Source organism: Nyctereutes procyonoides, unplaced genomic scaffold, assembly GCF_905146905.1.
Source record: "Nyctereutes procyonoides isolate TBG_1078 unplaced genomic scaffold, NYPRO_anot_genome, whole genome shotgun sequence".
Taxonomy (NCBI): Eukaryota; Metazoa; Chordata; class Mammalia; order Carnivora; family Canidae; genus Nyctereutes; species Nyctereutes procyonoides.
Window position 1 is genome coordinate 19,081,719 of NW_026575082.1, and position 72,089 is coordinate 19,153,807.

Below are 72,089 nucleotides of genomic sequence, written 5' to 3' on the forward strand. Positions count from 1 at the left end.
AGAGGTTGTTTTTAAAAACATATAAAATATAAATATAAAAATATTTTTAATGCTTTATAATTAGTATGGTCTTCATAAGTTTGCTTTAGGAAAAAAATATAAAAATGCTTTACAACCAGTATGGCATTCATAAGTTTGCTTTAGAGAGTAGACAAGAATGTTTATAGGTAAATGGATGCCTCCAATATGTTCATATTAATATATGAAGATTTATAGTATAAGCAATTTGTTCTTCTAAATTTAATACGCTAAAAAATATATTATGTTTCAAAAATGGCCACAATGATATTCCAGTCTCATTTATTTTTCCCCAGGACTTTGACCTCAGGAGGTGGAGTCTGATCCTCCTCCTCTTGAATATGGACGGGCTTTAAGTCACTTGCTTCTATTGACTAGATGGGGGTGGAAATAATTCTGTGAGCTTTCCAAAGCTAGGTTGGAAAGGTGATACAGCTTCCACCTGGCTTTCTCTCTCTCTCAGGTTGCTTGCTCTTAGAACCCAACCGCCATGCTGTAAGAAATCTGTGGAGGGACACCACGGGGGTGCTCATGTGGAAGGGACCTGAGGACCCAGCTCACAGCCAGCAGCAACTCCCAGACCTGAAAGTGATGGAGCTTTCAGGTGATTTCAGCCATCAGCCTCAAGTCTTCCAACTGTTCAAGGATAAGTTGTTTCCACTATGGTCTAACTTTGGACCCAAGAATTCATGGGTCAAAAGTGGTGGTTTTATGACACTAAATTTTGGGGTAATATATTACACAACCATAGTTATTGGAACACCAATACCATCTTATTTACTGTCCAGTTTGTTTAATAAGCCCACTTTAATTTCATGTTCTTCATAAATAATCACAAATTTTGAGTCTGAATTCTTAAGGTTTTAGTATACATGGTGGTTTCTGTATAGAATGTAAATACAGTAACTATATGGTTATACTTGTATAATTTGATACATTTCTGAATATCTTAATGAATGGAGAAATATTACACATGGATCTCGGAAAAGACCACAATCTCCTATGCAACCAGTGTGTGAGCAGATCACTTATCTCAGAAATAAGGCCAGATACACTGTGGAGTCTCCCCACCAGGATCCTGGAGCCAGCTGGGACTGGGTTTGAATCTCAGTTCTATTGCATAGCAACTGTGTGTACAAGAATAAGTTCTACAACATCTCTAAGCCTTAATTTCCTCATTTGGTTTTTTTGGAATAATAGAAGCATCAATCATATAGGATTGCTATGATGAATAAATGATGTAATGCACATGGGAAGATTCATTAAATGTTGGCCTCTAGGGTTATATGTATGAAATCTGTCCATTTAAATGCATGCCTTGTCGTACTACCTTAACTTCCAAATCTGGAAAATTTCCTCCAAGGACCCACTGCTGGGCAGAGCTTGTAAAATTGACTTTTACGGGGACTCACTGTGCTGTTAATTGGGGTGACTTTTCAGGGACTGATCACTACTGTTGTGCCCTCGGGACACCCCTGGAAAAGTGCAAAATGTCCCCATAGGACCCCGGGCTAATGTCCACTGGCTTCCAGGTAAGCTGATTTGTGTCTTTGTGGATTTCAATTTGGTCCAGAGATTCCCTTCTCCTGACTTGCCTCACCGAGAGAGACACAGGAACAACTTTGCAGGATGATAATTTCCTGCAGACTTTTTTGAGAAGTTCCACTGTTTGTTTTGGAAAACAGTGAGGGTAAAATAAAACCAAAAGATTTGCTTTTTCCTCTGACAGTCTGGCTGGGTTGACTTAGTGGCACTCACTTTGGGGACATGCCCCCGTCTCTCTCCCTCAGCCCTTCCAGGGAGAACAGTCTTGTGTGATTTTAATATGATCATGTCTTTACCATGTGGTCTATCAGCTGTCAGTGACAGTGTGCTTCAGAGTGTCTAGAAGGGGTTTTAATTGGCAAGATCTTTAGTAAATTTGCAAATTAGTGATCTGCCGGCTGATGTTATGACAATGTCTAAACACTATCAGTGCCATTTTAAAATAATCTTTCATCGATACAACATTCATCTTAATTAGCCAGAAAATGTTGGTCCCAGAGGAAGCTCTTTACAGTTTTGTGGATTCGGCGTGGGGCTTGGGGATGAGGTTTGCTGAACTTGATCTTTTTGGAAAAAAGAGATTTATTGCAGTTATTTGTATTTTATTCAACTTATGAGGTGCTGGGCAGTATTCTGAATTATTGGAATGTAGACCCAGGGATGGGCCTAGATGTTCTCATCTATATAATGAAGCAGTTGGACTAGATGATCTTTTGCTTATAGTTTAGAGAGCTATGTAGCTTACACACCTGGATTTCTGCGTTGTTGAGTTCCTTCTATTGTGGCTTATATTCTCATGAAACCTGGCGGGTCCTTGTAGTACCCTTAGGAGGGTACCAAATTAACGCCCTGGTACTGATTAAGTGGATTATCAGCCTTACAAGGACCACTTGTCTTCAGGTTAATACTGGACTGGACATGACAACTTTTCTCATTAGCTTGTAGACATGATTCATGTCAGCCAAAAAGGCCACCATTTTCTTTCATTTCAGGGATATCAGCAAGTTCCTGGTAGTGCTCAGCGCCCTCCAGGTGCCCTATCAGTGATTACTAAGTCCACCTGATTAATATCCTTCATAGTATCAGCATAAGGGTCATTTAATTTAAATCTGAACAAATTCTTGGTTCTATCCAGCTGCACAAAAATGCATTAGGGAATATTTTTCTGGTATGAGTTTCTGCCCCAAACCATGAAATTTAGTACAAACTCAGCCCAGGTTACAGGATAAAGATGCCAGATGGCTGTGAAAATGGACCTTTGCTTGGCCTCTTCTCTTATAAAAATAATTTATGACCTGCCGCTCTGAACTTCCGATAGTGGGCTTTGTAGGCACCCTGACATTTTTCTCCCACATTGGTAACTACCCTACACTGCCTCTAGGATAACGTTGTTCTTGGCAGCAGCCTTAAAATATCATGAGAGAGGATCATCAAGATCACTTGGCATTCCAGCCTCCTCATTTTACACAGTGTTGTTATTATTTAGAGACAACTCCAGGAGATGGACTGTCAGAACTCAGGACTTCAGGTTTCTGTAGGGTTCAAGGCATGAGTTGAAGGCTTTATTTGTAAAGTGGGAATGGTCATGCCTGCTTTTCAGATACTTGATGGATTACATGAAATGGGTTTTCTGGCTGTATTAGTTTCCTAAGGCTCTGTAACAAATTACCACAAATTTGATGGCTTTATTGGCACACAATCTGGAGGCTAGAAGTCCAAAATCAAGGCGTTGGCAGAGACATGCTCCCTCTGAAGGCTCTAGGGACGAATCCTTCCCTGCATCTTGGCATCCCTTGGCTTGTGGCTACAAAAAGTCTCTCTGCCTCTGTTGTTGCATGGCCTTCTTCCCTGTAAGTGTGTGTCTGTGTCCAAATTTCCCTCTCTTCTCTCTCATAAGGATTACAGTCATTAGACTTAGGGCCCATTCTAAATCCAGGATGATTTCATTTTAAGATCCTTAACTGATTATATAGCTGCAAAGAACCTATCTCCAAGTAAGGTCACATTCTGAGGTTCTGGATGGACATGGATTTGGGGGTTGGGGGACACTGGTAAATCCACAATACTGGTTTCTTCTTGGGAAACCTTGAAGTTTCCCGAATAGAGTGAGAATGCTAAAAATATGCTGGGCAACCAAAAAAGCTTGATAAACAGATAAGTTAAGGGAAGAGAGGGTAATGCAGGGGGCAGGTGGTGGTCGGTATCCTATAGCATCTGTGTCAGAGAAAGCTTTTCTGCAGAGGTAATAAGTGAGAAAATGTTGGATGCAGTGGAGGAGTGAGCATTCTGAAATGCTTTGAAGAGAGCTTTTCAGGTGGACAGAGCCACGAATATCAAGATGCTGAGAAGGGAACCAGGTGATATGTTTTGAAGAACAGCCAGGAGGCCAGAATGGTTGGAGTTGGCATGAGATGAGAGGAGATGAGGTTGGAACAGTAAATGGTGGTCTGGCCATTTGTAGGCCATTGTAAGACTTTGGGCTTCATTTTAAGGGTAATGAAACACCAGTGGGAGTTTCTGAGCATGAAAACAGGCTAATCTGATTTACATTTTCAAAAAAGTCACTTGGGTTGCAGTGTAGAGATTAGACACAGGGAAAGTGTAGGATCAGGTCAGTGAGCCTGAGGACATGCCAGTCATTGAGGCAAGAGATAGCGGTGCTTCAGAAAGTGCTTGTCAGGGTGAGTTGTTTCAAAATTGAGGCCAGCAAGATTTCTCGAAGGCCTATACCCCTGCTGGTAATCCTTGGAGCCCCCTCTACTTCATCTCCTCATTCCTGCTTATCTTTGCAAGATTATTCTTCGTGGCCCTGGTAGTTTCAGTGTCTTGGGTTTGAGATCAGCTATCCGGCCAAAAATTCATCGGTTGTCTTTCTCTTATATTTCTGAAGGCTTTGGAACAGGAAGCAGGTTCCTCCTGGAAAGTCCCATCTGCTATGTTCTTGTTCTCTACTTGTGGATTTGCTCTGTGTACCTGGAGACAAATGAGGCACGGATGGCTGAACGGGCCTGTCTTCTCTGATTCACAGTCTCGTTCCTCCTCCTGCATCCCGTGTCTGCTCAGGACATATGGCTGGAGCAGCCACCACACCTGCGCAAGCACTTGCTTTCACAGACCCAGCTGTCTGGGGCTCACCTGAGCACACCTGTTACCCTTTCCTTTGAAAAGCTGGCCATTGATTTCTGACTTCAAAGCTTCAAATCATATAGGGGAAAACTAACGTATTTATCTGCCCCCAAGTGCTCACATTCCAAAAGGCCTTAGTCGGCCTGGATTCTATCTTTTGCTTTTGGATAATTTGCAATTCGGTGGCATGAGAGAGTTTGGGAAGCAGGCGTGCCTGGGGAGGGGTGCTGAGATGCCTGACTCCACTAACCATGGACTCCGCTGCTACCACCTGATCCCGTTATGGGAACTGAAACCAGACCTATTGAAAGTCTTGATGGATGCGGCATGTGGGGCAGGTGGGAACTGGTTAGAAAAAAAGGAAAAGGGGAACAATGCACATTCAAGTGTGACCCACCACACATTTAGTGTTGTAAATGCTTCATCAGATTCCTCTTACCCATTTTTGGAAAACTTGGCTCACTTCCCATTGTAGCAAAGATGTATGTTTCTCTTGGACACACATGTCCGCGTGCGCACGCGTGCACACACAAACACAGAGCTTTGCTTCATACCAGGTCTGTGCCAGCAATAACTTCTTATTAAGTACTTCAGATTTAGGATAAAAGAATATGTAAGAACAGGAACATTTTTTCCCCCTGAGCTTGAAAGAACTTTGTGCCTGTAGAATATGTACTGGCTTGCATTCAAACATAAATATGTACCACAACACAATTCCCTCCAGCTCAGAGCTGGGTTGCAAGAGAACCTTGGATCTGAATGAGCCGGTGCCTGAATTTTTATCCCATTACCCAATGAAATCCCATCCCAACTCAGTCTTATTCCCTGTATAAAGCAGCTTAGATAACTCCTGAGTTTCCCTCTGAAGCAGTAGATTTTGGCAGATAACTAATTCCTCTGGTTTTGTTATCAAAGCCGCTCCCCTCCATCTCTTACTCATTCTCCAACAGCTAATCTTTCTCCATAAACTGCCATTTTTCACTCTTTAATCTGCCTATTCTTCCTTTCTGTGTTTAAAATGCAAAGATCTGTCCTAGCTGGGTGACAATAACCTCCTTTCTGTTCCCCGACTCCTCCCTTCCCCTGCTGTGAGTACAACAGGCCCAGGTTTCTTTTGTCTGCCTCGTGCAATAATGACTGTCGCTATTGGCCACTTGAGCTTTTCCAAGCGTAGAGGAAAATCCAGCCTCAACCCCAGTCCGGAGTGCTGGGGACCCCCAGGTAGTGACTAGAGACTCAGGTAGTGACTAGAGATTTATAGTCATTGCCTCCAGGGAGACACCTAAAGAGACCAAAGAAGATACTCCCCTTAGCAGGCACCTCAAGCCCCTGAGAGTCTGTGTCTGTGCCGGTGTGCATCTGTGTCCTTGGCCCCTCTGGGCCAACCCTGCTGAGCCATCGTGGAGGTCCTCACCAGGCCCTTCTGTGTGTTCCTATAGCTCCACACTATTCCCCACTTGCATTACTTATCAGACATGGGTCTGGGAATCATCTGTTGTTTCCCTGGACCCTCTGTCAGGGTTGGGGCTCATTGAGTCACTGCTGCATTCTAGCGTCTAGAACAAAGACTTGCACATTCAGGCACTTAAGCTACATTTGCTAAATTCATTCATTTATTTGGTCAGTCATTTGTAAATATTTTTTCCTGTTCTATGCCAGACACTGTTCTAAGTGTGGAATAAATGAACAAATGAGTAAAAGCGGGTAGGATTCCCACTGTCCCCTCAGGCTGCTGCCCCTTTGGGTTCCTCTGGAAGTTTATTTTAAAATTATTTCACTTGGCTAGTTAACAAACAAATGAACTGTAGCAGGGTATTGCGCTGGTGAGAGGTGAAAATCGTCTATGTCGGGAAGGGGTGTCCAGGGGCCTCCCTCCCCAGGACTCTGCTCCATCCCCATTTTTATAACTGTCTTCCCTGAACCTAGTCAATCATTTTTGTTGGAAAAAGAATTTGTGCCATATTTATGATTAGGAGATGGACATATACTGGCATGTCTGGTGACCAGGCAGGGTAGGAGTAGAAAAGGCCAGAAACCAGAATACATTGAGACAGTGGGGAGTCCTGGAGAGAATGTGTCCCAATGAGAAGACTTGAGGCCAGCTCCACAGGGGCAGGGCCTTAGGGACATCTCTCTAAGCTCGGTACCCATTGAAATCTGCAGCTCGGCTAAGGGATCTCTCTAATAGAGTATTATGGGCTAAGTATTTGTGTCCTTCCAAAATCCGTATGTGGAACCCTAACATCCAAGGTGATGGCATTAGGAGGTGGGGCATTTGGGAGGTGATTAGGTCATGAGGGTGGAGCCCTCAGGAATGAGATTGGTGCCATCCCGAAAGAGACCCCAGAGAACTCTCCTGTTCCTTCTGTAATATGAGGACACAGTAGGAGGAAAAGTCACCATCTATGAATGAGAAAGTATGCTCCCAGCAGACATCAAATGTGCCTCCACTTTTATCTGGGAATTTCAGCTTCCAGAACTGTGAGAAGTAAATTCCTTTTGTGATCAGCAGCCACCCAGCCGGTGGTATTCAGTTAGAGCAGACTGAACGGACTCAGACACAGAAGTAACTATTTATTTATTTATTTATTTATTTATTTATTTATTTATTTAATCTCAGAAGTAACTTTTGGGGCTGTTGGGTCACAAGGATAAAAGTATCCCCCTGTGGGACAATGGACCCAAGAATGGAGCAAGAAGCAATCTGACTCCTCAGGAGACTCCTTAGGAGACTCCAGGTAGCAACTCGGGTCTAAGGTGGAGAAAGTCCTCAGAGAGATGTAGGCCTTGGAGCCACACTGTCAGGGTTTATGAATAATAGAAATAATTTTTGGGGGACTGTGACCCTTTGCATACCTGCATGCAGGTGGACACTCAGGACATTCTTGTTTCTGGCCTTTTAGATTAATTTTGCTCATAACCTCCATGGACAGGCCCCAATGGCAACTACAGCTTGTGTCTCCAGCCCTGGCCCTTTTTGGTTTTGCACTTGCCCATGTCAACCTGCCGTGTCTCACTTTTATTCTCACAACCTCCTGGACTTGATTCTTTGGCTCTCAGGCCCTCCTGGATGCGGCCACCTATTTGGGAAGATTGTTTTTCAACTGTTGAAAATCTGCCGCTGTAGGGACTCTGTCTCCCACATCTGGATCTAGATAGCACGGGGCGGGCGGTGCCATCCTCATGCCAGGAGACTCCCATCTGCACATTCTTCTGGCATGCCCAAAGCATCAACTCCTTCTTTTCTTCCCTTTGCAAAAGAGCAGATGAGTTCATTTGGACATCTCAGTCCTAGGAGCAGATTTGCCTTAATATATTGTTCCTTTAGAGTGAATTTGCTATTTAAAGATGAAAAAAGCATGGGTAACCCCTGTCCCATGGATCTTGACAATAGGCATTTTGGGCAGGAGTGACAGGTCGGCGGGGGAAGGCTTTGTGGTGTGGAGAGAGGCCTCTCATAGGATGCTTATGATCAATATCAATGTGTACATGAATCTCTGGGGATCCTGTTCAAATGGAGATCCTGATTCGGTGGCTCTGGAGCAAACACTGAGATTCTCTTTTTCTAACCAGCTCCTAGACGGTACCCTGAGGCCACACTTGGAGTAACAGGGCCTTAAATCACAGGCACCACCCAGGCAAAGTTCACTCTTCTACACCTGCGGTGTCTTGGGGTCTAGGCAATGACATCCCTACTCAAAATGTTGAATGAGCTTTTTCGGTTGGCTAACTAGAAAGAGGAAGGGAAGTTTCTTATAACTGAAAAGGAACTCCTTACAAACTGGAATTCAGTTACATAAACAAAGTTCTGTGAATGATGTTCGTGTTCTCTTACAACTGGTATTAATACTGTTTCAAAAATCCCACAAAGAGGGTCAGGGAAGCTGCTGTGTGTGTGGAGGGGTGGGTGGCTATCATTAAGGCCAACCATACACCGGGTAGAAATTATCCCTTTAATCAGAGAAGCTTCAAAACACGCTGGGTCTCTAATGTGGAGCCAGGTTAGGAGACTCGACAGATGTAAAAAAGTAAGTCCCTTGCACAATCAGAGGGGGGATTACCTGCTCCCATCTCTCCATTCTGCCGAGGGCTTCCAGGGGCATGTGCCAGCTTGCCAGAGAGCCTGGGGGAGGGGGTGGGGGAGGGGCTTGCCCCACCTCCTGCAGATGGCTCTCCTTCAGGGCAGGAGTGGAAAGGGGGTGGAAGGACTTTGGGTTTCTTTTCTTCCATCTGTGTTTGTTGCCTAGGGTGTCCTCTGGGTGATGCTAGAAGATAAGTTCTTGTCATTACTGGAGCACTGTGATTATCCCCCTGCAGTACCAGCGGGGAGCCCAGCCACAGCAGCCCCCCAACCCCCACCCCGGCACTGAGCTAGGCCCAAGGGGGGAGGCGGATAGCAGAAAGAGCTGCTTCTTGCCACTGAGGATCTTAGAAGGTAGCTGGGAATGGAAGAGCCACATTTTAAAGATCACTAACCACATTCAGCAGGAAATCGTAAGTTCCAAACGAGTGACACGCACAATAAGGATGTGGGCTGATGAGGGCATGGGGAAACTTTTAAATGAGGTGATCAGAAAGGCTTCATCGAGAAGGTAGTAATTGACTGAGTCTTGGAAGGGAAGGAGGAATTGAATAGTGCCTGGGAGGTCTGAGACAGTGCAGTTTCCAAAAACATCCTCTTGCCCGGATCCCTTTTTGGCAATGGCTTGGGGAGAAGAGGAAAGCTGTGCATTGATAGAGTTTGATGGTAGAAGGTGCCAGTGGCCCTAATGGTGGCCGACCTGAGTGTTGTCAGCCAGGGAATGCACAGAGCACCTTGCTAGGTCTCTATCTCCTGCTTGATGCTACCTCGAATCTCTGGCAGATTAGGCTACAGTTAAATTCTATCTTCTTCGTTATTTTCTTAAAAACATGCTTTATGGGGAGAGGCTCTAATCGGGCACTCCAAATATCTCTCTGTATTTCAGAAAACCCTTTAGCACCTGGTTTTCAGCTTTAAAAATTTTCATTTACATTTTAAATCCCAAAGCATTCCTTTTTTAAAAAAATTGGCAAATATAGATTAATAATGTCAGGGCTAGAAAAAGTCTATAATAATCTTAAAAAAAAAAACAAACAAACAAACCAAAACTCCAACAATACTAAAGCTATTTTTTTTTTAATTTTAGAGTTTAGGCTTCACATTTCAAAGTTTTATCAAACTAACCCCCCCCCAATAATTTAAACCATTGTTTTCCAAGGGAAATTTAATAATAAGAGCCGCCATGTGTTTCTGCTTAATTTTGGAAGCCTGTGTTATGCAGTCAAAGATTCTCATTTGAAAATAATTCCTGTCCTTATTCTAAAACTGCCAGGGGAATAAAATTTAAAAAACATGTTGCAGCTCTCAAGTTTATGTTTTGCCTAAAGCCAAGCAGTGCTGAAAGATCAAAGTTTGGAGTGCAGTTCTAAAGTTAGAACCACAGCCTTGCAAGGCGCTCGCAAACTGAGAGCCGGGGCCCAGCAGCTGCCTGTCTAGGTCCTCCAGTAATTAGCTCTGGTGCAAACAGAGGCCCCTGCTCCTCCCCTGGGCAGGCCCTGGCCTCAGGGCCCCGGTGGCCTGGGAAGTGGATCCCCAGAGAGATGGGACAGGCAGGGTATTTTTAGACCACATGTGTGCACTATACAGGCCTCGTGCATTCCACGATTTGCATTTGTGAGGAGCGGGAGCAAACACTCTGCCCATGCTTGCTGGCTGCTGGGTTTGCGCTTAGTGGGGGCTATTTGTCAACATGACAGATTCATCTAATAATATTTAAGGATGGGCAAACTGGGGCATGTTTGCTATTCTCAAGCTGTCTCTTGTTCTCTCTCAAAAAATGAACATAGGTGTGTGTGTGTGTGTGTGTGTGTGTGTGTGTGTTTTCTCCCTAAGCCCCAAAGATCTGTTTTCCTGCTCCCTTATCAAATCCCTAACTTGACACTTTTGAGACCCTGTAGAATTGAGGATCAATTTAGGATTTCTTAAAACACCAGAATGACTCTCAGGGACAACAGGAGACCCTCCAAAGGCTGTCCACTTGTCTCTATTCACCTCCCCTGGGGAAGTCCTACTTATGAGCGGTGAGCCAGGCTGAAGGGTCCAATGGCCACTTCAAGTGTTACGGTTCTAAAATTGTAGGTGTTCAAGTAGATACGTGAATTGGGCATAAATGTGGCTCTTTACGGAAAAGGTGCCCAACCTGGTCCCCCTGAAAATGAACTTGACCCACAAACACACCTTTGGGTAGCTAGAAATGGCAGTGAACTTTGGAAGACTGTCGAAAGACTCTGGGAAGCCCAAGCTTTCCTCCTCCGGGTGGAATGTGCTGGAATGCCGTTGGCGGCACGTATCCCTGGTGCATTCCCTGACGTGCTCCTCGTACCACCGAGGCTTCCCGTGCACTGCCATTCCCCTGGCAGCTGTGCAAGGAGGAGCCTGCGAAGCAGCTATTTCCAATCCGAGCGAGCTCCCCACCACTTCTCAATTTCAGATAGGCGGTTTTTACACAGAGCCTTGGTTTTACAATGGCTTCTAACTTTGCAGTCCTTGATGCGTCCCCGTGTGCAGTTGATAATAGGAAAAACAGGTGAAGTGCTAAGTCTCACTCAAGCTGTCCACTTAGCTATTTTTACCCTCAGTGAGCTGAATCAGCTCTCCCTGTGTTCCTTTCCTAGAACAGAGGAAATCAGCACCTTTTGAACAAGAGGCCAGAGGAGATGCATTCTCCTTCACCACAGAGGCCTACCCACTTCATCCCTCTAGTTTTGTGCAGTGGTCTTGGGAGACACACACTTCCTTCTCCCAGAGGAGTTGCTCTGAGCTGTGGAAGCGCCTTGGAGAGCCTCACGCCTCTCCTGACATAGCCCAAGTAGCCAAAGCTGCTCTCCTTGGCCTATAAACCAGTTTTAGGTGAGAATGACGGATTATTTTAATCCCTCTTCACCTCTTCACATTCCAGCCCTAAAAGCGGCTAGAGGTAGAGGCCTTGGAGTTGATGGTGGAAGGGTTATGACATTTAGGGCTGTTGGGATGGAGAGAATGTATTTTGCATGCAAGGAGACACAGATTTGGTGGGGAGGATGTTGGGTGTTATGGGCTGAATTTGGCCTACCCCTCAGCACCTCATAATCTGACTGTATTTGGAGATGGGGGGGGTCTTTAAAGGGATAATTAAGTTAAATAAGGTCATTAGGAGGGGTCTGGATCCAATATGACCAATTTCCTTATAGAAAGGGAAAATTTGGACACAAAGATGGGTAGAGGAAAGATGATATGTGAAGACACAGGGAGGAGACGGTGGCCGTCTCCAAGCCCAAGAGAGAGGCCTCAGAGGAAACCAGCCCTGCTGATGCCTTGATCTTGGACTTTAAGCCTCTGGAACTCTGAGACAATAAATATCTGTTCTTTAAGCCACCTGGTCTGTGGTATTTTATTACAGCAGCCCGAGCCAACTAAAACAGTTTTCCGTACAGCACAAGTGTGGTACAAGGTCACACCAGAGAGAACTATTGGACAAACCACTCTCTAAAAATGTACCTGGACAGGTGTCCCTACAATGATAGGGAATAAATACAGCCTATTTTTATTGGGTGTATTTTATAAACCTAACTCTTCGGAGGATTCATTAAAGACTAAGGAAAGGAGACTGATGTACCCTAAGGACATGACATTGTGCAGTTTTTATTGTGGGGGAAAAAAGCACGACACCACCAAACTGGCAATTTCTCACAATACCAGGTGCGTTACAGATTGGTGTGTGGGCTTTTGTGAATTGGTTGCATATAAATGAGGAACATTTAAATAAAAAGGAGATCTAGAAACTTTCACTAGTTTGGGGCTTTTATTTATAGCTACTTCTGCACAGTGCTTATTTCCCTTAGCCTGTGAGTCTTGAGCCATGGCAATCCAAGAGGCTTTTGCATGAAGTGCTATTGGTTTCAGTGTTCAGATAGGGAGCTGCAAGCCCCTCCTTTATGTGGAAAACAGAGAGAATGGCCTGAGAAAGTGGGGATGCTGGGAAATCTGGTTTGCAGAGGGTATGATTTAGTGGAAAGAGAATGGAACCCCATGAAAGCCCGTGCTGAATCCAGCCCAAGTAGGACGATCACGGTATGTTAAAGCATTCTTTAGCTTTCTAGAACCACTGTGTCTTTGGCTTCAAAGTGAAGGGCTGGACTAGGAGAAGGCTAAGGTCGCCTCCCACTCTGATTCTAGGGATTCAGGAGGTCAAGAGTCAGTGCTAGCCATGGCTTTTGGAGTGGGAGAACAGAGCCCCAAACTGCCCTATCCTAACCTCCCCATTTGACCAAGTGATATTGTCTTCTCCTTAAATGGTCTCAGGGGACATCTCTCTCAGGGCACTTGCCAGCGTGGTGCTGTCTGCATGCAGTTCCCAAGCCCACTGTCCCCCTTCTGAGCCGTACCACTCCTTTGCCTTCTTTACTGCTCTGCTCAGATATTTGCTGTTCGGTGCCCTCTTTTTGGCTCTGGGAACCAGTCACAGGGGAAGATTTTAATCCTGCAGTTTTGTTTTTGGGTCTTTTCCTCCCATGTTCTAGGAAGATCAGACTGAGAGTATGTACTACCATCTTGCATTAACTCATTTCTCTCATCTCTGAATGGATCGGATCGTGATATGATGATCAAACTGCTGGATAGTGTAAAGGAGATGGTGCAGATACTATCAGTGCGGTGAGCACCTAGTAAGCACTCATATGTTATGTTTCTTTCTCCTTTGCAAAACTTCTGTACTCATTATCTGCCCCACATATTAGTAGGTCTTATGTTGCCAATACACGTTTAACAACTAGATAGTAAACTCCAGGTTAGGCTCATGTCAGACTTGTTTATATTGTGACTCCACGACAAGTTACTGTTTTGCATCACCTAGAGTAGGTCCTGATTGATTAATTCTTGGTTTGTGATCTTCATCTAAGGGCTATTCCTTCAATGAATCCTTGGTTTCAGGGACTGTCAAGATTTAGACACTCATCATTCATTCTCACTGTTGGTTCAGATTTGCCTCTGAGCCTTCTGAGCACCTCCCTTTGCCATGGAAATTTTAGACTCACTTCTAAGATGTTCACACCTATTGATGGTACTTACTTATTTTTAAATAGATGTGACAGTGTTTAACATGCATCTGAAATCAAACACTGAGTGTTGGTTGTAGACAAAATCAGCCCATATCCAAACAACCCATTGTTAATGATGTTAGGAAGGAAACTGGGATCCTTGGGATTGTTACGAGGAGGCAGAGATTTTCTAGGGGCGTATAGACCCAAACAAGTAGAATCACAGGAACATGATTGAATTTGTATTTTCCCAAAGGTACATAAAAAATAAGCCATGAAAAGTAGTGCTCTTCAATGGAAATTTATAGAACACATGGATTTGGGGAGAAGTTTGGGGCTACTAGGATTCAGTGAGACTGCTCTATTTCCAAGGGCTTATTTAGGAGAGGGATGCTCGGACCCATGAGTTGACTTGGACTCAGGCTCCTTGATTTAAAGCTGAGGGAACTGGGGATGGTTAGCATGGGGAAGAGAAAATTCTGGGTTACAAGGTAGTAGTCTTAAAATATCTGAGAGCCTGTCTTGTGAAAGAGGAAATGTGTTTGTTCTGCATCCCCGTGACAATCACAGGGGGTTCACTTTGCCATCTCAAGCAGCCTGGCTTCCTTTCTTTTTTTTTTAATTTTTATTTATTTATGATAGTCACACACACACACACACACAGAGAGAGAGAGAGAGAGAGGCAGAGACACAGGCAGAAGGAGAAGCAGGCTCCATGCACCGGGAGCCCGACATGGGATTCGATCCCGGGTCTCCAGTATGGCGCCCTGGGCCAAAGGCAGGCTCTAAACCGCTGCACCACCCAGGGATCCCCCTGGCTTCCTTTATCACATCATTAACAATAGATTGTTTTGATATGGACTGGTTTTTGTCTGCAATTTATGTTCAGCACCCATCAGCAGAACTACAACCTATGGGTGAAAGGGGCAAGAAGAAAGATTTTTGTACTGCTTTAGGCAGAGCTTTCTAACCATGAGCTGAGGCGTAGATGGAGTCATTGGACAGGGTGAGTGGAGAAGAGGAGTTTGGAGTCGGAATACCACCAGGGCTCCTTCTGGTCCTGGGATCATGATTCTTTATATCTGAGTCTGTAATTTTAAAGAATGGACTCAATCATAAGTTCAAAATTTCAAGGGCAAGCGTCTGAGATGATTTGAAATAGAACAAAACTAGGACTGTTAGCGGAGTTGGTTGTAAAGTTTTTTTTGGTTTCTCTTTAGTTCTTGGACTAGAAAAATGTCCAAGAATCAATCACATCCCCAAAGGTAAGCTAAGTCTGTTGAAGATCTCAGAGTTCTCTTTGTGGAAGACCATGGACTGAGAGTATCATGACTCACCCAAATAACATAGAGAGGTCTCTACAAACACACCAGTAGGAGGGCAGGAGGCAATTATTTGAAGAATGAGGCAAGAAAGTGGTAGCTTAGCCTTGAGGGAGCCAAAAATTATTCTTCATATGGCACTGAGTGAAGTTATCTGCACCTTGCGTAGTCTTTGAAAATTCATTTACTGTTTTCTGTTCCATCTGTGACATGGGGACAGTAAAATCTTTTACAAAACCACTAGGAGGATGGTATTGAGGGTTTATTACCTGGTAATTCTATACCTTGTGGCATGAAAATGGCTATCAAAGTAATATAAGGGAACAACAAGATCTTACCCGTGAGAGCATACATGCGGCAGTAGCTAGTGAAGTTGAATTGTTTGCCCTCGTAATGGAAAACAAACAAATAAGCAAAAAATAGTATGGTAGGGCCAGGGATGTGGTTCTCCTCTGTTTGCACAAATACAGCTTGGTATTTTGATAAGATTCCTTCTCTTGGGAAAATATCAATGATTTGGTCCCTTGGAGATTTAACACAAAATGGAATGCATGCAAGTAAGGTGGGTGCAGCCTTTATTTGTTATGAAACAGCTCACTCAAAGCACCAATTAGAATTAATTCAGCTGAATCTACTTAGCTGCTCACAGTCCATTCATGAAAAACCACACTTTGTCTCACTGCTTGCAACTTCAGACTTCTCCGTTTAGATAAGACGGTGTTCTAGTTCCAGCTACCCAGGGACATGGATGGAGAAATGAAATCTCTTTGACTCTTCACTTTTAAGATGGATCTATCAGGATGTGTTTTGCTGCAAGCGACAAGAACCCCAACTCAATGCATCATAAACATGAAGGTAATTTGTTGTCTCACATAAAGAGAAGCCTTGAGATAGTGTTAACTCTGTACTCCACGATGTGCTCCATGGAGAGACCCTTTTCATCTTTTGGATTGGCATCCTTGTGGGGTGGCCTTGTGCCTGGGCAGGCTGGCCTCATGCCTACAGCATAGCTTCGGCAATGCCGGGCTTCATATCTGGTTATTCTTTCATATGAGCAAATAAACCTCATAAGCGACTAGGAGAACTTCCCTTTTATCTGACTGGTCAGACTGACACCATCTTTAAACCAATTACCGGCAGGGTGAACAGGATGAAGATGATTGATGTAGAACCGACATTGGAAGACTTTTCCTTAAAGGGCCAGATGGTAAATATTTTAGGCTTTGCTGGTCATGAGGCAAAATTGAGGACATTACGTGGGTGATTATATAACCATTTAAAATATAAACATTTTAAAATTTAAAAACCATTTAAATTTTCCAGAGAAACAGAATTTCTCTGTTTTCCAGAGAAACAGAATCACTGGGAAGGTGCATGTGTGTGTATATCTCTCTCTCTCTCTCTCTCTCTCTCTCTCTCTGTGTGTGTGTGTGTGTGTCTATGTATCTATCTATACAGAGATTTATCTTAAGGAATTAGCTCATATATTTATGGAGGCTGGCAAGTCCAAAATCTGCAGGGTGGGCCAGCAGCCTAGCAACCCAGAGAAGAGCTGATGTTGCAGTTCAGAGCCAAAGGCTATCTGCTGGCGTAATTCCTTCATGCTCAGGGGAAGTCAGTTTTTTTATTTTTTTCAGGTCTTCAACTGACTGGATGACGCCCACTCACATTATGGAGGGCAATCAGTTGTATTCAAAGTCTACCAATTTACATAGAAATCCCATATAAAAACACCCTCATAGAAACATGTGCAATAATATCTGGGCCCTGTGGCCTAGCCAAACTGACACATCAATTAGCCATCACACATGCTTGGCTCCAGGCCAGGGAAAAATGGGTAGCAGGGTGGATTTGGTCTTGGCTACCCTTTGCCAAACTCTGGCTTCAGCTGACACCTGAGATGGGAGTAGGATCATTTTTCTTAAGAGTGGGAATCTGAACAAAACAGCAGTCAGTTAACAAAGAACAAAGATGATGGGTAAACAACCAATCCTGCTATGCTGGTCCTACCTATTTAGCCTAGATTTTGATAGAATAAGAAAGAAATGCATTAAGAAACTTGAAAACATTGCATTAGAATGTAAAGCAGAATTCCTGATCCAGCACTTTTCCTCCTCAAGTTTTTTTTTTAATGGGTGACTCAATATTTCTATTTGTCAGTACATGTGTTGCCCTGTTCTTCTCTTCCTGTGCAGGAGGCAGGCCATCCTGCTCTCCAGGCATAAGAGAAAGGCAACCTGTGACTGCTTGTGGAAGGAGTGGGACGGGCTGTGAATATTGTTTCTGTAGGTGGTAAGTACACCCATTGGGTGCAGGCAGATGCCCTCCATGTAAGAGGAGCATTTCAAGGATAACGCGCTGTGGGTTTTGGCAGAGGTGAGTTGCATGGTTCTCTCCCAGCAGTTGAGGTGGGAGCAAACTCCAGTCACCCATTAGGCCAATTAGCATCCTGATGTGCTAACTGTCCTGCCCAGTCTTGCAGGGCTCTTTTTCAATTCAGAGCAAATGACTCTAGTCATTCTAGTGCTGGGTACTGTGCTGGGCATTGGGAATGTAGATTTGTGTAAGAAAAGGTGCTGGCCTTCCTGAGGAGGGAAGTTAGGAGGTGGAAACAGATACCAACTATTGTATGATCCTTGACTGTGATGGGGTGGGGAGGGGACACTAGCTTCTGAGTGCACATTTGCAAATGTGGGAGGGATGATTTTGGTTTCCACAAAAACTGGGGGATATCTGTGACATTTGGTGCCTGGTTGCTGGGGTGTCAAATGTCCCACAGTGCATGGGATGGTCACATGTGACAAAGGATTTGACACACTTAAAGTACCAGTAGTCCGTGGAAATGAACTAAGGGATTGGGTGATGATCTTTCATTTGAGGGAAGTAAAAGGAAGCTGTAACAGCAGCCCCTTTCCTCCTTCCTACCTGAGGGGCATGACACCCACAGGACAAGAAAGCTGGAATCTGCTGGGCTTCTTACTTTGGATAAAGCTCATGTTTCTGCTGAAATTCAGGAAAGACCTAGGAATAGCTTTGGTGAAATAGGGACTCCACTTGTAAATTGTGAATTGCACAACTCCAGGGGGAGCCATTCATGTTTCAATCACTATTGATTCATGTAGCTATTACCAGCTTTTCCTGGCTGCTGGCAATAGAGTATCTTAAGAAAGGGATCCTTACTAATTTTCACCGAGCCAGTGGCCGGGCTGGGCTGTTGGGTGGAAGAGAGAGGGACATGTAGGCAGCTTCCCGTGTGGAGAAGACCAGGTGGTAGGACTCGGGCAGCCAACCATAGTAGTGACAGGGGCCAGGGAAGGATTCTGGTCTCTGGTCCACCTGTCGTGGGCGCAGTGAAGCGGCAGGCCTCCATCAGGGTTCAGTGGTCAGGGGCAAATTCAACTTTCCACTCACAGTGAGAGAGATGCCCAAGGGTCTTTGCTCTCCTTCACTGACTGGTATGGGAGGGATTGTGGTCTCGAGGGGAGGAAAACACATTGTTCTGACAACTTGTAGAGGCAGATGGGCCTTCACCCAAATCTGGTGCCCTACGCACATCAAAAGGGGATGAAAAGGTGTGTTAACTCCCCTGGCACGCCAGCTTACGTATACAACTCTCCCCAGAGCCTGATTCACTTATGCTCAGGATTTGTCCACCACAAAAATGGGTTCAAGCTTTTGAGCTTCAGTTTGGCACTTCATGCTTTTCTGAGTCTCAGGGGGATAGCAGGGCAGGTCCCTAATAACCTCCCATGACATTGGGAAGGAGCACGCTGTGGTGACAGCCCCTGGGCACGGAGGCTTGCAGTATTTGAATCTCTTCCAGTGCCAAATGAGAGAGTACTCAGAAAGTACTCAGGATCTCCTGACCATCTTGCCCCATGTGGGGCACCACTAGAAGAGGGAGGGGTGAGACTTAATAGCTGTTGGCATTCAAAACAGTGGACTCAGAAGGTGGGAAACTGAGGCGAGCTTAGCTTAGGGAGGCATGGGGTCCGGTGACTCTCATGAAGTTGGGTAACACAGGACTCACCAGGGCATGTTTGAGCCAGAATCATTGAAACTGATAGAAGATCTGCTTTAGCTCTTGAGGCCTAGAACATTTGCTGTGGTCAATTCCTTGGGCAGATCCTTTAACGAGAGCTGAACATTTTCTGGCGACAGGATCAGGGTGATGTGCTTAACCAGGGTCCATATTAAGAAGTGCTGTGCTGAGGCTTGCTTTCCACACTTTCCCAAAACGAAAAGTGGTACCGCTCTTAGCTTTCCTCCGGAGGCTGGAAAATAAAATGATGAATTGAACTCTAAATGTATTGCAAGCTAAATACACTCGGGGATAGAAGCGAACAAGAAAAGAAAGGAGGCAGAGTTATTGAGGCAACAATTCAGATTTAATTGCATTTGATATAGACCACCCTTTAAAAATAGTTTGGTCGGTTAAAGGCTGCAGTAATTTATGGAACTATCTTACTGCTTCCAGGGAAGTTGACAAGTCTGGACTGAATCAGGAGAATCAGCATAAATCTCAGCCGATGCCTAATTTTAGAGATGTCTGGTCCTTGAAGGAGTCTTGCCACAGCCAGATGGGGTGGGAGACAACATTTGAGGAGGGAAAAGCATGAGGTGCCAAACTGAAGCTCAAAAGGTTAAACCCATTTTTGTGGCTGATAAATCCTGAGCAAAAATAAATCGGATTTTGGGGAGAGTTGTGTATGTAAGCTGGAGTGCCTGGGGGAGGATGAGGGAGTCTTGAAGGATCACAGGGAGTTTTGAAAATTCCTCCAGGCCTGGATGTTTTTCATCTGGAAAAAACCGAGCTCATTCTCCCCAGGAGCTGCCCCAAACACGGTAGCGGGGTGACCGTGGGCTCGCCAGGACTTTGCTTCCTTCTGTGTCCAGTACAGAAATGCCCTTCTCCTCTGTTAGCAAAACTTTGATGTCCTGCTGAGGTTCCTCCTGGTCGCTAAGATGCTTTCCTTTTCACGGCCTGGAGAAATGAGGCCCCTCTTCTGGACCATTCTTCCACTCTTGTGTTCTCTGTTGCATGGTGTTACATGTCAATGTGTTTCCATCTCTGCTTCTAAAAGTTTTCAAAGGAAAGTCTGTGTCCCATTCATCTGTGAAGAGCCTGCTGTATCACAGCACGTGGTACTTGCGAAGAGTTCCATTAAGATAGGAATTGGAGCTGGACCCAAAGGATTAGGCTGCTGGTCTTAATGGTAAATTATAGCTCTTAGGCTCTATGATTTTAAATCCAACTCACTGAGGCTGTATGGAGAAGGGTATGTGAGTGTTGACATGGCCTTTGTACTTCTCAGAACATTGGTTTTACTGCACTTGTTATTAGGATTGTTTATTATTATTATCATTATATTATTCAGAGGAAGGGACAACAGGAGCAGAGAGACTTTCTGTAGTGGTTGAACAACTGCTTATTCATTTAGGGGATTGTATTGCCAGGAACCAAATCACTGAGGATCATATTATCATACATTTGAAGTTTAAGATTGTGATGGATTAGGGGAGTGTTTTTCGAGAGTTTGTTCCCAGACCATCTACATCAGAATCTTTGGCTCAATGGATATCCCTGGGTTCTGGTCCTAGACCTACTGAATAAGAATCTCTTCGGGGGTGCTGAGGAATCTTCACTTTAAACAAATTCCCTGGGTGACACCAATGTACACTAAAGTTGTAAAATAACTTTGGTGGGCTTGGGGATGGGGGAAATTTAGCCCAAGCAGCACAATCAGGTGTGGATTTGTTGTGGTACCAGGAACAGAGCAGTCTTTGAAGTCTGAAACTTCTTTTTTTTTTAAAAGATTTTATTTATTTATTCATGATAGACATAGAGAGCGAGAGAGAGAGAGGCAGAGATACAGGCAGAGGGAGAAGCAGGCTCCATGCTGGGAGCCCGATGCGGGACTCGATCCTGGGACTCCAGGACCACGCCCTGGGCCGAAGGCAGGCGCCAAACCACTGAGCCACCCAGGGATCCCTTGAAGTCTGAAATTTCTGCATGGAAATCCTCAGTGGAATGCTTGTTAGTTTCATAGCCACCAGCAAGTGATGTCATCTGTCTTGGCTTCTCTTTCTCCATCTGTGAAATGGGGATACTAATGTCTTCCTTGTTGTAAAGATTAAATCAAATATATGTAAGGGACCTGGTTGTAGAAGGTGTTTAATCGGTGGTACGAGATATAACTTTCGGTAATATCCATCAGAATGATGTCATCCTAGTTTTAATGGGCATTTACCTGTTGGGAGAAGAAAGAGATCTTCCTAGTAAGATTCTTTACAGGACGAAGATGGATGGGGATGAGATGTGTAGAATAGAGAGAGATTTAACTATTTTGATGACGTTGCTAAGACTCTCAGAGAATGTTTCTCAGCGGATGCTTCTGGCACATTTTCATCAGAATGATTGCTACAGTGTTTCTAGTATGTCAAGAAATTAAGGAACATCCATTCCTTCTTTTAATTTTATTCATTTTTAAGTTTTGGAAAACATTTCATCATATAAAATTTCAAGTTTTATGTGAAATTAGATGAGTATAACAAACTCCTACATGCCCATTGCTCATGTTCAATGATTTTCAACTCTTGGCTAATCTCACTATACCCACTGCCTCCCCTGAATGGATTATCTTGAAGCAAATCCCTAACATCACATCATCGCATCCATAAACATTTTAGGATGTAACTCTAAAAGAGACAAACTGTTTTTTTTAAAAAGCAACAGTAATACTATTATTAATCTAAGAATTAAAAATGTCTTTAATATCATCAAACATCTGCCAGTGTTCAAATTTCTCCAGTTGTCTATAATCTTTTTAATATTGTTACTTTTTGCTAGTATCAAGGTCCAACTGAAGTTCCTATATTATAATCAACTCATGTCTTTTAAATGATCTTTAAAGATTTATTTATTTGAGAGAGAGAGAGAGTACATTTGAGTCTGGGGGAGGGGTAGGGGGGAGAGGGAGAGAAAAGCCCAAGCAGACTCTGGGCCACCTAGGCACCCCTGTCTTTTAAATTTTTAAAAAATACATTAAGTTTCTCCTCCATATCATTTTGTTCGCTTTTTTTGTTTTCCACAATCGGGATTTTGCTGATTACATCCCTATGGGCTGTATTCTGCATTTTCTAGAACTAGCAGTGAGATCTAGAAGCTTGATTGAATTTAGGTTAGATTATTTGGCAAGAATACTTCATAAATAGTAGAATTTCTTCTATTGGTAGGCATAGAATGTCTCTTTTTTTTTGTGATGTGAACAGACATTGATAATCATTACCTAGATCCATTAATTTACTAGGGTACTATTATAAGTTTATTTTATATTGTTAATTAATTATCTAAAATACATCTTCAGAGTGAAACTTCACTTTATCAACTACTTAGTCATTCAGATGTATAGTTTCTATAGGAAAGTCAGTATAAATGCTCTATTTTTTATATATATTATTTTTCAGAATAATTTATTGGTTCTTTAGCATTCTACAGTTATTGACTTTTAAAAAATATAAACTCATGGTTTTAAACATTTTTTATGTGTTTCAATCCATTGGAATTACTACTAATATTCTGATTGTGTTATGCTTGGCCAGTGGTAGCCTCTTCAAACTGGCCCTTAAGAGCTTCTAGTATGACACTAATAGATTTTGCTTCTTTACTTCAGACCTGAAATCAACTATTTTCACAGAAAATGGCATTTAGTGGCCATAATCTGGGGGTTAAGAGTGCTCATTGCTGCTATGTTGGTTATTTTTTCCAGGCTTTTTCAGTGGATAGAACTAGAAAATAAATATTTTTTAGCATTTCATGATTCTATACTGATTTTTGGTTCATATTCAGGACTAAAGGATTTTTCCTTACCTTCTTCTGTATCTCTTTCCCTAATGTCTAAGTCTTGAATCTCAATGATGGCAAGTAATTATTTGTTTTATCCTTATACAAAAGAGTTTTGAAATAAAATACCAGGAAAATCATCAAAAATATCTGGAAAGAGTTTAAGATTGTTTTTCAGCTCTTTTGTCCTAAGGATGTTTTCCATTAGGCTGTAGAGTCAATATCTGTGTTTTAAAGTCACGGACTACTGTTTGTATGGTTATATTACCTCATCAAAACACAGATTCACGTGTTTAATTTTGCTTGTAAATGTCAGGATTTTCTTTTTTACACTTAATTTTCTTGATAATTATGTAAATACTTACATAGTTTCAAACTTAAATCTTCAAAGCCAGGTATAATCATATAAGTCTTGTTTCTATTCTTATTTCCTCCACCCTATTTCCTTCATCTACCAAAGATAATCCATTTTATGTATTTTAATGGTTTATATTTCTATTTTTTAAATAGAGGAAGATTCATGCACACACACACACACACACATGCACATAGACATATATCTATATTAGTGTTTCTTAACCCAGATGGGACTGACATTTTGGACTGGATAATTTTTTGTTGTGGAGGGTCACTCACTCTACGTATTATAGTATGTTTAGCAGCATTGCTGTTCTCTACCCATTAGACACCAGTAACATATCTTCAATCGTGACAATTAAAAATGTCTTTAAAAATTTATTTATGTATTTATTTGGGGCAGGGTGGAGAAAGAGAAAGAGAGAGAGGGGGAGAGAGGGGGAGAGAGAATCTCACCTAGATTCTGCTCTGAGTGTAGAGCCTGACACAGACTCAATCTTAGGACCCTGTGATCATGACCTGAGAAAAAATCAAGAGTTGGATGCTTAACCAACTGAGCCACCCAGGTTCCCCCAGAATGTCTTTAGACATTGCCTAATGTCTAAAGGGGCAAAGTTTTGATTGAGATTTACATTTACATTTATGTGCATTTGTAAATATGCTTATGTATATATTTATTTTCCCCTCCAACTTCTTAGATATACAGCAGCAAATTACATCCATTTTCTTCACCTTACTTTTAAAAATTTTATTTTTAGAAAATTTTCTTTTTTTAAAAAATTTTTATTTATTTATGATAGTCACAGAGAGAGAGAGAGAGAGAGAGAGAGAGAGGCAGAGACACAGGCAGAGGGAGAAGCAGGCTCCATGCACCGAGAGCCCGACGTGGGATTCGATCCCGGGTCTCCAGGATCGTGCCCTGAGCCAAAGGCAGGTGCTAAACCACTGCACCACCCAGGGATCCCAATTTTTAGAAAATTTTCAACAAATTTCAATATCCAGATGAAAATCAACAAAAATATTTTTTACTTAAAGGTGTTTCAGAATACATGGTTCTAAATGATATATATAAAACATTCTATCCAAGAAAAATAGAATACACATTTTCCTCAAGTACACATAGAAACCCCTGGTTTGCAACATTCGTTGCAAAAAAGAGACAACGAATATTACAAATTTAAGAAGACTGAAATCATACCTAGTATACTTTCCAACCAAAAAGGTACAAAACTGAAGATCAACAATAAAACAAAGTTGGAAAATCTACAATGTAAGTATTAAATATTTAATATGTAAATACTAAACAACACATTATAGTACAAGCAATGGGACAAATAAGAAATCAAATGGCAAATCAAAATATTCTCAAAAGAAAACATAATATTCTAAAATCTATGGGATGTAGCAGAAGCAGATGTTAGAGTGAAATTTATGCTATAATGCTTGTATTAAGAAAAAAAGTTCAAATAAACAACATTACACCACAAGGAACTATAAAAAGAAGAATCTTAGCTGAAAAATTCAGTAAAGGAAAGAAATAACAGAAAAATCAGAAATAAATAAAATGGAGACCAAAATAAACAGTAACATAACATTGAAAACAATGATCAGTTTTTTCAAAAAACAAAAACAAAATTGGCAATGCTTTAACTACATTAACAAAAAAAGAAGACTCAAAAACTGAAATGAGAAATGGAAGAGAAAAAAATACAACAGCTAACCACAGAAATACAGAGCATGACAACAGATTACTATGAACAATTACATATTAATGAATCAGATAATTCAGGGGGAAAATCAGATAATTCCTAAAAATGCACAGGTTACCAAGATTGAATCATGAAATCTTGAATTCAAGAACTAGGAAATCTTCTTAGACCAATAACAAGAATGAGAGTTGAATTGGGAATCCACCTGACTTTTTTTGCTCAACAAAATATATCCTGGGGATTACTCCTGAGTAGTATATAGAAATAGTTTTCTTTCCTTTTCCCAGTTGTATAGTATTCCACTGTCCCATTCCTTCCTATATTTTAGCATTTTTTCAGCTTTTACACACAGGTATGCAGAATAGGTCCATAACTATTTGGGCTAGTGCCCAGAGAGAGATTCAGGTGTCCAAGTGTTGAGAAAAATTGGACAACACACTTTATTTTTTTAAAGATTTTATTTATTTATTTGAGAGAGAGCACAGAGTGAGAGAGAACTTGAGCAGAGGAAAAGGCAGAGGGAGAGAGAAGCAGGCTCATCCCTGAGCAGGGAGCCTGCCATGGGGCTCCATCCCAGGACCCGGGGATCATGACCTAAGCTGAAGGCAGATGCTTAACCGACTGAGCCACCCAGGTGCCCCTGGACAACACACTTTAAAAAACAGAGTAATTACCTTCCTCTTGCTCCATTAGCATTTTGTTTAGTGTGACAACAAGTAGCACCTTCCCCATCAAAGACTATTAAAAAAAATTGGGGCACCTGCGTGGCTCAGTCGGTTTAGGGTCTGCCTTTGGTTCAGGTCATGATCTCTGGGTCCTGGGATCAAGCCATGTGTCAGGCTCCCTGCTCAGGGGGGAGTCGGCTTCTTCCGCCTCACACCCTCTACCCCCCCACTCATGCTCTCTCCCTCTCCCTTTCAAATACATAAATACATAAAATCTTTAAAAAATTCTATTCTTAAAGCTCAAAGTTTTTCAAATTTAAGAGAAGTACATTTCTGGCATCTCTTAATTATTATCATTGTCTTATCATTTCTGAACCTGGATCTAGTTATGTTCTTGTTTGCTAATCTGCAATTTGGACTTCTAAGCTGCCCAAAGCTTTATCATTTTATTTTTCAATTTTTCCTTTTCACAATGTTTTGGACTTTTATCTCATTGTACCAAGGAGAGTGCTCTGTTCGCTATGGTGGTCCTCAATCCCTCTCACCAACTGCAAGGATCAAAGAATTATTCCAAATTACTAAATGGGATTAAATTTAGGAATTTGGAATTCCCAGTCACTGCTATCAAATAGCAACTCAAAATGTTGGTTTCCTCTGAAGATCAGTGGGCAGAAGAATGTTACAGGATATGAGGTGGGACAAGGAGCTCCCTTGGTGCCCAAACAATCCTCAGAATGAGGATTCTGAGGCCAGCCTGAATGGAGTCCCCAGCTGGGCCAGAGGAAATTAGACCTCAGCTTCGATCGGGGGAGAGAGAGGAGCCCTGAGATTTTCAGGGATGCTGGGCTGATTCTTTTACCATTTCACAGCAGCCTTGGACTACAGCAACCTGTTCTCCCTGACAAATGAGAAGGCCAGGCTCAAATTAATTATTTTGGCACTATTATTATACAGACCAATTCAGTACATTTATTTAAAGCTGAATATTAAAACCTATTTATTTTCTCTTCTAGCTCATAAGCTGCCCCCCTGCCCCTGCCCCAAATGGGTTACATTATGAAAGCTGAAACTTCAGGAAATTCCTCATTTCCATATGAATATCTCATTCTGCAGTTTGAAAAAGTACAAAAGTATAAAATGTACCTCATTTTGATGTGGCCCCCGGGAGAAAGAGTTAACGGAGGTTTTGCTAAGGGGTGTGTGTGTGTGTGTGTGCTGAGTCGGCAGAAAGGAGACCATGCAATAAAGAAGGTGATCTTTCCTATTTTTAAAAGGAAATACTTTGTAAGATCGAGGCACGCAATCTGCTAACTCACTTTAGGATGTCGTTTTCCCAATGATCCTCAAATTGATTCATCAAAATCTTTTCCCATTTAATCAATAAACCCACCTCTCTGAACAATTTCTTATAGAATTGCAAATTTCTTAACTTTCGTTTTTAGGATTATTCCTTGTCTACTAATAATGGGCCAATGATAACACATGCTCAAGAGCAAAATCCAAAATACGATTTTGTATAATGAAAAGAAGAGACAGATTTTTTTTTGGCCAGTTAAAATACCAGCTCGAACAAATTATTTGCCCTTCAGTATTTTTTTAAATCTTTTATTTCTCTGTTCTTGGGCTCAAGACGAACATATCTGCTTACTGCTGTTTTTTGCTTGTCTTTAATCATACAAATAGCATCTAGCCTCTTCCATCTCCTTACTGCTCCCCCACCCTCCTTCATTAGAAGGTTCCCTCTGTTCTCATTTCCTCCCTTACTTCATTGTGAGCAGCTGGGCTATGTGCTTACAGCAAATTAGCTGTAAAATAAAGCAGCCTTTTTTTTCCCTTTTATTTTTTTTCCAGGGTGTTGTGGGAGAAAAGGTGGTTAGAGAAATTATCCCACAATAAGCAAGTGTGGACAAGGATCAAATAAGCAGAAGAAATCAGCCTGTTGGAGGGTTCACTCACACTGATGAACCATAGTTTAGTACATTCCCCTCCTGGGGGGTCTCTCCTGCGTCATTCTGGATGCTTCCCCTCAAGTCCTTTATGCGAAGGCATTTTCCCCACTGTTCTTGATTGCCACAGACATTCACCAAATGAAGTCCCGGTTGGAATGTGTGTTCTTTAAAATATTGAAATCCAACTGCAGTCTTAATGTTGTTGGCCTCACTTTTTGTGTATGTTTAAAAATGCAACAGCAATTGTCACAGCCATTCATCAATTTAAAAAGGCAGGCAGGCACTGAAATTGTGTATGGTCTCGGGAGGAAAATTAGTTCTAAAGGTAAGGAAGTCGAAATAAGCTGGATGAGAGAGAAAGCACGCGACAGACGTGGTTAAAGCCCTAGCGACTACTCCCTGGCTTCTGGGTTCAACGTCTTCAAGGTGGGCTTTGTGGTTCATCAGGGTCTGCAGGTAATGGGCAAGCACCCCCCGTAAAGATAAAGGTGCGGGTGACCACACTCAGGATGATTCTTTGTAAGGTCAAGTAAAATCCTCTCTGCTTGGTTTTGAGCACATTGACTAGAAGATGCTAAGTATCCTCACTTGGCCTCTCTCCTGGTGGCAGGTTCAAATGTAACATGTTGTCACTTTTCTCTCTATCCTAGCTTAAGTAGCACAGACCTACCTCAAGGGGGATGAGTGGAAAGAACACTTAGTTGGAGGCATAAGGTCACCCTACACCTTGCTGGACACTTCATTATTATATGCGGTGAGTGTCAAACTTTTTTTCTGAAGCAGTGAAATATTTTCTTTCCCAAAGGAAGCATTACTTGGCATTTAAGTATGCAAAGCAGCAAACGGAACATTTGAGTACCTTAAGCTTATATTGCAATTTACTAATTTATGCATCTGTGATTTTAACCTTTATTTATTTTAAAGGCACTCAAAGAGAATTTTTTTTTTTCAAAGAGAATTCTGACGCTGTTTGGTTGAATGCAAAAAATTGAAATTGGGGATTAGGGGTAACTCTTGCCATTATAACAGCCTCAACTTCCTAATTCTACTCTGCTTATTTATGATTTTTTTTTCTTTTGGTTACAGAGTAGGGAGGCAATTTTGATGCAGACATTTAAGTAGAGAGATATGGTAAGATTTTTGTTTTTTTTTTTATTACATTTCCTTTGTGACCTCGGAACATTCCCCATTTCCTAGGAGATGATTGCAGAGGCAGGATTGCAAAGTTGGCAGAAAAACAAGTCAACCTGATAGTACCAGGTTACACTGAGTGATCTCACATTTGTTCAGATCACTTGAGTGTTTTAAATTACTGTTTAAGAGTGGTTAAACATATTTACAAATGCAACCCTAATTAAATGTTTGCAGAATCTCTGAAGCACCGTGGCAAACTCAAGAGTAAAGAATGTGGTTTGGAAACCATTGCATTGAGAGCATTTCCAGAGATTTCAGATCGCCAGCAACAGCAGCAGCATTTTGAGAGTAAAGTCACCAAAGTTGGTGAGTCAGGAGTGTGTGTGCCTCCTTAAGAGCCATAAACGCTCTAGAGGGGACGTGTCATCTCTTTTGGATTGTTGGAACAACTTTTCAGCCCCAAGTTTTGTTAAAGCGGAATTTCTCTAGTTGGTTCCATGCAAATGAGAGGATGCTAGAGACAGGAGCCTGGAAGCCCTTCCTGATTCTAGAGCTTTCTTTGGATCTCACTTTCTCCTCCATGGGGGCAGTGTGGTAGTCATCAGCCACATGGGGCTGCTTACATTTAAATCCTTATCCTCAACTAAACTTACATAAAATTAAAAACTCATTTCTGCAGCCTCACCAGCCACATTTCAAGTATATCATATTGGATAGGACACATTTGGACTTTCTTGCAATCACAGAAAGCTTTATGGGAAAATACTGCTCTAGAATGTGAGCAACTCATCAGTCTGATGGCCATTTTGAGGTTGGTCTTGAAAATAGCTTATAAATCTGCATAGGATCATCTTTCTAGTCAAAGCAAGCATCCCCTTCATTTTGCTGAAACCCATTTAAATGAAAGATGAAGGGGAAAACACCTGGCAACATCCTCTGATCCCTCTGACAGTCCTCTTTCCTAATGGCCATGACAGAGTTAGAGGGGGAGTACATTGAGGCTTAGATTCGGGAATTCCCACGAAAGACCATAAAGGGCAAACAGAGTGATTCAGAGAGAGAACTCTGGAGTCAGGCTACAGGTTCTGAATCCACACAACCGCTTACAGGCTATGCCATCTCGAAGAAGTTAGCCTCTCTGTGACTCAGTTTCTTCTTTTAGGATAATGCCAGTACATACCTCATTAGATTATTGTGAAATTAAATGAGATATTGCTCAGTGCCTTACTCCTAGTGAGCATTTGATAGGTGTTGGTTACTTTTATTACTATCACCACCTGCCCAAACTAGAAATTCCATTATGGAAGTCATTCTTTGAATAATAATAATATGTTTGAAACTTCAAACACATGAAACACAAGGAAACTGATTCTAAAAAATCGTCCAGAGAAGAGAGTAGTAGTCAAAATGTGACCTGTGTGAAGGGTGTCTGGATAGGGCTAGGAAACCAGCAAACGTCACAAATTCTCCATTCTAGAGTTTCCTTGATCCCTCCCTTTAAAAGCTAGAGGTAGTCTTCAACTAATACTTGAAAGAAGAGAGTTTTCTGAACTCTTGCCTAGTTGGGAAAGTCTGTAATTGTCATATAAATGACAACTTGGCTGAGCTTTAAATTCATGGGCCCCAGATTACTTGTTTTAAATCTGGATAAACTTGGTACCATGGTTTTCTGATATTCAGTATTTGAAAGCAATCTGGCCTAATTTTTAGTTTTTCGTTGCAGATGTGTTTTGAGTTCCCTCAGTGATAAACTTGGAGGCAAGGATTCAAATGCGAATTCATTTGACAGGTGAAGGAGGGAGGGTGGAGATGCAAGACAGACAAAGGGCATGTCTTAGAGTGGGTTAGCAAGACAGATACCACTGTATACACTGGGAGCTTAATTGTGCTGCATTAATTGTGGAAGTCAGTGAAAAACACATTTCCCAAAGTTACACTCTCAGAGAAGTGAGGAACCTGGGGTACTTAGTCACCAAATCCTGTCTCTTACTGCTTGAACACAGCTTTCAGAAGTGACTGATCCCCCAGACTTGAAGACCTCTGCAAGAGCAGAGAAGGGCAGGGTCAGAAAAAGACTGGAGGAAATCCCAGGGGTTGGCAGTTCAGTGGTCAGGCTGCCCATGCTGATGTACTAGGGATGAGAGCCCGTGTGCAGGCACACAAGGTCCACCACGGGGAGCAGCCTCGTTCTTCCATGGGGATGCTTGATGCTTGAATGACTGATTGATTGTAATTACACATTTTTTGTCCTGTGTCCTCTTTCACTTTCTTTGGATCTCACTTTCTCCTAGTTTCTCTGTCTCTTATTCTTCATCTCTCATCTCTCTCTTTCTCTGATGCTCAATCACTTTTTAAATTCTTTTTTTTTTACTAGATTAGCCTCTTTAGCATGCAAACTTAGTCCTGAAAAATTTTCTTTAATTTTATCTTTTCTTATTTCTTTGGCATTGGTTCATTTTTTTCTCTTATTTTCATGCAATATCTATATTCCTAAGTTCTAGCTGTATGTTTTGCCCAATAATCATATTATCTCTCATCATTTTTATCTTTATGCCTTTTATTCGCAGTGAAAACAAATTTTCTGGTTTGTCCTCCTCATTACTGCTTTTATTTTTGACATTGTTGGATCTGCTCTCTATTCTCTCTAAATTAGATTTTATTTTGCCATTGCAAACTTAACTTTCTTCCAATTCTTCCTCAAGGGTCCAGCTCAATTGTCATGTCAGTTTATTCCAGATTTCTCCACTGTTTCATAGATACTATAACTTTTCCAATTCTATCAAAAATATTGAAGAGTTTTCTATTTTTTTTCTTGCCCTTATAGTAAATCATCTTCACATTTTCCTCTTAGTCTTTAGGATACTGTCCATTTCTTTTTCTTTTTTAAAATGTTTTATTTATTTATTCATGAGAGAGAGAGAGAGAGAGAGAGACAGACAGAGACAGAGACAGAGAGACAGAGATGCAGAAACACAGGCAGAGGGAGAAGCAGGCTCCACGCAGGGAGCCTGACGTGGGACTGGATCCTGGTACTCCAGGATCACGCCCTAGGCCAAAGGCAGCACTAAACCGCTGAGCCCCCAGGACTGCCCAATGTCCATTTCTTTAATCTTCCATATTTTCTTTCATCTGTATGTACGTATAATTTTTACTGAATCTTAAAGAAGCCCACATCAACTCAGACTGACCATTTGCCAAACAAAAAAGCCTGTGGATTTTGTCCTGATTCTACTTGTTGTCTACTGCTGACTGAAATGTAAGTAGGAGGGCAGTTTGATGTTTATACCTCTCAGCTCAGGCTCCACTCCTCTCCATCAAGAGAAGCTTTGATGGGCCAAAGAGAGACTTTCCTCTACTCTTGGAACCCAGTTCTCTTGCCCTCTGAACCCATGGAGTAGAGGAAAATGTAGACTTGCAAGCATGTGCTAAAACCTAGACTATTTGTATTCCCTCCATTGTCCATATTCCTTTACTTGTAGGGGCTATGCTTTTCACAATGCAATTTGCATCACAAGTTCTATGTGCTTTCTTATATAATTAAAAAAAATATTTATTCTCTGTTTCGGTATTGAAATATGAGGAATGATTGGAATAACTGAGTCGTGTATAGCGATTTGAAACCCAAGTTCTACAGCTAGACTGCTCAGGTTCAAATTCTGATTTTCCATTTATTAGCTGCAAGACCCTGATAAAGTCACTTCACTTCCCTAGGCCTTTGTTTCCTTGACTTTGAAATGAGGGTAAGAATGGAGCATCTACTCTAATAGGTTGTTGTGGATATTAATTCCATTAACATATGTGAAATGCTTGGCAGAGTGCCTGCCACAAAGTTACTAATCGATAAATGTTAGCTCAAATTATTATGTCACAAACACCACCTGTGCAGTGAGAGAAATAGCCACCATTGTTTTTGGTTATGGGTGGGTAGGCAAGAGAGAGAAGGTCCTGGGGGAAAATGAAGAATTTTCAGATCTACTTTTGGCTGCTCTATCCAGTTCATGAGACCAATATGGTAGACACTAATGGTTTTTCTACTTCCAGTTCCATCAGTCTTTAATTAGTAGAAATCCATAATTAGTAGAATTAGAATTCTCACCACAGGTCATCTGCTGAGTTTTACTTTTGGTTTTGTAGTGAGTTTTCCTTTTATTATGTATTTCATGTGTATTTTAGTGGGATATTGGGAGAAATTGCATTAGGTGACTTGGCAGATACCACTTTAAATTGGTATGATGTAGAGAGTTTTTACCTGCTGATCTTGCAAATTACTCCTATCCTGCCTTGGTTCAAACAATAAAGGAGAGGCAGTAGCAGTCATGGAGTACAGCCTTTATCTATGTCATGGGAGGAAAGGAAGTCCATCCTGAGGCTTCTCAGTCTGGGAGTATGTGACATTGACCATCTGACCACATGGGTAGTGAGGTGCAGGTAGTAACACATGTTCAAAATGGGTACTGGTGTTATGCTGTGATTCCATTAGGAAAAGAGGGAGCTATTTCTGGCTGACTTGTGGAGTGTTTAAGGGAATGTCTGGCAAACAGGAAGTGCTATAAGGGTTTTTGAATCAAACAACTCTATGAAGTAGAGTAGTATTATTATACCTCTTATACAGATGAGAAAATTGAGGTTATATACTTTTCCCAAGGTCACCCATCTAGTAGAAGGTAGAGTCTGGGTCCAACCCCAAGCAACTTGGTTCTAGATTTCCCATTCTTGACAACTGGACAACTACCATACTTGACAATCATTTGGAATTCTTCCATGGGCTTCATTGAGACCACATTGCTCACCCCTAGATGGAAAACAAATCAGGAAAGTTGCTGTTGTTCCCATCAAACAAAGTTTACCAGAGAATGTTTTCAAGTCTTGATTATACCATTAATAGTGTCATCTTCTTCTTCTTCTTTTTTTTTAAAGAGTTTATTTATTTATTCATGAGAGACACACAGAGAGAGAAAGGCAGAGACACAGGCAGAGGGAGAAGCAGGCTCCATGCAGGGAGCCCGATGCAGGACTCCAGGATCATGCCCTGGGCCGAAGGCAGGTGCCCAACTGCTGAGCCCCCCAGGGATCCCAATAGTGTCATCCTCTAAACCCCAAACACCAACTCTTCATTTCTCCCCAGGTGCAACTGTTATTCCCTGGAACAGAATAAAAAGTAAACACGTATGCCATGAGCCTCTGTCAAGGTCCATGGATATGTGATATATATATATATATATGTGTGTGTATATATATATACACACACATATATATATCAGTTTATTTGTGGATGCCCTCCTTCTTTAGAATATTAATATTCTGAGGACCTTAAATCAATTTTTTTTTTACTTGGCAAAGTTTTTTTTGTGTGTGTGTGTGGAGTTAAACGAAGCCCTTAGCCACTCTCTTTCCCACTTATTAAGTGTAGCTACACCACCATTTGGTGCTTATGTAGGTAAAATGTCAGCACAGGTCTGAGAGGTCTATCTATGGAGACATCTGCTACCTGAAGCCCCATGAGTAATAGCCTGGCCATGGAGTGAGTGGGAGAAACATCTGCTCAGCACACAGAAACTGACTGCTGTGCACGCAGAACCAGGCCATTGGGAAAGAGGGAGCAGACCAGTGACAATGGGGCTGCAGGCGGCCAGAGGCAATATGCTAGCAGGCGGCTTCTCTCTTCCTCACTCCTTCCCTAATAGGAGTGGGATCCATGCTGTGATAGGTGAGATAGCACACAGGCAGATTGTCCACCAGATGGTACAATCTTCTATTTAAGAAATATTTGAAAGGGCAACAAAATACAGCAGAAACCATCCGACAGTCCACATGGCTAATGCAAAATTAGCCAAAATGATGGCGGCAGCAGTGGTGGGGGTGTTGTGGGGTGAGATGTAGGAAAGGCTAAGGGGAGACAAGCACCATGATGTCTGGTGAGCCAGATGTCGGTACAGTTGAGATGCTTCTCCAACATTGTACTGTGGTGCTTTGATGTGCTTCTGTGAACCCTGCTCTGTAGCCTGTGTTTGAGAATTGCCAAGGCCAAGGGTGATGGACACAACCATGATGATCCAACCTGGCTTATGTCTCATGAGCCAGGGAGGTCTCTTGTGTTCTCCCTCTGGGTAGAGTGGAACTCTGGTTGTCATTGTTGTTCTGTGGCTCTTTTCTCATTTCTCTATCACTGTTGAGTGTTTTTTCCTTACTAGTGTTCCATTACAGCGCTATTTGAACACATCTCTACGTATTACCATCAGCATCGTCATAGATATTGTTAGTCGAACTTTTGTTTTGTTCCTGGTACTGTGCTAAGCACCCTACCTAGTAGTAGCTAATACACATTCAGCGGTTACTATATATCAACACTGGTTTATATATATTGCCTTTTTTAATCCCCACAACAAACTAATGAGGCAAGTACTATTATTATCATTTTATACACACGGGGAAGAGAGGTTTGGAGTCCTTAAATACCTTGCCCAAGGCTACAAGATTATCAAGGAGATAACCTTAATGGGGAAAGAATGTGTCTGATCCAGAATCCACGCTTTTAAATGTTGTGCTCTACTATCTCTGAGATGTACATTTTCTATTTTCATCCTTAAGACCACCATATGAAGATGTTGTCATTCCTAATGCATAGTTGAGTTAACTACAGCTCAGAGAGTTAACAGCAATTCCTGGGGTCATGTGTCTAAGAGTCAAGTCTGTCTTATTCTCCAGCTGGTGACTGGCCTCCATGCTAGACAACCTCCTCTCTACCAGCTTCTGTAGCCCCCTTTCTTCCCTGCATCGGCTTCCTCAGCATTCATACTCGAAACCCGCACGATATACATTATGCAGTTGACCCTTGAATAATGCAGTGGGTAGGGGTGCCAATCCTCATGCAGTTGGAAATGTACCTATAACTTCTAAACTTCTAACCCCCCAAAAAACTTAACTACTACTAATCCACTGTGGCCCAGAAGCCTTGCTGATAACATAAACTGTCGATTAACATGTATTTTGTATGTTTATGTATTATATACTGTATTTCTACAATAAAGTAAGCCAGAGGAAAGAAAATGTTATCAAGAAAATACATTTCTATTACTGTACTGTGAAAAATCCACACATAAGTGGACCTGCACAGTTTAAACCCATTGTGTTTAAGGGTCAACTGTATTTACTTTTCAAGTCTTATCTCTTCCTCTTTCAGCATCTCCCTTTCTGTTCCTTTCTTCTCCATCCCCATTGCTACTGTCTAGTCCAGAAGAAGTTCCTTGGCCCTCACAGTGTTATTAGAATATTTGCCATCGATTGTCACAGGCCTTCCCTCGAAAGGTGTGCCATGACTTCTAGGCATGGGCCTCAGAGACACACGCTACCATCCTACATTCTAGAGGTAGGCAATGATAGAATGGCTTTCTCTATCAACGAGTCCCTAAAACTACAAAAGAAGAGATATCTGTGTGTACATACATTTGCCACAGTGTAAAAATGTAAAATTTGGGCATGTTTTCCATTCACGTATATAAATACATTTATATAAGAGGATGAAACTGTGAGCAGAGATAAATGCCCTGTGTTGTGGTGGCTCCATGGAGATTACTACTGTCTGTAGGGTCAAGCCAGTTTTCTGGGGAACTTTTCTCGATGACCATCATAGCAAAAGTATCAGGAATCTGGATGTCGAATTTTTGGAATGCAGTGAGGCTTCATTATTCAAAGAAGGTTCTTCCTGGGAGTTACAGCAGACAATGGAACAGAAATGGGGTTGACTAACCCATTGACCTTGTATCACAAGTGCAAAAAGAAATAAAAACTGAACAGACCCCTGTGTTTTCCATCCCCCCGAGGTCTCTGTCTGTTCTCAGGCCTGGGCCTCTTTCTGTTTTCCCCTCTGGAGGGTTCCAGTATCAAGCCTCTCTGTGTTAATTAACTCAGCATGTGGCACATAAAGGCCTGACAGCAGATAGCTAATGTTTTGGATATGCACACAGTTTAAGGATTAGCTCAATTCCAAAGGACAACTTAACGTTGTCACAGTACAGTTGACACTTGGTGATCCGAGGCAAATTTTGGGTTCTGGGCAATCTTCCTTCTGCCACCATCACACATGTAGGCCTCCACTCCTTACTCTTAGCTCCTAGACATTCAGACAAAGCAAGCCAATTTTAATATTTTAATTCAACCTAAATAAAATCTTGTAGTAATTGCCAATAAAAATCAATAATAAAAAAGCCTTACAATGCATTGGGTTATCTGTGTCAATGTTTGTCTCTCACACTATGGGAATTTCACAGAATATATTAAGAATACGTATAATAGATAAAATAAACCTATAATGTAGGTTCACATACAAGGTAATCCCAAAGCCAAATTCCTTAGAGAAGGTGTGTGATGAGAATCCAGTGTGGTCTGAAAGTCCTTTGGACCAATTTCCAGCATTTTTGAACATGGAGTAGCGTAAAATGTGCAGAGTGGCAGCCCACAGGCCACATCTGGCCTCTTGACATGCTTAATTTGGCTTGTGTAGTGTTCTTAAGAAGTCATAATTGAAAATGTGGGGAGCTTTTTTTTAATTTGTATTTTTGGGTTTTCTTGCTCTAGGTTTATGTTCCCTGATGGCAAAAATTCACAGAAGTAGAGCAACTGTCTCTGCGTTGGTTGGGGCACATGTGACATGGTGTCAACTTCAGCCCAAGTACACAATGTTTGAAGTGCTAGTTCCTAAGCCCCAAGTCTTACTTTCCTGTTGTCCTGCCAACCCTGTTTGTTAAATCTCCCACTTAGTTCCTAATCATTTCTTGCCTATTTTGCTCAAGGTAAGCTGTTGAAGTAGGACTCACTGGCTGGTGAGTCTAAGTTCATCTTAGCTTTTTACTTAGCTTTTTTTACTTAGCTTTTACAAAGTGGCATTCTCATTAATATTGACCAATTGCCCAGAATTCACCTAGTGAGCTCCTGGTTAAAAATCAAAATAAACAAGCAAATATAAAATATGTGGAAAGGGTGACAAATTTAGCCATTCAGCATGGCATTTAAAAATGGATATAGAAACGTTTTTAATGTACTCTTTCAAATGTCATGACAGCTGTCCAAATTTGTAATTTTAAAATATATTTTATGTTATCACATACATTTGCTATACACTCTATCAAATATATGACTAATATGTGAAAACAAATATGTTTGCCACCCGGCTGACTCATGCTCCTTGGGATGCAGGAGACTTCTTGAAGAATAAACAAAAAGCCCCTTGTGGCTGGGAAGAGGGACCCCAAAGCTAACAGTTTTTCTCTAGGGGATTTGTTCAGGGTTCAGCTTTTGTTTCTCCTTGGGATGGAAGGCATATATCATACGAGTTCTGCAGAGTCATTAGGCCCAAGAAAGGGAGACGTGTCTTATTTTCAGGACCTCGGGATAGTTCTTTCAATCATTCATTCATGCGTGCAGCCATTCCTTCATCTGTTCATTCACTCAGTGAGTGTTTGTAGAATACCTACTATGGGACCACTGTAATGTTTGATGCTGTAGGGGATAAATACGTGAACAAAAATTCTGTTTTTTTTTTTAATTTTGTTTTGTTTGTTTGTTTGAAGGAGCTGTATTTGTTTCCTTGGGCTGCCATAACAAAGTACCACAGATGGGTGGCTTAAACAACAGAAATTTGTTGTCTCACGGTCCTGGAGGCTAAAAATCTGATGGTGTCAGCAGGGTTGTTTCCTTTTGAGGGCTTTGAAGGAAGGCTCTGTTCCAGGCCTCTCTCCACGGCTTGTAGATGCCCATCTCCTTCCTGTGTCTTCGTGTCATCTCACCTCTGTGTGTGTCTGTGTCCAAATGATCTCTTCTTATAAGGGCACAAGTGATACTGGATTAGGGCCCATCCTACTGACTTCCTTTTACCCAAATTACATCTGTAAAGGCCCTATCTCCAAATGTGCTCACATTCTGAGGTAATGGGGATTAGGACTTCAACATGAAATTTTTGCGTGGGAGGAGGCGGCTGTTTCCGGAAGTTTGAGTGCTTCTATTCTCATTGGTTCCGCTACTTTTACTAGCAAAGGGGTTCTTTTACTGTTGTTAATGGCCACCTTCCTGATTACTAAACTGGGCTGGCCTAGATAATATTAAAAGGTAGTAAGGTGACAATAAACAGAACTTGATTCTACAAACACGAAATTTTAGTAACTGGACATAAAACTGAGGATATAGGTAAAAGGGGCTGGATTTCAAATGCACTGTGTGTAACCTGAAGGGCCAGTTTGTGGCCAGGAGTGGGAATAAAAGGTCTCCATGGTTTTTTCCTGAAGGATCAGATGCATGAAATATGGGTGAATAGAGAGCAGAGAGCTGGTCCAGATAAGTAAGCCAGAGAGGAAAGTTCTGGAGAGTTGAAATCTGAATAATGCAAAGGCTGTCACCTGACCCTATCAGTCTTCCTGAGTAAAAACAAAGGGAGAAAGAACCAAAAAGGGGAGAAAGATCCAGCACTAACATGGAGTTTGAAGGACATGTGTCATGAGACACAGCACTGTTAAAAGGACCTGGGTGACATCCTTGGACAAGTTCATGCTGGAGCCCAGAGAGAAAGCAATGTGGGGACCAGCCCTGCGACACAACTGTGAGATAGAAGATCATCTTCATTATACTCTTTCTCCTACCCTTTTCCCTCCTTGGTCTTTCTCTTCAGTGTCTTCCTTATTTCACTTTTCCAGCATCTAAGCTGGCACGGTGTAAAATGAGAGCTGAGAAAAACCTTAATCTCTCAACAGTGTGCACATTGTGTTATGAAACTCTCACAGGCAGAAGTGCTCCTGCTCCTTTGCAGGAATAAGTGATAGGCACCGAAGGTCATGGGTTTTGCTATGGGTGCCTTTCTAGCACACTCTAAATCACACCACTGATTCCATGATTTCACCTTCATTTAGGTTCAAGCCAATTCTGGACCCCTTCTTCCCAGCAGCATTTCTTGAACTTTCATGCTTAAGCTCATCACTTGGGGACCTTGTTAAAATGCAGATTGTGATGTAGAGGGTCCGAGGTGGGCCCAGGCTGGTTCACACTTCATGTAGAAAGGGCCTGTGGGATGACAGCCCATGGAGATACAGTGGAAGTGTCACTCTGTCCTTCGGGAGCTCTGGGCTCGGTGGGATTCCCAGGTTAAGAGGAGAAGATGCTTCTCTTGGCTACTGCCGTCACCTTAACTTTCACTAGCCCCTGTGTTCATTAGTAAGGGTTAGCGAGAGAAGAAAAATAACAATAGTGTTCTTAATTGGATCTCTGAAAGAGATACTGCATTTCTACTGATTAAGGCAATTAAAGGTGCAGACGCTGCTGCTCAAAAGCTGACATCTTCAGGTGTCTCATAACAAAAATTAATACCACTGCTAGCTGTGCCACCTAGTCATGCTGTAAAGTAAATTAATTACTGCAACCAAACTAATAATAACGGTGCAGGCAGACTTGTAGCAATCTTGTGGCTTACCATTGGAGACTGAGCAGGGACTTTTGCCTCTCTGCTACCCATGAGCGCAACCCAGCAATTGCTGACTGTAACATTTCTATTGTATGGTTTATGCTAAATATGCATATCTTAATTGCATTAGTCAAAATAATTAGCTAATATATTTTTGCATAATGACGAGGTAAGCAAATATCACCATAGCTCAGTGGTTCTTGCATGAGTAAATTTGGAAAATTAATAGACTCCCAATTTCCTAATTATCTGTCTTTTATTCCATGCTCAAACAAAGAAATGCTACTGCACACTCCTGGGCATCGTGTAATTTAGTTTGCACCTTGAAAATTTAAAGCACCTGTGTTTGTTTTCTCCCCCCTTTGCAGGAAAGTGATATAAAGAAAACTACAGCTCCTTCCTTTTATCACCCTTAAATTGAAATGTAAAGGAAACAATGGATCAATACATTTTAATTTTTATATGGCAGTGGGGCCTCGAGTTACGAGGCCTTTTTAATACATTGCAAAGTTATTATAAAGTTGAAACAATTGTCAAAATTATTTCCAAAGTGGCAGTGCAGAGCAGGTGCCTGAGCTCCGGGTGCATGGTGGCATTTCTTCATACTGTCCTTCCCCTGGCTACCAACCAGGGGAAGGTAGCCAACCTTCCTACCAACCTACCTACCAACCTTCCCATTTGTATCTCTGATGACTTTCCAGTTCAACTTAGCTCTTTCTCATGTATTTACACCTACATGGCAATGGTACCTTTCTTGCTACTGGACATAACAGTCTCCATGGGGGACAGTGTGGTTGGAGTAGAAAGCTCACTGTTTTGATTAAAATGCTCAGTGGCTGACGTGGGCGCTTGATGGGATGAGCTTGATGGGATGAGTGTTATTCTATATGTTGGCAAATTGAACACCAATAAAAAATAAATTTATAAAAGAAATAAATTAAAAAAATAAAATGCGTAGTGGACCACAGCATTAGATGGATTCCTTTGGGTTCCATCTAATTTCTTTGGGCTTATGATTATAAACAAGAGTAGTCTGCTGAGTTACCCTACAGAGCATCCTAATTTAGCAGAACCTGGCCATTTCTGCCAAAGGGGACAGCTCTTCCTCACTGTTTATGAGAGAGTATAGCCTTAGTATGCTAATCTAATGCATAAGGAAAACAGAAATCTGTCCAAGAGGACATTTGGGCAATACGCTAATATCCTCTAAAGAGCTTAAAAGCACTCTTGCCTATGTCTTCCGGTGGTAAGTTTCAATCCACCACTTAAAAGGAAAAATGTTCGAGAGCCTGAAGCCCACCACATCTGGACAAAAACCTCACGCCAAGCTCTAAGCCACCAGTCTCATGATAGGCAAGTCCCGTAGGGGAGAAAGCTGCTGGGTAAGGATCTCCTTTAAGTTTCAGTTGAGTCTAGATTTCTGATGGGTTAAGGGAAAGCAATCTGCCACCTAATAAGTGAGGAGATCTTCACTGATGTCACTTTGCTGCTCAACAAGCTCTGATTGGATCAATTCCCCTGACGGGTGCAGAGCTTATCAGAATTCTAGCCTTGAGACGGCACCTCTTGGACTGCCTGTCAGCAAACCTTGTGCAGGAATCGAGAGTAGGTAGTGGGCTGTAGGTTGTAACATCCTCAGGTATTGTACTCCCTTCCATGTTCACATGCAAATCGCCAGGAATTATAAAGGAAGTGTATGTAAAATGTGTTTTAATTTGTACATGTGAATGTAACATAACAGGCTTTAATTAAGATGAGGAAAGAGATGAAGGCATGCTAAAAGGTATTGAGGAGGCCATGAAAACATAACATCCAATTTTATAGAACAAGAGCTGGTACAAGAGGAACAAACTCAAAAGCCAAGCTCGCAGCACACATCTTGGCCACTTAGGAAAGGCTGTTCACTGTCCCCCATGCACCACATTACCATAAGGACAGTTGAACACAGAGGGCAAAAGGAGAGAGAGCTAGGATTGAAGGCCTAGAAGAAACACTAATGAAGAGAAACAAGGGCCACAGATGAATATTCTGAGAAAAAAAAAAAAGTTCTCATGCTAGAAAATGTAGTGAGAAGTTAGACTAGAGGATGGAGGAACTTCACCAAAGCTGGATGTAGCCAGTGCGCAGATGGAAACAAAATGGGAAAGAGAGGATGAGAACTTGAGGGATGAAGGGAGGCCCAATCCTCAGTCTACATGGTTCAGCTTCTCGTTGCCTCTGGTCCCAGGAGGGGCCATGCTTGCATCTGAGTTATGGAGAGCGTTTGATCCAGGCTAGAAGTCAAGGACGAAAGAAATGGAACATATTTCCCAGCCTTTCCTTAACTCTCCAGAGTCCCCAGGGGAGACACCTTCTTGCATTCTAATCAGGCGTTTCTAGGAGCCCCTCAAGGAATAAGGAAACTTCCCTTATGTGATGGCAGGGCTCAGAGCAGAAGGTGGGGGCCCAGCAGATCAGGCTACAGAGGGAACAGGGGCCAGGTCACACTCTTTCAATATGATCTGAGGGGTTTGAACTGAATCCTGGGGATCACTGACAGCCAGTAAAGGGCTGAAAAACAGTATGAACCATAAGATCAGCAAATCTTGGCATAAGCCATCAGTTACTGGGTAGCTAGCCTTCATGTGGAGGGTACAAGGATGTGGAAAGCATATTCTTTTTCAAAGATCTAATATCTTCGAGTTATATAAATAACTAAATGATTTTTTAAAAAATCCCCAATACTAGATTAATAATAGAGAAGACATGTCTCAGGAAAAGTAGGATATAATTAACATGCAGATCCCGGCTACTCAAAGTAGAGTCCATAGACAAACAGCATGGAACTTGTTAGAAAGCAGAAACTCAGGCCCCACCTCATACTTACTTGACTCAGAATTTGAAAAATAACAAGATTTCCAGGTGATTCCCAAAGTAGTGGCCAGAAAGACTTGCAAAAATATTAGGTGCAAAGCCTTCAGTGGAGAACAAAGATTTTATGAAGGAAGAGTAACATTTTGTTCATAGGGATTGGTTTCATTGGAGTCTGGGACTTACAGCATAAAGGCATAGGACAGGTCCCCTACAAAAATATAGAGCCGATACAATATAATAACTGTTAGGTTCTCCAGGCACTCACCCTGGAAAAACTTAGAATCTTGGGAAAGGTGGAGGAGGACCCTGCATTTCCTGAGAAAGGGGACTTGTATTAAAATTTGGACAGGCTTGTTTCTTGCACACCTGGGTTGGAGAAATAGTTCCTACTTGCTGCATGACTCAGCTGAATGGAGTAAGCTTTTGAAAGGCAGAATAAGGGAAATGGAGGCACCTCGTCCATGTTGCATACTTAAGTGATTTTCCAAAAATACAAGTCAACTAGAAGCTTTCTAGATTAACCAGATCTAGAATCTTAATTAAAATCTCTCAATGTCTACCAAACCATGAAACAAACCAAACGTCCTAGTAGACCTTTCCTGGCCTTATATGGACAGACTGTTGCCAACCTTTCTATTCTCCTGTATCTCAGTCCTCACCCCTGACCCACCTATCACAGCAAGACCACATGGAAACGTTATGTTGGGTTCTCACCCTCTGCTCACCTTTTTCTTCTTCACCCAGTGACTGATCACACAGTTCCTCCTACTTATAACAGTGCTTGTCACCTCATTTTGTATGTATTTGGTAAATCCTACTCAGACTTTGAACCGTAGCTCACACTTTACATCTCCTTTAGGGCAAAATTAGGCACAGTGTTCTCAATTGTCCCATGGTGCTCATACATTGCTCCATTCTATAATAGTTATTGTGTGTGCTTCATGCTAGACTCTCAGTTCCTTGGTGCAGATAACATATCTTATTCTTGTATTTCCACTCCTATCATTGCATGCAGACATAATAGATGCTTAATAAATACAAATTTAATGAAAACAATGAATAAGTGAACGTATGAATAAATTAATAATGAATGAATGCAGTCAGATTACAGAGGGCCTTGAGTGCCGGGCTGGGGAAATTGGAATTCATTCTGCAGCTGTTGGAAGGAAAATGTGGTGGTAGGGTGTGGGTAAGATGCACTGATTCAACTCACATGTTAAAAAGCAAAATTAGAAAAAAAAAAAAAAGTAAAAGAAAACACATGCATAGAGAGGAAAAAAGGAAATTCAGTGAGAAAAACAGCAATGAAAATCTGCAAACTCATTTTGTAATAAAAATGTCTCATCTCCGCATCTGGAGAATCAGGCACTTACAGATGACAGGAAGGTGACATACTCTCTCTTTTGTACACCCCTTGGCAGGATCTCCAAAAATCTCAGTCACTGGCAGAAAATTCATGAAGTCAGAGCACCTTACACTCCAGATTACCCACTCTTGTGTGCCCTGATGATTTACGGGTGTGATTTCAGACTGCTGTGCATTTCCTCGGTAATTTCCCAGATGATTCTCACTCAGGTTATCAGACACAGGGAGTGCAGAGATCTCCGGGGGGGGGGGGGGGGGCAGAAAATGTACACATTGTGTAGACTTCAAGTTGCCCTGGTTCTACTTTGAGCCAGTCTTCAAAGTATTTATTACAAGACAATTATTAGAGTAAGGAATAAAGTTAGGGTCTTTCATGATCAAATCCAAACTTTGAGAAGCATGCTGTGAATTTGGCAAAGGAGTTCTATGTGGGGGAATCTTGGAGAGTTCTCACGGCAGCATTCCTCATACAGGGCCTCGGTTCCCGCTACAGCTTAGCCTGGATGTGGGACTCTGAATTCAGGTCCCAATTTTTTTTCAGATTGTTATACTGGGCTGTTAAACAGCTGCTGTGTTTAACCACAGATGTGGGTGCATTTTATGGATGCGATTCCTGTGTGTATGTGCGTGTGTGCCAATAAACAAATATGTATACATTTAAAACCAATATTGACACAGTGTTAAGACTGAAATCTTTGCAGTCAAATCAGGAAATTCCAAAGCTACACGTCCTCTAACAGTATCCTTTTAGTCCTTCACACATCCTGCGTGTTGTACCACAGCCACTTAACTCCAAAAATATGTGGGGATAGATGACCCCAGGTCTACACAGGCCAAGGTACGGTAATTTTATGAATTATCTGCTTGTGAGGTATTTTAATTTTACATCTTAGCTTCATGAAACACATTGAACTTCGATTTAGAAAGCTAGAAATGAAGGACTCAGGAAAGATGTTTTCTTTTATAAGTCAAAAAAGAGACATGCCTAGTTTTATTCTCTGGTTAATAATCTTTATCCAAATGGAAACTAAAACAGCAGAGGGAATGTTCTTCATCTTAGGTTCAACACTCATTGTTTCAACCTTCTACACTCAAAAATAGGAAACCATTTTTCTTCAAAATTGGCTTTCATTCCCTTCCTTAATGAGGACTACAATCTTGCCAAATTTGAAGTTCACAGCTTCAGTCATTTTTGAATTGCAGAAGCACAGATAAAACATTTTGATATTTTTTTATGATGGAAAATATGCAATTTTCCCTGTCTAGGTGTATGGTAATATTCTCAGATATATCACATCTAAGTTTAGATTCGAATGAGTTCTCTGGTGTCTAAAGTGCCGGGTAACTAACATAAAGTGGCTTTTGTTTTATTACTGTGTGTTGGCTAACCTTCCATTTGGTTCCCTTTTATGGCCATTATCTGGTTGGAGTGGCTTGTCAACAGACATTGATGGGCCCAGAGACATGGTCTAGGAGTTGGGTAACTGACTCTCAAGTTGGTGCCCCCCTCATTCTCACTTCTTAATCTTACTGCTTGTTATGTTTCTGCCTTCTTTTTTCCTGCTTCCAAAATCTTCTGAGAGTTGCCAGATAATAAGAGACAAATTGTGCAAATTGAATGTCAGGAAGTGGTGCATTAGTAAGTGAGCTTTTTCCCATCAATGGTACAGCCGATTCCTTCTCTCTAAGCCAAATACTTCTCCAAATTGGATTAGGCTTGATGAATTTCTTTTTTTTTTTTTAAGTTAAAGTATGACAGCTGCTTATTTTCATTTCTGTTCATCTGGTGAAACCAGAAGGGCCCCAAAGAAGTCATTAATGTCCACTGTGTGAGGGCTCTAGGAAATGCGTTGAGGGTAGAATGCATGAACAGTATTGTTCACCATATGTAGACTAGAAACATCCTTATGTTCAGGGTCCATGGGTAAGAGAGGGAGTGTGTTATAATTAACTGTATAGTACATATGGTGGACTAGAAAGTTTACTCCTTGGAGACTAGTTTAGTTATAAAATCAAACAAACAATGAAAACAGAGTCAATTAACAATGGCTCTATCAAATGTTGTGGACTGCATAGCGATTATGTGAAAGACCTTGGGGTAGGAAAGCACAGGCATATTCTGACCCTGGGCCCCCACTCTTCTAGACAAGGTGAAACAGGTTGTATCAGATGAAGTTAACAGACCTAGTTCATAAGAGGGTGGCACTGAGAGAGAGGGAGAGAGATGAGCTTTATCTGCTACTAATCCCCCTTACATGGCTCCGCCAAGGACTACTAGAAAGTCTGTAAGTGAGTCCTTCCCTCAGAGACTGTGGTCATATGAGGGCCATTTGTCAATATTGTACTCTGTCCAACTGTGAGATCACCACAAACTGGGTTAGGACTCCGTAACCTGCTGCCCTGTGGCTCCATTTCCAGGGACTAAGTAGTTGTAAGTCTTGCTGACTGAATCTTTGATGGAAAAAGATAGGTCTGATTGGTAGCTTATGCTACGCAGGACAGTGAATATTTTAAGATTGATCAATCTGAACTTCCTCAAATCTAGACAAGCCTCTATACTTCTAAATCATGTTTTTTTTGCCAAGACAAAAGGCAGGGGGTGCCAGACACTGCAACTGCAACAGGGAATTTGGTTTCGTAGAGCAGTTGAGCAAGATGGCCTTTGATCATGCTCTTTTGCATCTGATGCCTTCCAGACATTTCTTGAGAAAATGTTGACAACTTTGAGGACTCCATATATGTTAATAGTTGTATTTACAAAATGCAGACTTCTCTTTTACTCTGATTGTGCTCATAGTCACATCTGATTACATCATTAGCTTGCTCAGAAGTTTTCAGTGGCTCCTGTGGCCCTTAGGATACAATCAAAACTCTTAACAAACTAATATGACCCTTCTTTCTCTAACAATTGTTTTTTAATCATATCTCTATTACACCTAACTTGAACTCAAGATACTAAGACTTACTGATGTTTTTAGTTCCTAAAGATTCTTGAAGGCCTTCCTTGACTTTTCCCATCATCCTTCACCTTCCCACTCCCATCTTTTGAATTTGGTTAGATGTCCCTGGCATGTCATTGTACAGACTTGAGTAGTTTTTTGCACTTCTATTATAAGATTTACTATATTTCTTATATTTGCTTAGTTGTCTGCCTCCCCAGCTAGACAAAAATAATCTCTATGAGATTAGAAATTGCTGTGTATACATTCTTCCCTTTTGGAATCCTTTACCCAACACAATGTTTAGCACATAGTAGGCAATCAATGGACATTTGTTAAGTGTTTGAATCAATCATTTCTATTTTAGATACAAAGATTAAATGAGCATTTCTGTGTATTAGCCTAGTGCTTTCTTCTTTTTTAAAAAATATTTTAACTCTAATTTATCTCCTTGCTAATCTATCTTAACTTTGTTCTGCTTTGAACTCCCTTATTTCTAAAGGTTGCAAAAAGCCTTGAGTCCAAATCATTAAAGCTATCACCTAAAAAAGGCATGAAATAAAAGTTTCTTGGTGCCCAAAGGACATTGTCTTGGGTCCCAAGATCTAGGGCTGCTTTGCAAGTAAATCCCGGTTCTAACAAAACTATTGGAGCACTTGAGTCTTTTAAACTGGTACTAGGATGTGCCTGCTTTAACTAAAATTCTATTGTATAATGAACATGGTTAAGTTCTGGTGCATAATGATATGTGCCTCTGACAGATTGGTAGGCAGGAGCACACACTCTGAGACACTCTATCTTGATCAATGTATGATGAAGTAGAGAAATTCAATAGGAAGGGCATAGACTCTTGAGGCTTATCCCAAACTAGCCCTTTCAAAAGGCGTAGGCAGCTACTGTGCCTTCAGAAGGTTTTACTGTTACCCAACCATAATACCTAAAATGCTTACCACTAGAGTCCTCTTAGATTTTCATTATTGCATTGAATAAGTGCCTTTTTACAGTAGAAACAGATTAGCCCAATAAATCCATTCTTGTGAATTGGTTTAGTCTAGGTCAAGTAGGCTACCTCTTAGAGGAGAGAGTATAGGACTTTGAAGAAATAAAATTGCAACAATAAATATCTGTCACCAAAAAGGAGAGATGGTAGGAACCCAAGAAAATGTTAAGCTTGTAAGGATATTATTTGGATGGAGGCCAGAAGCTGGGGGATGGGGTGGCAAGAGGGACATGATCTGGGCAACCACCAGGTGCTGTGTATTTGTGTGTGTGTGTGTATGTGTGTGTGTGTGTGTGTTTAAATCCTGGGGTCCCAAAAACAATCCTGCCTCCAAAAAGCTTTACCTCTTAGATTTTGTTCAGGTCCAGGTCCATCTTGTCTATGCTTCTCTAAGACAAGATGTGGGAGGGGCAAGACATAACTGTGATTCAGTTTCTCTAGCTGCCCGCTTGCTATTGAGTAAAGATCAGATGGTTATAAACTCTCAGGATAGATTGTGAGCATCATCTGGTTAACCTCGCGTTCTTTGACATGTCTGCCAAAAGATCTCACACAAATATCAGAGATTTCTCTGTGTCTGTGGAGCACATGTTTACTTGTTACCACTAAATTGAAACTAGTAATGTCCTTCTGATTGCTTGCTTTTAAAACAGAGAAAAAAACTGAATTTCTGGGCCACATTTGTCAAGTTTCCCCTTCTTCCTCTCTCTGTCCCAGTAGCTGCAGTATTTTTCCTATGATAGATGTATGAAGCATGCACAATTTCCAGGTGAAGAAAATCCAGGGGAAAAATTGGACAGAAGACTGGCTAATGACCAGAGTGGATTTAACCCATATTTGAAGTCTCACTTTCAGTAACTGGCGAGGGTGATACTTCTGGAGCGTATGAACCAGCTGGTATTAGCAAAAGTGTGAAGATCTGCTGATGGAGGAGGGGGCAGGGAAGGTTTGTGGGTGTGTTTCAAAGTCTGTTGGATGCAACTGGTTTAATTTCCTTTGTTCATCTGCTTCAGTGTTTGCAGTGATTTGAGAGGGTCGTTTTCTCCCCCCTCCAACACATTTGGTGAAGTCTGCTGATACTGTGTCACTCATTAGGCTGTCAGCAGTAGTAAATGTTGTACATTCCATTTACATCAGGAAATTTTCTCTTAAAGAACAATACAAATTAGAGTCTGGTTTCAACCAGGGTTCATGCTATGAGAAAAGGAGAAGTAGGGACAAAGAGAGTCAAAGAGCAGAGGAAAAAAAAAGAAACCTGGAAAAAGAGACAGAGAGACCTGAGAAAGAGTCAGCGAGAGATAGAGGAAGAAAGAAAGAGAGAGAGAGAGAAAGGGGGGCAGAGAGAGAAATAGAGATACCCAGAGAAGACAGACACACTAAGAGACAGACAGCCAGAGCCAGACATAAAGATGGATGGAAGAGCATATTATATACATGATAGAGAGAATCAGAGAGACAAGGGGGAGTAGGGAGGGAGAGATAGGAAGGGCAAATAGAGTCAGAGGGACTAGAGAAGAAGAGAAAAAGAAGAGAAGCAAATAAGGAGGAGGAGAGAAAGGAAAAGAATATTCCATGAAGATCCAGTCTTACACCCTGAGCCCGCCATGATGTTTTGATGTTAGGAATGACCTATATGTGCACAAGATTTTCCTACCAAACCAAATCTAGGAAGAAGTGAGGAGAAAGGGACTACAACCAACTCAAAAAGTCCTCAGTGCAATTGTATTCATCAAGGCAAGAAGGTGAGGGAGAAAAGTGATTAAAAAAAAAAAAAAAACACTTCACCAAACTCTCTGAAAAAGTTGATAAGCAAGTCGATCTTGTTTTATGCAACAATTTCTCTACTGAACAATTGTCAGGAGAGTGAATTTCACATTTTATATTCAGATTTCCCACAGTTGCATCAGTGGGAAAATTTTCCTCTGGAAGAAATTCAAGACCTCTTTTTAAGAACTCATCTGTGTTGTGTCTGGCTCATGTAGGCACTGTTTGGACACTGTGAGGTACCCAAGTTGTGGGTATGTTCGAGTGGAGGCAGTTTTGGTTAGAGGGGAGTGAAATCCATTCAAGGGAACCAAGTAATGAGAGTCATCCTAGTTCTAATCTGCTGCTGGTATCAGATAGAGAGAGCTACCCTTGTTGAGCTCTTGCTATGGGTCAGGAACAATGGCAAGCCCTTTACATGTATTGTCTCATTAGAGCCCTCTGAAGTAACTGTATTTGACAGATGAGGAATAGAGATGCAGAGAAGTGAAGTGATTCACCAAAATCACCCAGAGTTCTCTGGAGTCTGATGTCAAGCAGCAAGGTTGCACTTCATCTGATATTGTGCTTCATCTGATACAGATAATAATAGCTCTGAAAAGATGTATATATATCTCATGGAGAACAAACTGATCATTTTCTCTCCAAGGCAGTTAGTTCTAAAGAAAGGAGTCAATATCTGTCAGCTTCTCCTTATTGTTCCCAGGGCTTAGAGTAGTGTCGTAGCTATTAAAAAGATATCATCATACATCCACCCTGATATCATATAAAAGAATCCAAATATCTTGGAAGACTGGTCAGTCTATATGTTTTATCCAAACGGGCTTAAGGTAATGAGTTACTTCGTATCTGAGCTGGCCAATGAGCCTGGCAGGAGAGAAGCCCTTGGCTAAAATGACTGAGGAATCGGATTTCAATGTTCAAAGCTGGAACTTGACAGCATTTCCCAAAGTGTGCCCTGTTGAACACTTGTTCAGGAGATTTTGTCAACAAAATATTATGTAAAGAAAAGTTTCCAGGATCAGAGAGGTTTGATAAGTACTGGGTCAATCACATTTTGGTAGGTCTCTTTAATGAAGAATTTCTTGTTAGGGACACCTGGGTGGCTCAGTGGTTGAGCATCTGCCTTTGGCTTAGGTCGTGATCCCCTTGGGACATGATTCCGGGGTCCCAAGATCGAGTCCCACAGTGGGCTCCCTGTATGGAGCCTGCTTCTCCCTCTGCCTATATCTCTGCCTCTCTCTCTGTGTGTCTCTCATGAATAAATAAATAAAATCTTTAAACAAATTTCTTGTTAGAGACCATGTATATCTACATTTATGTCATTCCAATAGGATTGTTCTTGCCCTTTCATCCCATCTACCCAAAGCCATGCATTATACAACTTTCATTTTTTAAAAATATTATTTATTTCTTTATTCATGAGAGATGAGAGAGAGAGAGGCAGAGAGAGAAGCAGGCTGCATGCAGGGAGCCTGATGTAGGACTCAATCCCGGAACTCCAGGATCCCGCCCTGGGCCAAAGGCAGGTGCTCAACCGCTGAGTCACCCAGGTGTCCTGAACTTTTCTTAGAAGGTTTATTTTGTACTCATCACACACTGCCTGGTTTGTTGTTTAATATTGATGAATCCATGTTTTACTTGCCCCCCCCCCACCTAGATTTTGAGTTCTTTGCTACTGGGGACTTAAACTTGCTTGTTTAAATCTAGAACGGTGTGATGTAGGTAACAGATACTCAGTAAATATTTATTCGTTGACACATCCACATGTGAAATAGTGATGGGTCTTAGTTTGGTTTCCCCCCAAGTAGCTCCTGAGACAACAATGCAGGTACAAGTTTTTTCTTAGGGAGGTGATCCCCGGAAGCCCAGACAGAGTGGTCGATTGAGACAGGGTGAGGAAAGGCAATAAAAGTTACATTATGATGGGATCACAGCTGTGGCCCACTGAGGCCTAAGACTGCTGGGGACTCTGGCAGACTGTAGTGCACACATCAGGGTTGTATCACTGTGGTGAGATGAATCTGGATTAACTTCTACCAATTTGATGGAGGATTGGTCCTGGGGTGTTAACTTCCGGCCTGTAAGACAGAATGGATGGAAAACCTTTTAGGCAGAGAGGCTCAGGAGGCTATCAGAATGCACCAGGCCACACTCTGGGAACGTTGGCAGAGTGTTAGTGACGACCTGTCACATTATCTAAGAACAGCATTATTTAACTGGCCTCCCCCATTCCCAGCAGTTGAATGATATGTACTCATTCGGCCTTGTACCAATAAATGAACAGGGTTCTTTTGTTTTGTTTTGTTGTTGTTTTGTACCAGGCTAACAATTGACTTAGGCTTTTCCGGCTTTTAGGAACCCTTTACTGCATTTCTCCCTACTACCTCAGTGGAAAATTGTCCTATCAGCAATATTATAATGTGATTTCTTTATCAAAAGATCCTTAAGAATTATTTCAGAAAGAACTGATTCTTCAGTAAGTATCTTTTTTCGTGTAGGTCATTTATATTTCATTATTGTCATGTTATGGTCTCTCTGCCTATGAAAAGGCCTGTAGTAAAACCAACTTTGCCTTAGCCCATGTTTCATTTGCTATTTTATTTACTGTTCTGAAGAAGATCATAGTTGGTTAAGGTGCTTGATAAATGAGCACATGGAGATATAAGCAAACATATGCATGGGACCCTGCCCAACTCTTCGGCTGGCCCGAATGCCTCATGCTAACAGCAGGAGATGACAGTTTCCATCAGCGATGTCATAACCACCCTCAGCATAACTAGCTCCTAGTGGAAGTCTGCTTGATTTTTAATACTGGTTGTGCTTCTCCCAGTGGCCAAGCCCCAGAGCTTCATGTTTTATCACCTCCTCCCATAGTGACCAGAGCTGATTCGCTTGTTTCATGCTGCCTTGACCGGTGCTTTGAGTAGGAATTCACCTCTTCTAGCTCTGCAAACATTTTGTGGCAGTTCTCTTATGCCTCTTGGCACTTACGAATTTGTCCTTCTTAGACTTAAAAATTCCTGGAGGCCCCAGCCTGTGTGTCACTCTTCACCTTTCCTTTTCCCAGAGCACTCAGTACCGTGCCTGCCAAATATAGGCATGAACTGACCTGGAATATGGACAAAGAAAATCTTCTCTTGTCTCTTTTCTTTATTGACTGCAGAATTGGAAGGCGGAGTGCCCGGATGTCTTCGTGGGCTTTCAGGAGTATCACAGCACCTCTACACCAGACACAAGTCATTTTCACTATTCAAGGGCATCAGTGTTTAAAGAAGCTTTTTGCAAAAAGAAGTTTTTTTTTTAAAAAGTATCCGGAGTAGGGGTAGTACCGTAATTGCTACCCATTATATTAGTTTTAACAATAGGACATTGCCATTGTTAAGGTCACATGTGGTGTTTGCTATCTAATGGCTTAATACGAATTAGTAGATTTAGGGGCATGATAAGAAATCGGACATGGTAGTTGTGATGTGGAAAGAAGAAAGCAAAGAATACTATTGAAAGGGGTTTTGGGATCCCTGGGTGGCGCAGCGGTTTGGCGCCTGCCTTTGGCCCAGGGCGTGATCCTGGAGACCCGGGATCGAATCCCACGTCGGGCTCCCAGTGCATGGAGCCTGCTTCTCCCTCTGCCTGTGTCTCTGCCTCTCTCTCTCTCTCTCTCTCTGACTATCATGAATAAATAAATTTAAAAAAAATTTAAAAAAAGGGGGTTTTAGGTAGAGGCATCAGGCAATGATGTTAATTGGAGGAAGGGGAGTAACAATGATGGGGGGGTACATTACCAACTGAGTCCCCCTGAGCCCTATAAAGTTGCCCAAGGCCACTTCTATCACAACAGACCAGTGCCTCCAAAAGTTTGCTACATTATATTATGTGAGGTCAGCCCTTCTTTCTTTCTGTGTTTGTTTCTTAGTATGCATACCTCAGGAGCGTGAGGCCATGGAGAGTGGTTTTTCTCAAACAGAGACTGTATCTACAAGCCCTTACTCATCACAGATAATTTTTGGCCCAAACTAAATGCTTTTTACCCATGAATTTTTGCTAGTTGGCATCATAAACCAAAACCAAAATCAGATTAACAATACCGCTCCTATACTCTCTATTCACACATGGGAATACCTTGAGTTATCGTCAAGATGAAAGGTCCCAAACTCTGCGGTCAATTTTTAAAAATGAGAAGTGTAGCCAGAGCCACAGGCTCAACTGCTCCAGTGAGTCAAAATCCAACTGGCTGAGGCTTTAACTTTCCATCATATTAATGTACAATAATGCCTGGAGATCTTGCTATAACCCATACTCTGTGTGTCTCTTAGATATTCAAGGGCACGTAAAATGAGATCCTGCTGAGCAAAAGAAGAGGTGTCAGCATTTATGTTAGGAGCCAATAAAGGGTGCATCCACTTAATGAGGTGGGGCGGGAAGAGGAAGATGTGGGAATTATACGTTTTAAACAGGGTAAGGAAGAAATAGCCCTTTTTTTGTATCCTAGGAAGGTGTAACCCCCCCAAGATGAAATCTATAAATCAAGATATTTTAATGTTTCCTCTGGAAACTTGCTCTTTCAGAAGGCCATCAAGCAATTTTCATGAACTTGTCTATTCTCCCTCACACCTACATTGACAAGTGAAACTTTCCTGTTCTATCATAAGCAAGACACAGAAAATGGAGGTGTTAAGGGCCATCTGGTAATTCAGTAACACATATATTGATGTATGTGTGTTACACTTAAAGGCACAGTATAGTAGATCAGCAAAAGACGACTACTTCTAGATTCAGCTCTAACACTAACGAGGCGATGAGAACCTGGATAAATTCCTTAACTTTTGGAGTTTGGATTTCTCACCTGTAAAATAATTACATTGAACTTGACAATCTCTATTGAAAGGGCTATCCAGTTGTGCTGTTCCATGACTCTGGATTAAGTTACTGGTGCTAGACATAGATTTCTTTTCATCTTCAGAAAGTATCATTGTTTAATCTATCTATGGTCACCTTGTGAATAAAGGCAAACATTTACAAGGAAACTATTAACCGAGAAATAATCAAATATTTATTCTCTTTGGCTTCCTGTGTTCCTTATTTATTTTCCCCTCCACTGCTATTCAAAACGCGTGGAAGTGAATCAGTTAGGATGTAGGAGTCCTCATACCTTAAAGCCACCTGTATTTTATTTTATGAGAAGGAAGGGACGATAAGGGGAAAATACATAGACATGGCATAAAAGAACAAAAAGACCAGATTGTTGTGCTGCGGGAAGGGAGCCACGGTTCTTGGAGCTTCAATAAAGACTTTCAGAGGAAAATGTCCCTAAAGGAAGCTTTTTCCCCTTAGAATACCTAGATTAGTGTTAATTTTTTCCCATTGTCTTCATATTCCTTCTCTACGTTATATCAGAATTGATTCAGAGAAAGGACTGCACCCAGGGTACAAAATAAACATCTCCAGGAGAGGTGGGGAGGACGGGCAGAGGCAGGAAGGAGATGAAGGAAAATCAATTGCTCGGTGCTGACAACTTCTTCTTGTAATAACAGAACTCTGTCACATTGCATTAGCGGCACTTTGCAATTGTATGTGTTTTTGCTAACAGGCTGTAAAAGTGTAATCATATGAGCACTGAATACATTGTATTAGTGGGAATGATTCAAGGGGATGTGCGCTTTATTACACCAGTATGGTGCATAATGTGTTGCTTACTGAAGTGAGACTTATCATTTTAGTAAAAGAATATTTATTATTTATATGTTTGTTTGTTGTGGTGTTAGTGCCTTCCAGGGAAAGCTGCACACTTCTGTTGGGGGAAGATTTTCTCCCACTCATCTTCCTCTCCCCACTTTGTATATCCGAGCAGCGTGACCCTGAAATTGGGATGAAAAAAATCACTTGGAGTACCAAATTCCCCACCACCGGAGAAAGCAATGGCTCTGCTTGGGTTTCCAAACAGCATTTGTAAAGCTAATGGGATTGTTGCTGTGAAGCATCTTTTGCAAGGAAAGTTGAAGGAACAAAAGGGGAGGAATTGCACATGTGTGTGAGAGCGACTGTGGGTTGGAGAGATACACCCCAAAGGATGTGCTGAGAAAGGCGCAGCTAGAATTAGAGACAGTGTGGAAAGGGGCATGCAAGATCCTTGAGGATGGATTTCTTGGCTTTAGGAAAGTTTGTAGGAATTTAACTATTTCTACCCAAGTGCTGGAATGCGTTTGGGACCTTACTAGATAGAGCCTTTTTTTGACTATTTAGTTCTGAGCTCTTGGAACACTGATTGTCCTATGGCTCGTTGGACATTGATTATACAATGGTGTGTGTGTATGTGTGTGTGTGTGTGTGTGTGTGTGTGTGTGTGCATGCGCAGGCATGCCTCCTCAGTGACATTGTTGGTCCTGAACACAGACAGAGATTGTGCCTTAGACAGCCCCTCCCCTGCTAACACAGCACAGTTGTCCTGGGGTGCTCAACGAGCAGCTCTTCCTTGGCTGACCTCATCCCAAATTGACATCTGGATCTGTGTCTCTATTTGTTTGCTATGGCTGCCGTAACAAAGTACCACAAATTTGGTGATTTAAACAACAGAAATCTATTGTCTCCTGGTTCTGGAGGTTAGCAATCTGTTCATTGGCCATGCTGGTTCCTTCTGAGGACTGCCCCATGCCCTATTCCTAGCTTCTGTGGTTTGTTGGCGATCTTTGGTGCTCTTAAGTTTTTAGGAGTATCACCCTATTCTCTACATTCATCTTCACATGACATCCTCCCTTTGTATGTGTCTGCAAATTTCCCCTTTTTATAACAACACGAGTCATGCTGGGTTAGGAGCCCACCCTGCTCAGGTACGACTTCACAGCAAATACCAGCTAACTACATTTTCAAATAAGGCACATTCTAAGGTACTGGAGGTTAGGACTCAGACATATGGATATTGAGGAGGACACAGTTGAACTCATAACAGACCCCGCCCCTGAGAATTGTCTATACTGCACAATTTGGGATTGGTATGAATTCCCTCTAAATCTGATGATGTCCATCAACTGAAAACTGCCTCTGCAGTTAGGAGTACCAGGCAACACTACCACTCACCATGTGGCGAGCATGGTTTCACGTGCTTTAAATGCATTAATTTATTTAATACTAACAACATCATTATGAGGTAGGTGCTATTACTATCCTCATTTTACAGATGAGGAAATTGAGGCACAGAGGGATTAAGCAAATGGTCCCAAATGACACAACAGTTTCAGGTTTCAAACCTACACAGCTTGGCTCATAAATAGCTGCACTTAACCATGGATTTTTATAGCGTCTCTTAATGAGACAGAGTTTGGATGGCTTCTTATGTAACTGTTTCCTCTCCTTATATAATATTTATATTTATTTTTTTCTGACTAGGGCTTTTTAATACAACAAAACAATGTAATAAAGGACTTTTAGACTTTAAGTCAAATGATGCAAATGAGATGCATATTTTCTTTCTCTAGCCTTGAAATGGATCTCTCACTGAAGACTCTCTAGGAAGCTGCTCTGGGACTTGGGCATGGTTCAGTGGCAGGGGAAGTGAAGTTGGGTGTGGCTGGGGTAGGATGGTGTTGGCTAGAACTCCAAATTACAGTTCCTCAAAGTAATGTGCTGATTTTGAACTATATTTGGGCTTGCATCCATTGAAATGAGTCCGGTCTGGTGGACAGAGAATGTCAGCAGGTAACTTCAGGCTGGGGTGGCATTTGGAGGCAGGGTAATAAGTGGATCTTGGTTCCTGTGGTTAGTGATTTAGGGCAGGAGTCCTTCTAGTGGTAGACGCTATGGACATAGGGGTCCAGCTCCTAGGGGCAGAGGCCTGGCGAGGATGGCCAAGGGGAATTAACATGTATTGAGCACCTGTTGGACCTTCAAAAAAAAAAAAAAACAGTGAGAATTTATTATTATTTCCATTTCAAAGCTCAGGCTTAGGTGTCACCCAACCTTCCTTTGTACTCACAGCTAGCAGAGGAAGGACCTGGAATTTAAACCCAACTCTGTCCAATCCAAAAGCGTGGACTCGTCCACTGCATTACTTTATCCAACAGGTTTACATAGGGGGAAGTAAGTGGAGCTGAGCATGTAGGCTGCAGGTCCTCAGCGTCTATCAATGAGTGGGGATGGGGGGAAGAAAGGAGCTGATACCATTCGTGCAGATGGAACTTTCATGTGCACACTTGCTAATGCATTGACCACTTAGGTGTGTTGGCCAGCTAACTGAAATGATGGACATAAGTGGGATCTAAGTGAGGATCAAGTCAGAATTGTCCTAAAAGGAGGGTGCCTTTCTAAACTTGCAGTCTATTTAAAAGCTTCCACATTGGCCTCTATTTTTATTTAATAGTTTTATTTCTGGTTGATACTAATAAACTTATCCTGGAAATAAATAGCAGATCAAGTCCAAAAAAAGTCACCCTGGTTTTCTCCTTATGTGTTTCCAGCACATGCTTCATTTCCACAGGAATCCAGATGTGGGACTCTTATGGTCTGATTGCCGAGCAGGGGGATCAGGAGCATGGATCGTGTGTCCTGCAGAAAGACAATGCCGGCATTCAAAAATGTTCACTACGGAAATATTTTTGATGTTGATCCTGAGCACTTCATCGGGCTCCTCTGCTGACTTTTCAGTGCATTAATCCCGAGTTCTTCAGGCCCCATGGGGTATTATCATTTGCTTTTTTAAAAAATTAAAAATGGATTATACCTTGCCTTGATTTATGCTTTTTGTGTGGCTTCATATTCAATTATACTGAACTCCATTTGTGTGGCAGCACCATGTGCTGTATAAAGTCACTCTCTTGGTTCAGTGATTCTTCTACCACCATTCTTGCTAATCAAGTAGTAGGTACGTATTGTATACCTACCTATTCTGTGATAGGTTCTGTGGGTGAAGCAGAAGCACAGTAACCAAGGTCCTAACCTCACGTCTTATATTCTTACCAGGAGTAAAAAGTCATTGATATATGTGAAAGTGGAATACCAGTGGGAGAAGTGAGCAATAGTTCCACGGAATGGTTCTAGAGAGGTTGACAAAGTAGTAATGAATGGTGCAAACATCTGCGCTAGGAACTCAGAGAAGGGGGTCTTATGGTGAGTGGTGCTGTCCTGGGAAGACACCAGCCGGCAGGTGGAGTAGAGAAAGACTGTATTCCTCACGTTCAAGTGTCCCCCTGGAGCATTTTGACCTGAGGTTAGTATGGAGAAACACTTTAGGACAGTTGTTTTTACTATCCCTTCAGCTTTTTATGAATTTTTTTCCAGTGATAAAATCCTCCAGAGAGGTTGCATGGGTTATTAGTCCATCTTTACAGGGGTTCTTTTTGGGCCTGGTGGTGCATCCAGGGAAGAGCGTACAGTAGCTCTTAGGTCTCTGCTCCGAGTTCTGTCCTCCGCCAGCCCGTGTGAGTGTGGCATTCCTCTGTCCACCCAGAATGGGGCTCTCAGCAGAGCAGAAGTGGAAGAGACACTGGGAGTGGGTGGGTCTGACAAGGACAGCTCTGAGTGACAGCCTCACAGAATGTCTAGAAATAATTTAATTTGGGGATGAGCCTATTTTAATGCTAATAATTATGTTTCTCAATAATAGGAACAATGGTATTTTAATTCCAATTCAATTATCCGACGTAAGTAGCATCGATGCCCTTTATCAAAACAAATCTCCAATGTGAAATGTCTAATAAGAAGTGACAGGTGGTTGTACTCTGTGAGCCTCACCATCTTTTGCTGGTACTTGCTGTGCCAGGTTAAATAAACCACCCTTCAGTGTGGGAAGCTCCTGAGGTGGCCCTCGAGGGCACTGAAGGTAGTGAGTATCCTAGGACCAAATGGTGACGTCTTTGGCAAAAAGACAAAGCTACTAGAGACAGCTGATTGATTGCTGGCTGTGACTTGAGGCTCTTGACTGTCGTTTCCTAATTATCAAGGCTGGAAAACTCAGGTGAGTAAAGAGCAATAGTGCCTTGTGTAGGTTTAGTCCTAGTTATTCTTAATTCTCAGTCATTTTTTTCTAAGTGATAGGATTAGGCAGTGAGGTAAGAATGGATAGATAGATCATTTCAATTCCCTTATTGCTACTGGGAAAAAAGTAGTTCAAAAGAAATATCTACCAACAATTAACTAATAAAGTCAATATTTACCAACAATTGACTAATAAAGTAAAGACGTTTTTAAAGAAAGAATGTCTTATTATGGGAGAATGTCTCTTGAAAAAAATTATGATTTTTTTTTCTGGATAAAAGGCTGTTGAATAGTTCTCTTGGCAGCGAGAAAGATGTGTACTGCTGCTTTTCTCTGTGTGTAACCATCGATCCCACATTTCCTTGACCCTTTTTGGACACAGAATCCCCAGAGCTGACTCTCCTCACGTCTTCCTTGGAAGTATGCAGCCTTAATTGGGATTAATGGAAGAAAAAAAAGACATGAGGAAACTCAGGAAAGCCTTCAATACGTGTGTCCCAGGTAAAGGCCTGTGGGCTTGCTTGGCATCTTGGTAGCCTGGTTGGAAATGGCCCTTCCATGGGTGTGGATGACCTCAGAGCTTAATTATAAAGGAACAATATCGCTCAAAGTTTAAAAGAAAATTGAAGTGGAAACAAAGTCTAATGATAAAAATCTGGATGTTAGATCAATATTTTTTTGTGTTTTTGCCATGGCAGAAAGGTCACTGAAGTCCCAGGTCCTGGCTCATATGGCCAAGAGACATAGCAAGGCAATAATGAAAACCAGTGGGATTGGAGAGTCTGCCTTCTGAGATCCCATTGTGCTGTATTTTGAATGAATATGTGACACTTAAGGTACATTTGGGAGAGAAAATTCTATTTTTCATATTTTCTTTCACTAAACTCTTCACTAATATTTTTCTAGTTATTACCACTTGCATTTTAACATTCTTACTGATCCAGCCCATCTTCTTAACCTTCTCACTGCTTGCCTCTCTCATTACTTCTGAACGCCCTCACCCTTGCCTTATCTTTCAAGGCACAGAACAAATAAAACCTCCACTGTTTCCCTAGATCATTTAGTTTGTACTTGTTGTAGGGACCCTGAGTTAGGACATATTCTGTGTTCCTGTTACTTTTGTACAAGCCCTTTCCTGATTCATCTTTGCAACCCACACAGCTTCTTGCATATTTGAAATGTTAAATAAAAGTTTTTGAATGAATAAGCGATTGGGGATAAAGACTCATTTGGATCTGTGAGAAGCCTGAGCTTCAGAAATTTATTTCAAATTATAGAGATCCTGTGAGTCTACTTTAATGATGGCATTTACCTAAGCCCTTAAAAATATTTATTCTCTGAAGGAGGTTAAATATCCCCTTCAAATCCCTTTCCTCCAAATTTGTCTCATTGACTCAGTAAACACTTTCTTTACAGATACTATGAAATGTTTTAGACCAGTTTTTGTCCGGATGATAAGAAAATATCAAAGAGTGTGAATTAAAGAGTATTGCATCTGTCCAATATATCCTCAAGTCATTTGGATTTTCCCTCCAAAGTATATCTTAAATACAATTACTTCTCTCGATCTGCATTGCCATCACCCCTAGTTTGACCCAGTACTCAATATCTTTTCCCTGGTCCTCTGCTCTAGCATCTTAATTGGTCTCCCAATTATTTGCTATTCCCGCATTTACTCATAAGGCCTCAGCAACATTGCTTTCCAATTCCTTAAACTGTTAAACAAAACAGGAATAATATAAAACAAAAATGAAATCAAAACAAATAATTTCCTAAAACCTCAGGGAAATCTGACTACACCTTCTGCTTGTCCTTCAAAGCCTTTTTTATACCTTAAATCATAATTTCTTGTTTGATGCCAATATCCATATTAAATATTAAGTTCTGGTGTTTGGGTGGCTTAGTTGGTTAAGTGACTGATACTTAACACACTTGGTTTCAGCTCAGGTCATGGTCTCAGGGTCGTGAGATCAAGCTCTCCACCACACCCCTGGCTGGGTTCCATGCTCAGTGCGAGTCTGTTGGAGATTCTTTCCCCCTCTGCTCCTCACCCCACTCACATGTGCACATGCTCTCTTTATCTCTGTCTCTATAAAATACATTTAAATAAATAAATAAAATCTTAAAAAAAGATAAATCGTAAGTTCCATAAGGGCTGAGACTGTGTACTTTGTTCAGCACAGTATAGCTAGTACCAAGGTAATGAGTGGTTGAAGATAGGTTCTAGCTCAATAGTTTGTTAATAGAAAGCCTATAGATTACATCCATGGGTCTTAGTCTTTCCTCTCCTGGGAGAGATTTAATAGTCACCTTCTTTCTGATGATAACTGTTCAGAAGTTTGAAGGCTGCCTTCTTTCACCATGCGGTCTGCTCTAAGTTTGTAATTTTGCAGGTTATTCATCCCATACCTTTTGAGGCACTTTGCCATTCTGGTCCCTACCAATATGTACTCTAGTTTGTGTGTTGCTATTGAAAAGTGGCATGCAGAGGAGAGTGTGATATTCCATCTGTGGTTTGACTGGAGAAGGACCAGCATCTTCTTCAAACATTATACCTTCATTAATGTAGCCTAAGTTTCATGAATTCCTGTGTACATTCATCGTCTTGCTCTTGATGCTTGAGCCCACAACTGAGGAACACTCCTAGATTTCTTTTTTTTTTTTAGATTTTATTTATTTATTCATAGAGACAGAGAGAGAGAGAGGCAGAGACACAGGCAGAGGGAGAAGCAGGCATCATACAGAGAGCCTGACGTGGGACTTGATCCAGGACCTCCAGGATCACGCCCTGGATTGCAGGTGGCGCTAAACCACTGCACCACCGGGGCTTCCCCCTAGATTTCTTTGTTCAACATGCTCCTAAGATGTATTGTTGGTGTTTTGGACTCATTTCCAGAAATTTTCATTTGTTACTATAAAACAAAATCATTTTACCATGCTAACTCCTAATTCTCTCATTCTTCAAAATCTTTCTTGGATTCTTTTTATCTGCAAAAATCTATGTTTTCAATCACTTAACAATTTTTTTTTACCACACACCTACTCTCTGCTAAACTTTGTGATAAATGTGGCATTTTATAAGGTGGTCATGATACCAACTTTCATGGAACATTCTCATCATTGACAAGACTTTTGAACGCCTCAGCAATGAAGGCACATTTGGAATCCATTCTAGGTATCTATCAATAAACCTTATTTCCTCGATATGTTTTTTCAACCAATTAATAGCCCATCTGATGTATTGTCATTTGGCTCATTATTAGTACATTAGCCAAAACATAAGTATATGATTAGAGACTCATTTTAGGCCTTATTAGAGTATAAGTAATAGAAAACTTATTCAAAGTGGCTTAAGTGAAAATAGACTCATAAGGATACAAGGAATCTCATAAACTTAATTGTAGGAAATATTGCTGGGCCCTATGGAATTGGAAAATCATTAGTCATCTTCTTTCTCTGTTTTTCTCCCAAGCACCCATCCACACGCCAGAGCTCCTGCACTCTTCACACTATAGGTTGACTGATTTTGGGAGATTCCTAGCTTCACCTCCCTTTCTTCACCTCCCTTTAACTTTGACTTTCCATGGCACCAACCTGGGCACCATTTCTACATGGGCATTCTTATCCTGGGACCCAGTACCATCTGCCTGATTTTCCTTTCTTTCTTTTGTCTTTTTTATTGGTTCGAATCCTAGAAGGAGATAATCTGATTGGCCATTGGCTGATGGCAGATTGATTTTTCTTGGTCTTGCTTGTTAAATCAACTATGGGAGAGAAGGAGGGGAATTAAATCATTTTGTCAAAGATCTGTGTCTTACAGGGCTGATTAAGGTGATGAAATTGGAAAGGGAGATTGGGATGGCAAGCACATAGTCTAGCATGCCACTCTGATGAGAGCATCTTCATAAATTTTCTAAAATTTAGACATACTCTAACAAGTTTTCCAAAGGACTAATTTGATAATATTATCAAATGAGTGAGAGTAATCTGGCAGCATTTGTTCTTGGGGAACTTGTTCTTAAATTTTATCACATTTTCTAAGAGACCACAAGCCATTGCTTTAACAATCAATTCTACAATCTTCCCCAGGATCAGCTTTCAGATCATAGATCTATATTGCATAGAATCAAAATTAAGACCAATATTTGCTCCTCCCTAATAATTACAATTCTCAGTGATACTCAGATAAAGGTTAAACAATCTCATTTCAAGTATTTTTAGTATATGAGTATAGTGGACATGGAGATACGTTGTCCTGATTCCTCTTTGAAAGATATTGTCAATACTCATGATATTGTCAACAGTTAGCTCTCAGCTCCTGTGGGGATATCTTTGTTTCAGAGCAATGACTAGCCCTTGGCTATGCCCTTCCAGGAGGCTCATATCCAGTGACTGACCAAGATGAGAGTGCAAAGGCTCTGCCACTTTAGTCCGATGGGCCATTTTAGCTTCAGAGTGATCTGAATGCTTGGCTGAGGCTGCCAGGCCTACAGTGTGGTTTGACTCCTTATACCCAACCCTGATTCCTTCCTTTTCTTTCTTTTTTTTATGGATTTATTATTTTTTTTAAGATTTATTTATTTATTCATGATAGACATAGAGAGAGAGAGAGAGGCAGAGACACAGGAGGAGGGAGAAGCAGACTCCATGCCGGGAGCCCGATGCGGGACTCGATCCCGGGACTCAGGATCGTGCCCTGGGCCAAAGGCAGGTGCTAAACCGCTGAGCCACCCAGGGATCCCCTGATTCCTTCCTTTTCAAGGGTACTTCTCCCTACACATAAAACTCACAGACTCATTATAGTCTGTTTCACAAAGAAACTATCATATTACTATCATATTTTTGACTGGGATTTAATCATCTACTGCTATTTTGACATCTTTCCCCTTGTTGTCTTGTAGCACATGTAATTTCCTTTGTGTCCATCTTGTGTTTTTAACCTGAATGTGGACTCTTTCATGGCAACATTCCACGTACTGTACTTGTTTGTGTCCTCACTGCATTCTTATCCAAGTTTCTTCTCACTGAGGCCATTTTTGGCCACCAGATATAGAACTGCACTACATGCCTCTCAAACCCTGCCACTCCCTAGTTCCTTTGCTTGCTTTATATTTTCTTCATAGCATTTATCACTTGCTAGTATATAGTTTGCTTATTTATCTATTTATTTATTTTAAAGATTTTATTTATTTATTCATGAGAGACACACACACACATAGAGAGGCAGAGACACAGGCAGAGGGAGAAGCAGGCTCCACACAGGAGGCCCGATGTGGGACTCAATCCCGGGTCTCCAGGATCACGCCCTGGGCTGTCAGCACTAAACTGCTGAGCCACCCGGGATGCCCTAGTTTGCTTATTTATTTTAAAAATTATTTATCTCCCCCCCAGTTAGAGTGTAACCTCTATGAAGATAGGAATTTTTCGGTTTTGTTCACTGCTAAAACTCCAGTATAGAGTACAGGACCTGACACAAGTATACACTTAGCTGATATTTGTTATATTAAATTGAGTTAAATTAGCAGAAATCTTCCATTGTAGTGTTGTAAGAGTCTTTTATATCAGGCAAGGTCCTGACAGGAAATCGATGGCACATTCAAACTGGGTATTTGAAGAGACATTAACCAAGGGAACATTTACAAAGTCATAGGAAAATTTGGGGGAATCCAAGGAGTGATACTGCACTACTCTGGGGTTAGTAATAGTAGGGAGCCATTACCACCTCTAGATCCGAATGGGCAAGCAACTATGCGGATCCAGAGAGAATAGTTACAAGGAGAGGGTCTTCTAACAAGAATTGTAACCAATAGTAGAAGGAGGCATTCAAATTGCAGTGCTTGACAGGAAGGGAACTGGGACTTCACTCTCTTCCAACCCTCTACTGCCTCCTAGAAACTCCTAATGGCCAAACTCCCATTGCCAGCAGGCAAAGAAGCTCACTGGTGCAGTCCTTGAGAAAAAGCCTCTCAAAGCATAGAGAGAGGTAGAAAAGGATAGAAATCCAAGGCTAACAGGAAATATCTGGACCATACCTTATAGCAAATGAGCTGTTGCCATTTGGTCACAAAGTTGTCCATAAGACCTGGGAGATTTGCTTAAATGGCTTGAGATTGAGAGAGAGAAAATTTGGAGGGGTTATGTGGATATCATGCAGTAGTCAGTATAGGAGGAGAGAAATCTTCCTGTCTCAAGAAAAGAAAGGAGACTTTCTGAGAATGGGAGCTAGAGCTGGAGAGGAGGACTTCTGAATCTGTATGCTCCACAAACTTAAAAAAGGATAAGATGCTACTTCAGCTCTCTGATTCCTAGACTGAAGGTGGCTTCTGAGAAGCTCCCTTTACATTAGTATTCAAGCCACTCTGAGAAGATTCCAAGAGTGTGGAGAATGACAGGAGGGTTCAGCATCCAAGATTCTGGCTGTTGTTGACAGTTTTAGGCTGCAACTGTGGGTGCCAATCTGGTGCCCCCATTCCCTGCCTGCTGGGAGTGCCCAGCAGTGTCATCGCCCTCCCTTGGCCTGGCCACCTGCCAGTTGGCATTCAGCAGTACACTGGGGCCAAAGTGGTCCACCTTCCTTCTGGGTGAAAGAAGAGGGCTGCAAAATGTCCTGGGAGCCACCTCTAGTGCCAGACATGCAAACAAAACTGGCCGAGTGGAAACAAGCTGAGAACTAATGCAAATGGGGTGTGGGAGACTGAGCACACAGGGCCAGGGAAATGGCACTCTTCATTTCTGCTTGGTCGAGGAGGTGCTATTCTTTCTGAACCTGGGGCAGAGTGGCAGAAACAGCTGTTCAAAACTGTCTCTGTCAACTCCAGCATAAGAGTGTGAGCTTGTTGGGGTAAGAGAGTACTTCTATAGTGGAACACTGCAGAGCATCCATCGACAATCTGTAAAGGCAATGGAGCTTATGTGTCATGCAATTAAAAGAAGAAAAAGAGGAATAAAATTCTGAGAATAGAATTTGTTTAAGGCATGGTGGCAATCATCAGATGGTGGCTGAGGAAGGAGAGAGCTGGGGAAGGAAGACAGGATGCCACTGTGAAATTGCAAAGAGCAGTGAAGTCCTCCAGGAGGGAGAAACCAAGAAAGCAGATGGGAAGCATTCCCTAACTGTAAGATAAAGTCCAAACTGTGTAGCCTGGGGGGTCACAGTCATTTCCATGGCTTCCATGTAACTTTCCTTTCAGCTGATGACTTAACAAGTCAGACTGATGGAAACTGACGATTTCCATTTCAGATCTGAACCCTGAGATTTCAGACTTGAATACTTTTTATTCAACAGGACATTCGCATCTAAATGCCTAGTAATTCCTTCAAATTTAACCCATCCAAAATAGAAATCAATATTCTCATCCCTACAATCACCATCTTCCTTAATTTCTTTTAATTCTTTTACATTCTCTCAAGTTATTCAAATCAGATCCCTAACCACCATCATTACTCCCTTCCTTCCCCTATCTTTCTATCCAACCTATTACCAGGTCCAGTTGGCTTGAGTAGTCTCTCTCCTCTTCAATGTCATTATCACATTGTTTGTTTCCACCTCCGTTATTTCTTATCTGGGTCATGGCATCCTCTTCCAAGAGTTCTGTTCTCCAGGAGTCCAATTTCTATGCTACAGTAAGAGTGATCTTTTTGAAATTTGGAACAGATTATGTTGCTCCCCTGATTAAATTTTTCCTCCATTGTTTCAGGATATGCTTAAAATTGCCCAGCATAGCTTACCAGTGTTAGCTGAAATATTGCTTCCTCAGAGAAGACTCGCCTGATTTGTAGAGTTAGCTAGGTTCCCCCTACCTATACATTCTCATACCTCCCCATGACAGAGCCAGACATCTGACTTATAAGTGGTGTTCCCTTCTCTTAAGTAGAATTTCTATTGATAAATGGCTCTCCACTCAGGAACTTCATTTCTTACCCTTTGCCCGATGTAGAATGACATGGCTCATTTCTACCAATGAAACAAGAGCCCAAGTGATGTTTATCACATCCAGGAGTGGCTAAGTATCAGACCTATCTACTACCTTCCAGGCTGTTACTATCTCATTGACTAATTGGATGAAGAGAATTTAGAAAAATATTTTGGGAAATTCCTGGAGGGTAGAAGGAGCCAGAAGAAGGAAGGAATCTGAATCCTGTCACCCTTGGGAAAGAGAGCTATCCAATCTGCAGCTATAATGTGAGTAAGAAATAGACACTTGCTGTGGTAAGCCATTGAAATCTGGGGATTGTTGGTTACATCAGGTAACATAAGTTATACTAATACCTTTATCAACTTCCTTATCAGTTCTGATGGAATCTTAGTGTTCCTGCTTTTAAAAAAATATATCTCATTCACTAGGTTAAATCTTGAGAGGACAAGGGAAGTGTCTTTCTTGCTTATAACTGTATTCATAGTGTGGCACGTAATTATTTCATTGTTAGGTAATAATAGCTCACATATATAGCTCTTACCATATACCAGGTTCTATTGTAAGCAATTTAATAATACCAGTTCAATAAAAAGATGCTCTAAAAATATTTTTGTGTAAATAAATAAATGAATAAATGCATGCTTTGCCCCCCCACCTCATTTCTCCATCATTTTTGCTAACCTCTCCCCCAAACATTTTCTTGGACCCTAGCTTCCCTGGCCTATTTGCCTTTACCTGGTCAACATCTATTTGTCCTTTAAGATTGTATTCATATGTCTCTGCCAAGGTCCTCTCAGACATGTGTGGGTTTATTGGATGGCCTCCTCTGCCTCGTGCTCCCACAGCCCCTGGGCAGCCTGTCATGGTATTTATTTCAGTTCTAAGTGGTTGTTCTCCTTATAGTTCTCTCTAGATGCTGAAATTCTTATGCATAGTGGCAAGGTCTTTTGTCTTGTGCATCCCCGGTGTGCAGATACTCCATTAATGTGATTGGATAAATAAATGTGATCTAAGTACTTCACAGTGAGACCATGACTGGCTTTTCAAGCTAGGTGTTTTTTTCACTCTGCCTTCCCAAAATGGAGAGTTTAGGAACTCTCCATTTCGGCTTATTTAACCACCATTTCACAGTAGACTTTTAGGCTTGGCTCATTGCATGGTTAGAGAACAAGCTAAGCTACTGTTAGAAAGAGATCACAAAATACAGTGCCACAAGACAGTTTGAAGTTTCTTTCTATCATACCATGGTGGGAAGAGTATCTGCTTTGTGAGGTCCAAGAACCCAGGTCCTTCTATCTTGTGTTCTGTTGCCTTTACAGTATTGTTCTCACAGCATAATTATAACAGGCTCATGTGGCCCTAGCGGTAAGGGAGTCCGGGAAATTTAATCTCTAGCTGGGCAACCAAGACCCAACTAAACCTATTCAAAGGAAGAATAGGAGAACTTTCTGATGGAACATTGAGAGTCTTTAGTCAATGCACCTCCGACCCACTAAAATCATAGCCCATCCCAGAGGGGATCTGGGGTGGGCTATGCTGACCACTGTTCTTACTGCCTTCTACAAATGACAGCATTATTTTTTAGAAGATTTTATTCATTTATTCATGAGAGACACACAGAGAGAAGCAGAGATACAGGCAAAGGAAGAAGCAGGCTCCGCAGGAAGCCCAATGTGGGACTCAATCCCCAGTCTGGGGATTAAGGCCGAGTCGAAAACACACTCAACCACTGAGCCACCCAGGTATCCCGAAATGACAGCATTTTGAATGGCACCACCTACTTGGAACTTGGACTGGTCCTGGGTCTTTGGCTATCTTTTTGTGAGTCTTTTCTTCTCTGCTGAAGCATAATTTCCTCAAGAGCAGGGGCTTGGGCACATGAAGTATAGTGTAGTGAAAAGAACAGAGGCTTTTGTGTCAAGCTGAACTTGGTTCAGAGAGGCACTAACACTCACTAGCTTTGGGAAGTTGAAGTTAGTGGGTTGTTCCATCTCTCTTAGCTCCAGTTGTCAAACAGGACCAATAATTCCAGCCTCCTGGTTATGGTAAAGAGAGCCTATGTAAGAGTCTAGATGGGATTGGTATTCACTGAATAGTATCTGTTATTATGATGATGATCCTGAGGATAATATTAACGTTTTATTTCTTCTATGGAGTCAGATTATATCAAACCTTAAATCAAACACTTAATAAACATTCACTAAAGTTTTCCAATGAAAAATTCCACCAGCAAAATTGCATCCTGAGTGGGCAAGAATTTCTAGATTAGGCTAATAATTAGGTCCTCTCTTGGCTCTAGAACATAGTTTTTACTGCTTGAGTGGAATTCAGTTTCCTGGAGCTGGGGACAAGAGACATGAGCTTCTTATCTGGTGAACTGCTACCTCTTACCCAGACTCCACTATTCCCTTCTTCTTCCAGCATCCAGATATTTCTGGTAAGAACCAAAGAAGGTCATGATACTAGTGTTGTGCTAAGAAGAAGTAGTGTCACCAAGGGCTGTTTAAGTGACTTAAGTCAAGCCATTCCTTTGATGGATATTTGAATGTCTTTTAGAGTTATCACAAGAACAAAATAAGGTAATATAGGTTATATACTTAGAAAATTATAAATGTTCAATATTACCAGTGATTCATAGCTGAAGAGCAATTAATTACCTATTCTATAAAATTCTACTATAGGTACAGTGGAGGCTGTAGAAGTGCATACATACAGTATTCACACAACCAGAAGGGTCTTAAAATTCTGAGATCTTCCAGTCTTGACCTTTACCTAGGCCAGTGTTTCTGAATGATTTGGTTTATTTGAAGATATCTGTAGGCCAGGTGCTAGTCTGATTCTGTGTCCCAGAGAAGCTAGCTCTGCCTCTCCCTTTCGAAAGAAAGAATGTTAAGATCAGATGAGATGGTGTCTATGAAATGCCTTGGTAACTGGGGTGCCACACAGTCCTGCAGAGGGGATGTGGGCGCTGTCTAGCTATGCGGCCTGAGTGGAGGATGATGTCATTGCCAGGAGCTCACCAGCCAGCCAGAAGCTGATTTGTGATCTTTGCACTTTTCAAAGACTACTTTCCCTTTAAAGCTGTTTCATTAATTGCTGTTTCCTGCCTAGTAGAGCCTTGTATCTGGTTTCACTTGTAGAACAAAGATGATTGATGTCCTCCGAGCCCAACGAATGGTTACATCTTTCAGCCTAAGTCATTCGCGTTTCCTCCAGGTCAAGTAGTCTCATGTGACCCACAAGTACCTCCAATATCTTTTCTAAAGTCTTTTAATTATATCCTTACAATACATTTTTAAGTTATGAAAACTATACAGTACATAATTCCAACCCCATCCCAACACCACCACCCCCAAAAAAAATTAAGAAAAGGGCAAGTCTATTACAAATGAAGATGTTTTACTTATGTATCAAAGGCTTCTGAAGTCTGATTCTGGGAAGGCAAGTCTATCTGTGCTTGATAATAGAGGTTTTTTTTTTTAATCTGTTAATCTTCATGCTTTATTCTATTGCTCTAAGCTTGAAAAGTTCTTCCTCCTCTGGAGATTTAATTCTTTTTTTTGTATATTTTTTTATTGGAGTTCGATTTGCCAACATATAGTATAACATCCAATGCTCATCCCATCAAGTGCCCCCATCAGTGCCCGTCACCCAGTCACCCCATCCCCCTGCCCATCTCCCCTTCCACTACCCCTTGTTCATTTCCCAGAGTTAGGAGTCTCTCATGTTCTGTCTCCCTGTCTGATATTTCCCACTCATTTTCTCTCCTTTCCCCATTAATCCTTTTCACTACTGATAATCGAGTCTTGTATGCAGGTTCTTCAGAGGAATGATCATCAACTCCATACATAAGAGGAAATCAGCCTTGTCCTGTGTTACTTGGAAAATTGAAGAAAAGGGGGTTTGGAACTTGGGTTATTCAGATCATTACCTATTCCCTGACATCACTCAATGCTTTTCAGACCTGAACTTCAACTCCTTTGTGGTTTTTTACCAGCTTTAAAACTTGAACAAATTCATCTACTTGGATTTTTTTTTTCTATTTGATTCAGATATTTGTTCCCAGCCTGGGAAATTGC

The 72,089-nt window shown here is 41.6% G+C and overlaps 1 long non-coding RNA gene across 1 annotated transcript; it reads left to right on the plus strand.

Annotated features, from left to right (window-relative positions):
* The first annotated feature begins 15,820 nt into the window (after positions 1-15,820).
* Positions 15,821-58,753, plus strand: LOC129514656 (uncharacterized). The gene is made up of 5 exons (XR_008665473.1): positions 15,821-15,962; positions 28,281-28,384; positions 28,717-28,761; positions 28,999-29,130; positions 58,579-58,753. It is a non-coding gene; the product is annotated as an uncharacterized LOC129514656 (long non-coding RNA).
* The last annotated feature ends 13,336 nt before the right edge of the window (positions 58,754-72,089 follow it).